This window comes from Macrosteles quadrilineatus, unplaced genomic scaffold (genome assembly GCF_028750875.1).
Source record: "Macrosteles quadrilineatus isolate MER2022 unplaced genomic scaffold, UCM_ALF_1.0 Scaffold_1__1_contigs__length_201487025, whole genome shotgun sequence".
In the NCBI taxonomy this organism is placed as follows: Eukaryota; Metazoa; Arthropoda; class Insecta; order Hemiptera; family Cicadellidae; genus Macrosteles; species Macrosteles quadrilineatus.
The window spans coordinates 18,688,058-18,760,146 of record NW_026542594.1 but is presented as its reverse complement, the minus strand read 5'-3'; the positions used below and the strand labels follow the sequence as shown (position 1 = coordinate 18,760,146).

Here is a 72,089-nt window from a genome sequence, read left to right as displayed (position 1 = left end):
TTGAACCCGGGACCCCAAGAACCGGAGTCCCGCGCTCTAACCACTAGACTAGCTCGCTCCCCATTCTAGTATACCATGTAAAAATATATATTTTTTTAAATTTGTTTCATTACATGTTTTACCATAGGTTAATTGAGTATTGAGTTAAAGGAGTGTTAATGAGTGTTAAAGGAGTTTTGTCTACTTTGTGGATGAAGGTTTATACACATAACATAAAAAGAATACATCTAACTATTTATGTTACTTTATACCTTATAATAAAGAAACTTGAAATAATGTACGTTTTATTCTGTACGGGCGATACTTTAGATAGTTTTTAGTATTATTACTAACTAGCAGAGAACCCGTCCTTCGTACGGGGTTGGCATATAAGTTTAAAATGCGTAGTGCAGTTATACTCAAGCTTTGCATTTGCAATGGGGGAGGACACAGTTTGATACAATTTGCTTCTTTAAATTGACGATATACTATAGTATTACACATCTACCAACCATAATGTACTACCACTTCACCTAAACTATAAAGAAAAATAAATTATTAAAAATCCGCAAAAAATCACAAATTATTCATGATATAAAAAAATAACAGCTGTATACAATCCTACTTTGACAGTTCCCATTGCGTATCATAGTTTGTTGTTGCTGCTTAGTTCAAATTAGCTGTACATAAATGCAAAAATAATTATAGTGCTGCACCCTGTTGGTAAATCTTATAACTTTTTAATGCTTTTGTATGTCATAGAACCAACCTTTTTTAGTTGAAACAGCTGACTAAATGCTTTAATTCCCTTTAAATATGAATACTCATAAGGTTAACATGGGGAACTGCAGAGCCACTGGGGCGGAGCCCGAATGGATTTTTGAGATAATAATATACCTATATGTTAATCGGGAATGTAAGCTATCATCATGCCAAATTTCAGCCCAATCCGTCCAGTGGTTTATGCGTGATTGAACTTCAAACAAACAAACAAACAAACAAACAAACACACAAACTTTCACATTTATAATATTAGTAAGATAATTATGAAATAAAAAATTTTCATACTGTACGCCCTAAGACAAAACTTATCTTATAACAAGTGCTCTTGAATTTATCGTGCAACTCTTTCATCTGTATAGTTTGAAATAAGATCACCAAATAAAATAAATGGAACAATTACTTTACTTAAATCACGTTGACCTTATATTAAATGTATATTTTACACACATAGCAATACATCAAGCTTTGCCTGCAGCAATGAAGCGGAAGTGACCGCATAGGAGCAAAATTACCCGACATTCTGTGATGGATGTTCCACTTCCGGTTCTAACGACTTACGGAAACTTGCTCAAACATTAACTCTATTGTATTCTATTTACGATATTGGATGTACAGTAGTTGAAATATAATGAGTTGTAATTTATTACAAATGTTCTTATTTTGTCTGAATTTTCTATTTCACCATCTCTTTTGGTGTTATAAGTTACTGTTTTAACTCAACAATTAAATGATCAGAAAGTCTGAAACGCTATTCATAACCTTGTTATGTTATGTTGTTATTGAAAGAGAATGTTCAGAGTGATTTATTTTCGTTCCACATTTTTTGCTTAAGGAATTGTTACCTAAGGTAACAAAGGTTAAGGTTTGGTCCCAAATGATAGTTTGGATAAGCAACCGCATTCAACCCCCCTTTTAAATTTAACAAGACATTTATATTATCTTCAAATACAACAAAAAAAGGCCAACAAGACTCATTAAGACATAATACAGTTTTAAATATTACTAATTGATAAAACAATGCGTTGGGAAAAGACTCTTGGTTTCTGTTATCTGTGCTCTTAGCTTTTCCCAACTAGCTTTTACATTGTATTTATTCAAACACGTGTTAAGAATATTAAACGCTAAGTTAAATATAGGGTGTCCCACGAAGGGGCTTAAACGTTTGATTTTATATTACGTGCCCATTCATGCACCAAACTTTTTTAAACTTTGCACAGTTTACAAAGTAGGTTCTAAAAATATTCTGGAAAAATTTCAACTCCCTAACCTTAGTAGAAACTGTTTGTGACTTCTTTTTATGAGGATAATTAAAGGAACAAGTTTATACCCATGGCTTCAATAATGATGAGGAACTAAACAATCAATGGAAGAGGAACTTCTCCGGATACCGCGGAGGTTCTTTGTAAGAGCTTACGAATCATTTGTTACGCGCTGTTATCAGTGTGTTGCTGTGGATGGGTTACAGTTTGAATAATTTTGGACATTAAGGTTTTTTATTAGGCTATGTTCTAATTTTTTTTTTTTTATTTAAAAGTCATATTGCCCTAAAAAGTAACAATAAAAATATTTTATAAAACCAAAAATACCTTTTTTAATGTTTTTAAAGTATCGTTTTTCAATATGCCGCCATTTTGTTTCTACTAAGGTTAGGGAGTTGAATTTTTCCAGAATATTTTTAAAACGTACTTTGTAAACTGTGTAAAGTTTAAAAAAGTTCTGTGCATGAATGGGCACGAAATATAAAATCAAACGTTTAAACCCCTTCGTGGGACACCCGGTATTTTAAAAGGCTAATTATCATAAATAAAACCTGTATATAACTATTTTTCTTAAAAAGTGTCTATTGTTTCATTCGACAATAAGTAGAATGTTGCTTTACATTTAAACGTTGGTTTGAAATGTGCTTAAGTAGATTTTTTGCTATAGGAATTTTTTCTATCTGTAGGTACGATAATGCTCGAAAATAACTAACTAATGTAAATTAAATTTAATACAAAAAATCTAAACCCCAAAAATCAAATTACTGTAGATTAGTTTGTAAAGTAGCCCAAGCGGTTCATGAGACCAGGTTCATCGCCCGCTTTATAACGCAGAGCTAATGTAGATTGCTTGTTTGTGGATGTATCTTTATAGAATCTCTCAGAATTGTTTGAATGGAAGACTCTTCAAATAAGTGTAATAAGTTTGAACAAACAAACAAGTTTCTGTCTTCCTCGTCGTACTACAGAATAAAGAGTATACATAAAGAATTAAGTTGTCTTCTATTTATTCTGTGGTAGTACCCACCTAAAATGGTCATAGCTCCAAATCAAAATTTAGGGAGATTCAAGTGATAGTAATTTTATACCAGTCGGAATGAAACATCCGTAAACTAATTGGAAATCAGAATTTGTGCAGGTTTTTAGAGACCCATATCATTTAGTGCAGCACATTAGTTAGGTAGTTGTGAAACAGGAATCTATAATACTTTTAATGAGTGACTTATTTTAATAAAATACCTTCTAAACAATCATAATGAAAAGAAAAGAACATAAAGACGATTTTTAAAATAGTAATGCATCACACAAATCGCTTAATATTTTAGAGGTAAAATAATGTACAGATAAGTGAGTGCGTATTTTATGAATGCTGACAACAATAGCACACACTAATTCCAGAGACAAAACGGAACAATACAACATGCGAGAGTTGAAATATCACACGCCCGAGACAGCTGGGGCTATTGAGGTGTTAAACAAATGATCATTTCCACACAAAACCACATTTCATCTAAGAACAAACAACGACTAACACTTACGTGTATGAAAGATATAAAGTTTTATTAAGAGTTGATGTACTTATAACACATTACAATTCTTTGTTTGAAGTTCATTGTTGGTGATGGTGAGTTAATGTTGTTCAAAGGTTTATTGCGGACATTTTCCATCACGAATGTAAAAAACAATACACAACGTTTCGGGATCTGGAATCTGATCCCGTCTTCAGGTGAAAAAACTTAACTAACACATTACAACTAACAATACACAAACGTCCAACCTAAGTTTGGAATACACTACCGAGGGTAGTAGTAAAAAAATATGCACTGTATAGCAGTCAAGTCATGATACAACATGCAATTAATAACAAATCACAAAACACTATAATCTATAAAAGGTTTACGTACAAAAAACTCACACAATGGAACACTAACAACACCGTACGCTATGACTCCACCAATGAGACTGAACCAACATGGCTGACCAATCGGAAACACGGATACAACAGAAATGGCTTCCGGTCCCTGGAAAAGTAAAACCAACAAAATGGCGGAGCGATGTACGATGCCGCAAGATGGGTGTTAATTATGTTTATTCCTATCACGAGTTTTACTACGAGTTAACATAACGTGCGAATTTTGAGGAGAACTCGTTATTTCCCTATTTATTGAACAATTAAGTTCCCTATCCTTTAGTTCCTTGTTCAAAATGGGTAGCCAAAGTGGCCTTATTTCAACCGATGACTGACTGATTGGTTGGTCTGCTAATTTAATGTATGAGGCTTCAATGAGTTTACGTTTGAAAAAATGAGGTTCCTTATGGACAATTTTTGCCTCTTCAAAATTCATACGATGATTTTCGGACCAGCAATGATGAGCGATCTTAGATTTTTCCACTAAACCTTTTTTGGTGTTTTCTCTGTGTTCTTTGATTCTAATGTTCAACGGTCTTTTTGTCTCGCCATAGTAAGGCCTGGAACAATCATTGCAATTTATTCTGTAAACACAGTTTTTAGTATCCTGAGTGTCATTTTTGGGTTTTGTTTTGACGAGACTCTGCCTAAGTGTGTTTTGTGTCCTAAATGCTGTTTGCACATTAAATTTCCTAGCAACCCTTCTGATTTTTTCCGACAGTCCTGACACATACGGGATTGACATGTGGACGAGTTTTTCCTTGCGATTTTGTAAAGGTTCACGCGTAGCCCTATCTTTCTTGCATTTGTTTATAATGGATCGAGGGTATCCGTTACTAGCCAAATCCTGTTCTACTTTCTTAATTTCATCCTTTAACTCATCCTGATTGGAGCAAATGCTCTTAGCCCTGTCAAACAGAGAGTAAGCAACCCCCTCCTTGACAGAAATTTGGTGGTTTGATTGAAAGTTTAGATACTGCCCTGTGTGTGTCTTTTTTCTATAAACAGATGTTCTAAGACTGTTCAAATGCTTTTCTACGCACACGTCCAAAAAGGGGAGTTTGTTTTGTGATTCCACCTCCATGGTTAGTTTTATGGAGGATGAAACGCTATTAAGATGCTCTAAAAACTCATTCAATTTATCATCTCCATGAGGGAAAACCACGAAAGTGTCATCGACATATCTCCACCATATCCTCGGTTTGAGCCGAGCTGAAGCCAAAGCTTCAAACCACCAAATTTCTGTCAAGGAGGGGGTTGCTTACTCTCTGTTTGACAGGGCTAAGAGCATTTGCTCCAATCAGGATGAGTTAAAGGATGAAATTAAGAAAGTAGAACAGGATTTGGCTAGTAACGGATACCCTCGATCCATTATAAACAAATGCAAGAAAGATAGGGCTACGCGTGAACCTTTACAAAATCGCAAGGAAAAACTCGTCCACATGTCAATCCCGTATGTGTCAGGACTGTCGGAAAAAATCAGAAGGGTTGCTAGGAAATTTAATGTGCAAACAGCATTTAGGACACAAAACACACTTAGGCAGAGTCTCGTCAAAACAAAACCCAAAAATGACACTCAGGATACTAAAAACTGTGTTTACAGAATAAATTGCAATGATTGTTCCAGGCCTTACTATGGCGAGACAAAAAGACCGTTGAACATTAGAATCAAAGAACACAGAGAAAACACCAAAAAAGGTTTAGTGGAAAAATCTAAGATCGCTCATCATTGCTGGTCCGAAAATCATCGTATGAATTTTGAAGAGGCAAAAATTGTCCATAAGGAACCTCATTTTTTCAAACGTAAACTCATTGAAGCCTCATACATTAAATTAGCAGACCAACCAATCAGTCAGTCATCGGTTGAAATAAGGCCACTTTGGCTACCCATTTTGAACAAGGAACTAAAGGATAGGGAACTTAATTGTTCAATAAATAGGGAAATAACGAGTTCTCCTCAAAATTCGCACGTTATGTTAACTCGTAGTAAAACTCGTGATAGGAATAAACATAATTAACACCCATCTTGCGGCATCGTACATCGCTCCGCCATTTTGTTGGTTTTACTTTTCCAGGGACCGGAAGCCATTTCTGTTGTATCCGTGTTTCCGATTGGTCAGCCATGTTGGTTCAGTCTCATTGGTGGAGTCATAGCGTACGGTGTTGTTAGTGTTCCATTGTGTGAGTTTTTTGTACGTAAACCTTTTATAGATTATAGTGTTTTGTGATTTGTTATTAATTGCATGTTGTATCATGACTTGACTGCTATACAGTGCATATTTTTTTACTACTACCCTCGGTAGTGTATTCCAAACTTAGGTTGGACGTTTGTGTATTGTTAGTTGTAATGTGTTAGTTAAGTTTTTTCACCTGAAGACGGGATCAGATTCCAGATCCCGAAACGTTGTGTATTGTTTTTTACATTCGTGATGGAAAATGTCCGCAATAAACCTTTGAACAACATTACAATTGTAACCCACGTAAATAGAATAAATACTTTTTGGAAAAGTCTAAATTAAATTGATTGTAATAAAGTGAATAGTAGTAATAAGGCCTTAGTCTTGTACTTAATACATAAAAAAATGTCAAGAAATTTAAAATCAATAAATTATTTCGTCAACCACCTTTCCTTCAGAAGAAGATTCCTTGGTCTAGTCCTTGACGAAAACCTCAAAATGCCACAGCCACACTAAGCATGTTAGCAAGAAAGTATGCTGAGAGTTAGTCAATCAGCCACCACGGATGTCCTGTTATCAGCCTACTATGGGCTTGTCTACCCCCATCTGACATATGATGTTCCTGTTTGGGGATGCAAGAGCGAAAGGACTCGGTTCTTATTCAGGATTTAAAGAATGGCAATCCGAATTGTGTTTTCTCTTCCTAAACAACAATCATACAGACATTATTTCAGATCATTACGGATCCAACCTTCCCGTATATTTACATCCTAGAAACTCTATATTTCCTAAAAAAAATATTTCAGTTTTCTCAATCTCCTTTGCATTAAACTCCAGGTATACATTTCACAATACATTAAATCTACCAATTCCTCGCCATTCCACTTCTTTCTTTCATAGAAACCTTCATTACAATTCTGTAAAACTATTTAATCGTCTTCCACCTGGACTGAAGGCCAACAAAGATTTGAAAGAACTTAGAAGTGGTATATGTTGTTTGACAGATCCCTCTACAGCGTCCGTGAATATTTCAGTGGTAAACCACAATGTCTGTAAACACGTGACTATGTTTAGTTTATAGTTATCTCTAGTAATAATGTGATATACAGTTTGGTAATCTAGACGAATCTAATTCCCGAGCTCAAAATTCTCAAAATCCATGATTATATGTTAAATATAATGATATACTTATTATTATATAAAAATTATAAAATTGGTTTTTTAATAATCAGAACATTGCATTAACAGTGAAAATACGAATATTACAAAAATATTATTTCGTGACAAAAGTTTCCATATACATTTAACAAACTAAAACCATAATGTTAGTAACGTAATACAGTAGAAAAGAACAATATTGTTTTGGCTATGAATTGATATTACAGTATACATAATCCTACTTGTACTCTTTTAAAATGACGAAATTTAAAGTAACCTGAAATATTTGTAGTGCACAGATAGGTTTCGAAACAAGAAACATGTAAAAGATAAGCTACAATTTACACGTGTCGGATTAACAAAGAAAGGTCGGCCCAGACGGAGACTGAGACGGCTGTGCTGAACAATATGAACAATAAACCTACAGAGCTTGTGAGATATTGCACTGCCTTGGATCGTGGATATTGTGCGGTGAATTCTTGTTCCTTGTTTGGAAGAATGTACAACAAACAATATGTGGAAGATCACTCACTGTTATTATTTTGTTTTATACATAGAGTGATATGTCTTGCAGAGTTTACTCTGCTAAATTAACTCTTCTTGACGTACTGGTCTCAGATATAAAGATTGTATTCTAATTGGAAAAATTATTGTTAATTCAGATTGTAATAAATTATAAAAAAATATTTTTTTTAAATGCCACGTTTTCAAACGCTTAAAAAAATATAGAATAATTTATAAATATGTGGAGAGAGTAAATACTAATAAGATTTAAAACGATTGGGATAATTTACAATTATCTTCACCTATTGAACTATTATTATCCATTGTATTCGCCCCACGTTTTTCGTTTTAAATCTTACAAGTATTTATTCCCTCCACAAATTTTTAAATTATTTCCTACTTTTTAGTGCGTTTAAAAACGTGGCATTTTAAATTAGTAGTTTTATTTATAAATTATTTTTTACTTTTTAGTTTTTAATGTGTAAGTAAAATCTATTTTATATGGTCTGTTAATACATAACCAAAACCTTATTATCTCTAATCGGATGTTTTATCTTTACTTTGAAATGCTTGTTTTATATTTAGAATATCTCGGGAGCAGAACCTGTACCTCTTGCTCTCTGTCAAATTTAAGTATTTACAGCTTACTTCAATTGATGATAATGTATTGACATTCTTTCGAAATGTAAACATAGAAAATTTGGAAGCCCATGAGGCTTAGCCCAAGGAAAATATGAAAATGAAATGATATAGTATTGCATTGTCGTCCAATTGTGAGCTATGTTTCTAGTTTCAAGTTAATAGCTCATTAGGGAATTGATTGCAAAATTTGTACCGGACAAGAAAGGGAGTTAATAAAAACGTTTTAAAAATACATAACAACTTGAATAGTAGTAGCGTATTTTGTGAGGAAGTTTCCTCCAGAACACTGTAGGCCTTATCAAGGGAGGTAAGGGTTGATAAGTGAAAGACTGCGTATCTTACACTTCCGTTTATTCAGTGTTCTTTTATCATAACACACATGTTTCTATGTACAATTGTGTATGAAATCTTGATCCTGGATCCGTACCTAGTCCTCCTACCAGGCAGTGTCTCCGGGCTTGTGTTCAGGGTTTGGCCGAGGTTGGATCAGTCCTAGCGTACGTCCTTAACTGGCCCGGTGGTCTACGACACTCCTACAAGAGATATCCGTGTGTGTCCGCGGTCTAGATCCTTGGCTCCTTCACCCCGGAATCCTCGGTCCCCTAGCTGCTGCTCTTCAATGGAGACGGTTCTTGCATCACTTGCTCAGAAGTTAGCACTCTCTAAGCAGTCTACTCGGTCTGCAGTCCGACGTAAACTCCGTCAATACTCAACGTAGACCTATGTATACGCTTTTAAGGTGGTGAGGGACTACATAAGTCCTCTCCTCGTCCTACGACTACGGACCCACGGGCTCAACACGCCTGTCCAGTGGTACCCGGGGCTCAGCATATTTGCTGAATACCAACGCTATAGCTCCTGTAAAAAGCACACACAGACAGACAGACGCTAAACGTTTTGAGATAGAGCACAATATGTTGCAATTGCATTTTTTGCTTGTTTTTACCTCCCGAATAATCCGACAAAGTTTGTCCTAGACGAAGCTGGACATTTTGTATATAGCAATGTACGAGTATTTATTTTTGAGGAGTCTTTTCTTTTTAGATTTTTACGTTTAGACTTCAATGATTTCAACAAAAGTTCACGATTTGGACTAAAACCTATTGTACATATTACATTTATTTATTTATTTTGTATATATAAAAATTAAACACTGAAAAAACTGTTTTGAAATGGTAATAAAAGAATATAGGAAATATAATTATGCCATCCATGCATAACTAAGTGCTAAATAAAACTAAATAAAAAAGTGATATTTTAATGTAAAGCAACTGTTTTAGTCGACAAGATTGATAGTTCGGTTAAATGAAGTTTTTATTCGTCGTATCAATATAGTAACTTACTCTCAACTGACTAGACAAGTAAATTGACCAAAACAATCATTGTTGGGAGTTCTCGACCAACTGAAACTCTACAGAAACAAAAACTCTATTAAAACAATACTAATATTGATGCAAACTACAGAATGTTCTTAGTAGGGGTTCTGGAAATATTGTGGCATTATATAACAATCTCTTTATTAGTGGAAAACAAGTGAGTTATTCTCTTGGCATTAGTAACTAATAAAACCTTGAATAGTAGCCGAGTTTTATATTTTTACCTTTACTTTTCATAATCTACATAAAATAAATAAAGTGTTTCTTACGAAACTGTTTTTGTCATTGGGTTTGCTTACATTAAAACGTTACTATCGCCAATGCAAATTGAAAATATAGTTAGATCCAAAGGGACATTCATCTGTATGTAAAAGGCCTCCTAGGCAGATTGTAATGACAGATCAACGATGATGGGAGTAGCAGTTCCAGCAAATAACCCTTTTGTACATGAGATGATCCCAACAACAGTTCTTTAGAAAGTTGTATCATCTCAGTGCTTGCAAAGGTAACACAAACGTTTGTGATTGCCCAAAATATATCAAAGATCTTACATTCAATGGTTGGATAAAATCCTTATTAAATGTTGACATTCTATAAATAATCCAGTAAATTTGTATTTAAATTTACTCATAGCGAGAAAGTTTTGGGGTAGTTTTGATTTTTTCCATTTCTTATGTATTTCGGGGTGCTGAATCCGAATCTGAGGTTTGCCAACAAAAATTCTTGACGCAACATTGACAAAAATGAGAAAAATATGGAAAAAATGATATTTTTTGTAATATTTGGCTTATAACTCTGAAACTATCAACTTTCCGTTATTAGACTATATTATAAAAATTAAAGTACACAAAATTTGCTACAAGATTGACCCCTAATGTGGTAATCACCGATGAACCGTTTAGGCTCCAGAGCTGTTTGAAAATTGGAACATTTTGTGTTAGTTTTTAAATTTGTCCAATTATTCTGTCAATGACATATATTAATTGTATATGCCCAGGCAAAGGTCTTATATATATCCAAAGTGTTAAAATTGATTAATTTTGTGTAACTGAACCGTTGGTTTTTTTATTTAGTATACAGAAAAGTTACACGAACTGTTGCCGTTTAAATTATCCTCGTTTAGAGAGTTGTAATGAGGCAGGTTCTGGCAAACATTTCGATGCATTATTTGTGAGCATTCTAGCTTGTAATAAGTAGTAAGTAATAAGTAAGTAATAAGTAATACCAAAATCTAAGTAATACCAAAATCAAAACTATCAAAATTAAAATAATAGCAATCTGTTAATCATGTAATATCGTATGCACCTGATGACGTGATATTAAGATATACGTAAATAATAAAATGTTATCTAGGCATATACTGTTGCTAAGCATTTACATTGTGTGTAGATTTTGTAGGTTATAGGTCCTAGGGCCTAGGGCATAGGCCTACATGAGCGTGGTAAGGGTTAATTGACTTAAGATAGTCAATACGAATTTTGGCTAAAACTAAATCCAACGTAGGCAACACTGCCCCCAACTCAAGCAGCTGCGTAGACATAACTCGCTTAGAGTTTACATTTACATTCGGGTGAATGATAGGGGGTGAAAAAATTTGTATTGGCCTATGGTAACAGTGCCAATCACTCTAAGCCATGCATCGGTCTTGAAATTTTACACAGAAAATTTTATAATGGGTGCCAATACGATTGAGGATGTACAATGGGCTGTGATGCTAGAGTCTAAGTAAGTAAGAAAGTAAGTATGGTACCAAACGCACATTCCTTTATTTATTAACTTGTTAAATCTACACAAAATATAAATGCTTAGTAACAGTATATGCCTACATAACATTATTATTATTTACGTAAATCTTAATACCACGTCATCAGGTGCATACGATATTACATGATAAACAGATTGCTGTTATTTTAATTTTGAAATTTTTTTACTTTTAAACTTTTTTAAATGTCCAGATGAACAAGCTAGAATGCTCACAAATAATGCATCGAAATGTTTGCCAGAACCTGCCTCATTACAACCCTCTGAGCGAGGATAATTTATACGGCAACAGTTCATGTAACTTTTCTCTACACTAAATAAAAAATCAACGGTTCAGTAACACAAAATTAATCAATTTTAAGACTTTGGATATATATAAGACCTTTGCCTGGGCATATACAATTAATATATGTCATTGACAGAATAATTGGAGAAATTTAAAAACTAACACAAAATGTTCCAATTTTCAAATAGCTCTGGAGTCTAAACGGTTCATCGGAGATTACCACATTAGGGGTAAATTTTTTAGCAAATTTTGTGTACTTTAATTTTTATAATATAGTCTAATAACGGAAAGTTGATAGTTTCAGAGTTATAAGCCAAATATTACAAAAAATATAATTTTTTCCATATTTTTCTCATTTTTGTCAATGTTGCGTCAAGAATTTTTGTTGGCAAACCTCAGATACGGATTCAGCACCCCGAAATACATAAGAAATGGAAAAAATCAAAACTACCCCAAAACTTTCCTGGTAGAAACACAAATTAACTGAATTAAAATTAAAGTTATCTTATGATTTTATTGACCTTTTTCGTAAACTTAAATGTGTGACAGGTTATTTTCTTCCGCATGATTTAAAAGTAAACTGATGAATACCAAACTTTGTACTCTCATTATTAAATTAGGTCCCCGATGAATTATAGAGTAAACGTAATATTTGTCAAATTTAAGAAAATATTGGTCCTAAAGTGGTTAGGGTTCATAGGTTTGTTTATAAGTACAGTAGTATAGACAATACAGTACTTGAAGCAGCACACAGTGCCAGGACATTTAAGCCGTCTCTACTGGACATTATCGTATTTGCTTTAGTCGATGCCATCCTTTCTCGTCGTTCCAAGGCTCGTTGCTTCTAATGACGATATAACGATACAAGACCGAAGTAATCGTCAACGATGCTGAACTAGCTTATATGTGAGGTCGCAGTTTATTACTGGTTTAGGTTTCAAGTCAGATATTCTTGGGTACAGTGTTCTAACAGCAGCAAAAAAACTGCAGTTCGACTAATAGTAATGTATTTAATTTAAATTGTTGTCAAAAACTGTAAGAAGTTGAACATACTTAGTTAATTGGTAATTTAAAAATAGTACTAGTTTTTAATGTTTATTACAAGTTATGAGAAACCTTTCTCTGGGAGCCTATGAAGTTCTCCAATACATAAATTATTCTCTTAGCTCTAAAACGTTTCTATTGTTTGTTAGGTTTATCGCTAAGAAGACCCATAGCTCAAGGTGGTTATACACCGTTGGGTCACGGCTGACACAACTTCGGTCTTCAGATCAGAAGTACCAAGCACTAACCATCATACCAGCTGTTTGTGTGGTTAGTCTAACTAAAGTCCCATTTTAATGTGCAATCACCCAATTTAATAATACTAGTGCACCTGTTGCTCGAATTTGAGCAATTGCAAAGTATTACTGTCGTTAATACGACATTCTTAATTTCCAATGACTTAAAAGAGTCAACTCAAAGATAATATGTATAATCAATCACTCCACTCTAGTTATCGAAACTGAAAACATACGCTCTTGTGTGTACAATGTGTTTACTATGAACAGCTGTAATTAATACAAATTATTAGTCCGTTTAAGTAAATCTTTTATCCATAAGAAATACATTGGGACTTTGATGGCCTGTGGGGCAAAGCCCGAGGACTTTTATTACATGAATTGGTGAAACTACACGAAAAATACTTAATTTTGACACCTCATTTTTGTGAAAATCCATCCATTATTAACGGAGGAGTAGTGTTTCGTAGAAATCGCCTTCACGTATTATATATAAGGATTATTATTTCACTATAGTCTTAGTTGTTTCAAAACAATTGGTTGAATTTATATTTGTTTTATTTTCCGCTCCATTGATTCAAATATAAGTTTTTTTTTATATATTTGAATGGAAAAGTATATTGTTGGCTATATTTTAACTCATATTAAACGGCCAGTGCCTAAAGACTAAATGCACACAAAACAACCGCAAATATCCACGTATTGACTACTTCTATACAATACTTGATTAAGCAATACATCAATGTAGAATGATCTGGCGATAAAGTAGGTTAGAGTTTGGTAAATAAACGGCCCGTAACTAAACCCACCTCGGTCGTCTATCAAAGTCGACGCTGGTTAATTCGGTACAAAATATCTCGCGCGATTCCGAATTGAAACATTTCACTGCGTTTATGCAGTTTATTGTTCATAATACTAAGATTTTGTACAAAAACCATTCCTGGGAGGTTAAATAGGGGTTGAATATACTTAAAGGTGATGGTGCAATGACAGTTGTCAATCTACATCTTCCAGTGCCTAGTTATCATAAAGGAAAATGAGAGTGTGTTTTTAACAAACAGTGACATCCATAAGCACAACACTAGAAATAGAAATAATCTACACATCACAAGATCTAGGTTAAGCTTGGTTCTTAATTGTTACCCTGTTTCAGGTATGAGGTTTTTTAATCGCCTCCCAACAGCCGTAAAACAGTTAGTTGTCTAAAGCCAAATTTTCAAAAACCATAAAATCATGGCTCATATTAAACCCATTTTATATCATGGAAGAATTTATGAAGAAGACCTCTCTAGCATGATTTTCTGTATCTAACATGTAATGTATTGCTTGGTAGATGTCTTCCTGTTAAGTTTTGCCTTGCATGGCGTGTTTCTTTGCAGATGCTGTTTGCTTTGTACTTTTTGCTTTTTGTGCTAGCATGTTTGCTTTTTTCATTATTTTAATTTAGTTCAAGTTATGCATTTTTTATTAATGCTCATGACTTAGCCTATTGTACATTGCTTGTATTGAATGGCCAAATAAATGATTTGATTAGACTTTTATTGATAATTTAAACATGATTGAGGTACGAAAATTATACTTTTTAAGGTATAGATCTACAATACACGTATTTTAAATATTTTAAATTAGTAGTGTTTTTAAAAATAGCCTAATGTCTCAAACCAAAATTCTGATTAGGCCTATATCAATTCTCATATCATGGGTTTTTCTTGAATTTTAATTTTTAGCAATAAAGCCATCTAGAGAAGGTAAAGGTGTATTGAAATATTTATTATGTCTCGGAGACCAATTTTTTGCCCTTTAAAAGCGCTCAATTTGCCCATGGGTCCCCCCGTTTGTATTTATATACTAAAGTAAATCAAACAAACGAAGTCTACACAATTCGGATAATAATAACTTGGATTGTTAACATTGCGATATATATTCTTTTTTGCCATTTCTATGTAAATTTGAACCCGAAAAAGTTCATACTATGGTATGCACTTTTTTAAAACCCTATGGGGTTTGAATTTAAATCCTTACATTGGTTTTCAAGCATTGGCATTCTAACTTAGTCTGATTGCATTTCAATTAAATCATTCAATCATGTTTTATAGAAATAAACAATTGAACCCATAATGGGTTAGACTGATAGCAAATATTTAAAATAGATATGTAGATATGGTCAAATCATTGAGTAACATAAATTTCGTATTACGCACTGATATTCATGGGATATAATGCGGAAGATAATGCTGTAACTCTACTGTGCATCATGTCACTTTATATTTATCAATAATCTTGTTCGTGATAGTTGTAAACAAACCGGATTGCAATGACTGGTGCACTTAAAATATTTGCGTAGTACGGTGGCGTGATATTTTGTCAAAAACATAACTCCTCAGATGGGTAGTTCTCTTTAAATTTTTAAAGATCAACAGCTAAGTATGGTGATTTAAAGATTCACATTGTCAGATTACTTTTTGAAAGGTCCTTACCAGAATCTTAAATAAAACTTACCTGTACACATTATTATAATGAATAGAAAAATTTAGTCTTAGTATATATTAACAATGGCCTATTCTAATCACTATTTACATTGTATGTTTGCTAAATAATTTATTAAATACATAACAACTTGAGCTGGGAATGACGTAGTTGTCAAATTGAATGACGACGCTAAGAAGGCAACTTAAATTATTTAAGAACAAAAGCTGCATCATTAAACTCAGGCTAAGAGTGGACTTGAGTAATGGGGCCATTTGGCACTGCTGCTGCGATAATACAGCGATTATCATCTCACTCTCATGATTTACAAACTTTGACTCGTTATTAGGTTCATTGTAAACTCGTCCTGTCAAACTGTAAACTAATGGCAATTGGCTAATAGAGTAAAGTTAATAGGTCGGATGATAACTATTGTGTTTATTATATTACATGGCCGTTGATATAAGCTATTCGAGTTATCTCACCCAACTTAATATTTTTGAATTTCATTTTTAGATCAATTATTTTATTTACATCGTGTAGTGTGTTAAAACATGTTTATTCTACTGAAATGCTTCTACAACCCTTTTGAATTTTATGTTTAACTTATCATTTACTTAGTTCAACTTCTATGATCACATCACCATAATAATAAAGAACAATAACAGTAAATATGGACAGCACACATAGTTGATGCAACTTTATATTTTGTAGACAACATTAAAGCTGATGTAATAATATTAATAATAACATTGCTATTTACTAGTTACCCTACAATAAGCTTATTTTGTATTTCAAACGTTGGAAATGTCGAGGTAGTATGTGATGGATACTACAATGAATCTGTGTCAAATGTTTGTCTTTTTCACCAACTTTATAAAACACGTGTTATATAACGTGTAAATTATGTAGTTTTATAAACACTTACTGGTATACATTTAATATTTAAGGTTGAAATGTACACATGAACATCTGGCATGCCATGACTATTTATTTCAGAAATTTGCGTGATTTAAACGTGTATTTTATTGCAATTTGTTTATTATTGTTTGATTAATCATTCATTTTTATATTCCTTACTTGTATTAACAATTAAGGAATATAAAAAATGAATGATTAATCCCCTTGCATAACAATAATAAACAAAGTTACAAGTACAAACAGTTACAAGTACAGTTACAAGTAAGGAATATAAAAAATGAATTATTAATCTTCTTGCATAACAATAATAAACAAATTGCAATAAAATCAGGGCCGGACTTAGGACTTCAGGGGCCCCGGGCAAATTTTCCAATGGGGCCCTAGGATCTCAGTTTGGGGGGGTTCTCCGGGGGGATTGGGGGGTACGGAATACCCCCCAAGACAAAGGGGGGTCCGGGAGAAATTTCTAAATTTAGGCTTCAAATAGAGCAATTTAAGGCCAAATAAGCAATAAGTTTTATATCAAAAATCGTTCTTAAAATATAACTATTTTAACATATTTTCATATACAGCATCTTTTTATTTTATACCGTACACAAAAAATAAAAATGTTTGAAACCTAATCTCTTGCATTCACTATTTAAACAAACTCTGACCAAATGTTTTAATTGCTTTGTAGTACCAGTGACGGCATATTTGGTATGGTAGCATGGTAGGCTACCGTAATATATTTGGATTAGAAGTATTGGTATATTTTTGTTTATTACGTATTTAAATTGTCGATTTGTATGATTTTTCAATATTACTACAATATAGGTGTGATTATTTTATTTTCATAAGGGTTTTGGTACCTATGGCATTCTCGTTTTTATAATATGCTAAAGTCCTAGCATGAAACGTAGGCCTACCATTGAGGACTTTCAAGTTTGAGTTTTTTATTGACGAGCAAAATCTTGCAATGTCTAATAAACACTCACAAGCTAACTATTTATATGAGTAACTGAAAGATGTTTAAATGGATCCACAATATCGATTAATACAACACAACAATTTCAACCAACTTGACGTGACCACTAGTCTCAAAGGACAAACTTTGGGAGTAAAGTGATTTAAATTGTTTTAAATAGGCGATGAGGCATTTTATGTATGTGTATGCGCGTGCGTGAGACAGACAGGAGTAGACAGGATCCCTTATCAGCTGATTATCATTTATTGTTGCAGCTGCTTCTGCTTGTCGCTTGTTTACGATTTCAGTCGACAACGCTCGTCCACGCCCACTCCCAATAAATGTAATCTTTTGTTAACATTAGACGACTCTAGTTGTTTTAAAGTGTCTATATAGGTTTAAAACATCTTACTGGCGCTGTATGATTTTGACTCCAAAGACTAAATTGGAGATCAAAATTTCGACGCATAACTTAATTAATTACTATTTTACAAAACTTTTAGATTGAACGGATAATATACTTCTACCCCTTAAAATCCTGATTGGTATATACTTAGAGGTAAAAGAAAAGAATAACATTTAATAAAACATAAACGTAGCAATGTTTTTATTTTTAAAAGTATTTGAACTCCAGTGAATCTCCATTTAACACAACACAATTTTACAAGTTACGTTCTACGTTGGGACAAGAGTTTTCATATTTGCATATTCATATTGTATTTTTGCCCCAAGCGCGAGGCCCCTTCAACTCATTCGCGCGCCGCGGCCGTACGTTCGGGCAAACAGCTTTATTGAAACTGAAACTTGTCCGTCACAGCCTAGCACATATGCTCGTGAAACCAGGCTTAAGCGTGGGGCCCAGTGCAACTCTGAGGAAAAGTCCCTTAGGTTCAGGAATTTCGTTCCTAGTAATGCCTTAAAATGCACCTAACAATAACCTTAAATATAGGATAACGAAAATAAAAATAAAGCTGTCACAAAAGAAGGCCATTTGGTAAGTGTCTGATAAATTTTTGAAATTATTAATAAAAACTACTGTGCAAGGAGGCCCCTGTAGGGGCCCCCTTGGCCCAGGGGCCCCGGGCGCTCGCCCCCTCCGCCCATAGGTAAGTCCGGCCCTGAATAAAATACACGTTTAAATCACGCAAATTTCTGAAAGAAATAGTGAACTGAAATTACAGGATCAATAAAACCACACCTTAAGATAAATAACCATTTCAAGGGAAACCCCAGCACAGGAACACAAGTAAACGCAACATCATAAAATAAAGTCCCTGAATCACTTGACATCAGTATCAACGAAGAGCGAAAGTTTGCCAAACGAGGGTCCTTGCCCGTGGGCATCACTAACTGAGAGGCGTTACTGCAATAAAATGGCGGGAAGTTGGCAAAACCGCGACAAGCTTCCCGGAGAGCAACCTCGAATCAAGGTGGCAGTGGGACGAAGTACTAAGGGGGGGGGGGGTGGATCACAACAATACATGACCTGTACACAGGCGTAACTAGGTGTCATGCATCACATTACTTTGTTAAGTAGCTTTATATACAGGGTGTCCCAAGAAGAGGTTAAACTTTTGATTTTATATTTCTTGCACATTTTTTGACCGAACATTTTTAAACTTTTAACAATTTATAAAGTAGGTTTACAAAATATTTTGAGAAAACTACAACCCCCTAACCCTTTTAAGAACAACAGTGTCATATTAAATGTTATAATAACTAATATTATTTAAATTCATTAATTTAATAAATTAATTACATTAATTTATAATTATTGATTAACTGGTGATGGATCAGAGATTGAATAATTTTGAACTTATCTTTTGGGTTTTTCATTAGGCTATGTTCTAGTTCCTTGATGAAAACGCCTTATTTCCTTAGAATGTGACAATAAAAAGCACAAAAACACTGTTTTTACGTTTTAAAGGTATTATTTTTTTTCAATATGCCATGATTTAGTTTTTACAAGAGTAATAACGCTGAAATGGACCCAGAATATTAAAAAAAATCCATTAATAAAAATTGTGCATAGTTTCTGCAAATGTTCTGTGCATTGATGGGAAAGTTATATAAAATCAAACGTTTATACCTCTTCCAGTGACATTCTGTACATGAATTATTAACCGTTCAGTAATTAAGGCATATATACTGCATTTATCGTTTTGGACATTCCTCGGATCTTTGTGCAATGATCTTGTAAATTGTGGAATATAACTAACGTTTATACTTACGTTGCCAAAATCAAATTACGACCAAAAAGGCTACAAACGTAAGAAGAACTAAAAACATTTAAAATGAAGACTCAAATTTGTTACGCGCAGATCTAATGATGGAAATGCAGCGGTCAACAATCATCTCATTCAGAGTTTTTAGTTGTTTGTGAAATCAACGCTGAATATTAAATGATGAATCCAGAACAATAAACGTAACAGTTACTGAGTAGCTTAAAACCCATAGTTTGTAAATGATTGGAATTTGTTAAATTAATAAGTAAAATTTTACGGTAGGACCTCAATACACTCTTCAAACTCTTTTTCAAACTCTCAACTGTCTAGTCTATCATAAAACAAGAACAACTATTTAAAGGAAAAAACACAAAGTAGTCTTACAGCTTCTATCTAAACTATTCATCATGCTTTTCATCATAATGTCTTTAAAAACAGAACGTTAACAACCTTAAACGCCTTTCAAAGCAATAAAACGGTTTTAAAACAGAAGTTATAATAAATTTCAATTTCGAAAAGTTTTCAGCTCGTTGGAACATTGTTGCAAATTAAACTGAAAAGCAATTAAACGCAAGTTAGAGCATTGGCGATGAGTTGTGCCTCAGGGAATCGAAAAACTTTTGATAAAAGGTTCGACGCTTGTCAAATAAAAGAGATTGGTGCTTTCAGCCTTAACATCAAGTATGCCACTGTTAGTTTAACCCACTCATTATTTATTGTTAGTTTTTGCCACTCATTATTTATACATCTTTAAGTCTATTGAACAAAAAAAACTACTATTTATTAACCTAAATATGTTGTTAGCAATTATTATAATAAATACGGCACATTATTATTGTTTACCTATAAATCAAATTGTTCCCAATACGTAGTTATCTAAAGGATTTCCCACTAAACCACTGATTCAACTGGAACTAATAGTTGATTGGTTTTGCATTGTTTGTGCATCATTGAATCATGCATTTGTGTGTTAATCGATGTAGAAGGCTGAAATAAAATATGGTATTGTACGTAAAACACGATTCTTTCCATTAATACCCCGGGATGCATTAGCTTTAATAAAATGGAGTAACTTAATATTATGTGTTGTTTGCTACTTACTCAATCGTAGCTGTTTTTGCTACGGGGAGTAAATTTAATTTGATCACGATGGGTTTTTGCCGTTACCTTTAGTCAAGATAAAGATTGTTTTCAAACACCAAATATACCTTTGAGCTACAAAAATCTTTAATATCTTAAAATTTAACAAGTAGGCCTACTACAAAATCATTCAAGTTGCCTTGAATGTAAAATACAGTAAAACAAATAATATATTTATTAATTATGAAAGAATGAAAACAATTTTAGCACGAATTTATTTGTTGTATTGAAATATTTTTGGTTGATATATTTAACATTAGGTCCGTATTAGCAATTTGGAAAATTTCTTAGAAACATTGAACATATTACAATATTGGGGGTAATTAATATTAAATCTTTAAACTAGACATTACATGTATTAAGGTATACGTCTAGCATAGTTGGTTATAAAGCCAAAAAATAGCAATAAATGAAAAAATAACGTGTATCAATGTTTAAGATAAAAGTATTTTTCTTTTATATTTAAGATATTTTTGTAACCAGTCAATGGTATAACGATCAAAAGGTAATCATGGGGGAAATGAGACTTGCTTTAATCACTTGATAAAGCAACTGCTTACAGTAGACTAAGTTTCTGATACGATCAGATTCATATAACTTTCGCCTTTGAGCTATGATGACATCATGATGTTATTGTAGCTTGAAATAATTTGTATTGGTTTAAGTTATTATAATAACTGTTGCTATCGCCAGGTTAGTTTATGAACCATATTTTTACTACTGTACGGGTGTACTTTTTGAAGGTTTTGAACTCTTTTCATCACTGATACAAAAACAGTCATTATTGCAATTGTAACAGCAATGTTTTATTTCCTAATTCAAAATTTAAACAGAATGTCAACATTGATTGATACGTATTAAAACTAATTGCGATTGTTACCAGATCTGCTTCTCGATCATTAGCATATTGTTTACTACATGTACCTATGTTTTAGCATTACAATTGTTCTTAAACCGAAAGAATACTCTCAGAACAAGCGTTTAAGATTTTTTTGTTTAGTAAAAAAAGTTAACAATTTTACAAAATTAACAACACTTTTTGGGTGAAGTTAAAATTCTGAAATAAATAAAAACTGTTTCATTGACCATCCATATTGTGCAAATTTTCAAATTCAGAAGAGGGGTTTTGATACTCTAAAACACTTTTTAGATTACGACTATCATAAAATATTTTTTTTTAGAGCCAAAGATATTTATATTATTTATATGGATTCAGCATTTTTCTAAATAGCTCAGTTACTTTTCTGCTGATCTCTAAACTTGAGTGTATAAGATTTTTGACAGTATGAGGTATTGGTACAGTATCGACAATAATTCATCGTGTCTTGACGAAGATTAAGTTTCGAGTCCAAAAGCCTATATTGGGTATTAGGTGTCTTCAGTTTGTTTAAAATTATCATATTTTTTAATTATAAGTAGGCCTAACACTTAACATGCTACTTCCTTGTCTAATGACACTTTTTTCATGGATTTCACACTTATTGAACATTAGGTTCAAGCGTAAACATGTTAAGAACATTTAATGATCTTTTGCATTGTCTTTAGATTTTTGCAAATGAATGCAGAGAATGTTTTTGATTACTTTGTATCTTTGTAAATTGTTAAATGTCTATTTTTTACGATGCATACATCAAATAGTTTATTTGTAGGTTAAAGATAGAATGTACACGGCAATATGTAAAAGTAACTTAAAATTTTTATAATAATGTTATCGACAAAACAAAATAATACGAGTATTTAATATTCAGATTTTAAATAGTATTTTAAACAGGAGTTATGATATTGGATAAAATTAACAAATTAAAGCGCAGTAAAATGTTCAAACACACAATAGTTTACCCTACGAATTTACATTTACACTAAACCACACTTGTATTCCATACAAACACTACTCACAATCCAGGATAAGTTAAGCAATTGAGTAACCTGGAAAACATCCACGTTCCAGGAAAATTGTCCGTTTGTCCGTAAAATTGACGTATTGTATGACGGGATTCCCTAGGAAATTGGCTGCGATGACAGCGAGAGAAGAAGAGGAAGAGATATAGAACGGGTCAGCTGTAATTTGGCCTCAAGGATTTATGACCTTGCAACAATACGATCAGCTGTTTGAGCGCGTGCGCGTGTGTGCGGCGACGCCGCGCGGCTCGTAGGTGTCATTCAGTGTCCGTCAGTTCGCGAGTGAACATCGGGAATCATAGAGAGGACATAGAAAATATCGGTAAGTGATAACATGCAAGGGCTACTGATAGGACCGAAACAGCTTTAGTATTAAGGAAAAGATTATCTGAATAGATCGTGGTTTAAATCATAACATTACAAATAAATGAAATTTTACCGTGACAATGCTGCTTGGTGGCATGCCGGTTTGTATAAGGGATGTAATACATTTTATAATATTGTTTAAAAAAATTTTCAATAGTATATTCAAATATATATGTTGAAATTGGTTACGCAGTTATGATATTTGATAAACTCTTGCCTTTAGTATGATTATATTTTGCAAACATATTTCCCTAGCTTATATATCGTGTAGGCCTATAATGTTTTCGCTCGCTTAAAAAAAAAAATTGATAATGAATATTTTGAATGCGTATAGTAGTGTGAGTGTTTGCATATTGACTCATAATCTTTTTTTTATGAACGAAGAAAAGTGTTAAGGGTTTTTAAACATAAAAGTATTTACTTATAAGTAATACAAGGTGTGAGTACGTACAACAACATGTCCAACGTTAGCTTATAATTATCATTTGTTTTGTTGTTTGGTTCTTCGTAAATACAGTAGTTTAAAAGTTACAAGAAATGAAACAGTCAATGAAATACCAACTTCGAGCAAAATATACATATATTTGCACTCGTGAATACGGGAAATAAATTTTAGATAGTAATTTGAATTGGGTGATCGGTATTTTAACCATAATGCGCATGAAATTTCTCTGTTTTTATATATACAGCTATAATAATATTCTGCTGCCTAATTTACTTTTACCCTATGTAGAATCAAGGGTCAATACTTCATAAATATATAAAACATTTCACACCATGTTTATATTATTTGTATATACTATTAACGGCATAGTAAACCAGCCTGCTAAATGGAAAAAAAACTCTACCTGAATGTAAAAGTTTTGGAGTCATATAAATAAATAGGTAGTTATTAATTATAAGAGCACCAGTAAAATTATTAATTGCAAAATCGTTTAAAAAAGCGACCCATCCTTAAGTTAATATAAGGCAGTATTCTACAAAGATTCTACTATGCAATGTTTACCCTGAATATTTACCACCCATAATCTTTCTCTTCTAGAACCTCAGAATGATGGTCAAATCGGTGGGTATAAGAAGTCAGTAAAAACTATTCCTGTAACAGTGTGAACAACGTTTCATTGTTTCATCTATATAGGAGTATAATGTTTTTTCTACCAAATACAAGAAATAGTTCACATTATAATGAGAACATATTTAGATGTATATATTTTACCCTACATTCAACAAATGTAAATCGTTTCAATTAGTTTAAGTTTGCAAAGTTATAAAAAAATATTTAATTTTATTTATGTGTCATGTTATGTGTTTCAATGCATTGTGACCATTGCCTTCTGGCGTCGGGCTAGATTGTCAATAATTGCTTAACCAGACGGTAATTTATATTTCAATAATCATACTATATAGGCCAAAAATAAAGTCAACCATCTATAAAATGTAAAATACATTAAACTGTAATAAACTTCAGGATAAACTGACATTCTAGCTTGTTTTGGGGTTACAAAAATACTATAGGTTATTAGTATAACAATTTAAATAGATTATATGAATTTGTTATTATTCTATACAATTTCTGCAGTTCACCAATAAGCATTTTCAGTCAATCGTCATCGTTATTTAATGTCGAATATATTAAAAGATGAACATACAAATACTATCTTTATATCACAAAACTCCCTTTAACCATTTAATTAGCTAATTAAACGATAAAGAAGGAGGAAAACAACTGAGTAACAGCAGTTGAGTCAACACTTGGGTAGACGGGAGAGAAAAGCTACAATTGGCGGGGGACAAAGCGTACTTGTCGAACATTATATCAATGTCCTATTGGAACTTTACATTTTATACACAGGCGAAAGATAATACTTGAAAATATGTTTACAAGATTCCGAGAAAAGAACCAGTTGTTCGAGTAATCACTGAACAAAATTTGTTTGTTATACTACATGAAACACTCAAAACATGTATTGGCTGGGTTACATTGCACTACTAAGTAAATAGTAACTACTCCCGTATTGCACAACGGTAGGTTTAAGAAGCCTTTATTATTTAACAAAAGTTGAACATTTCCGGCTAAAATATTACGGCCGACATCTAAGTAATCTAAGTCTACGTGTTCGTAAGATTTTGTTGTTGTTTTATTAACTTATCAGTTTTCGATTTGCTGTAGATAAAAAATGAGCTGACGTTAAATATTTTACAATTTATTTAGAAAACGACGGGTGGTTTGATAATATCATAGATAAAACATACTACTGTCTGTGATGATATTGTTACTTTCTTGCTCTATACCGGTACCATATTACATGGACAAAGTATTGTTTTCGTCCCCCTGAACCCAAAAAAGAGGTTTCCGAAGTGATGTTTGTGTGTGTAGGTGTGACTATAGCTATTGCACCATTTACGATTTTCTCCATAAAACCCACAAAAACTATTATAGGTTGTTTTATTTAAAATCGGTTAATAACATACTGGATACGTGAATGTGGTTGGTGTAAAATCGACAACTGCGAAAACAGCCGATTTAGCGTGTGTGAATGTTTATTCCCACTTTAGAGCGGAAATGTGCTATTTTGCGTACTGTTTTCACGTGTTACAATCTGATAATTTTAATGCAGTGATAGGTCAAAAATATTATAGCTACTCCCACCGACTACCCATGATACAGGTTGTTGACAAACTAATGGAGAAACTATGTCAGATTGCTGATACCGTTTATTTAGCATAGTGACAGAGACCTCGATAAGAAAATATTTCAAACGAACTAGGCCTAGTAAACAGAATTTAGTTCCCTAATGAGTATAAAATTCCCCTCCCACGAGGACGCTATATTTTTTTATGGTAAACTTACAATAACTGATTATGAAGGATTTGAACATCCGGATCACAAAATACCACATAGGCAACAACCATTGGCGATTCGTGAGATTCGAACCTCTAGGTCGAAAGTCCTTGTAATCAACGAAAAATATGTTTAAGACACTATCTCAGTTAGCAAGCACTTTTAAAACAAGATACAGTATAAACCAGCGTAATGTACCGTCGTAAAGAGATTAAAACTTGATAAACTGATATAATTTTCTTTTTATGAACCTATACAAGTGGAAATTTTCCGTAATAGTGAATACGTGCACAATCATAGTTAATAATTAATAGACTATGATTCATTTGAAAATTATTCTGTTGAATTATTGTCAAAGATAGTACTCTCTTGGTATAAACACGTACTTCTTGATAAACTGTGTTTGTTGAGAAACGTTATTGTGGAGCAGATAAGGTAAACGGGTTGACTCTAGAACTTAGTCACCAGCATTCGTTTACAAATGTCGGATAACTGCTATATTATATACTTCTAGTGGAATTAGAAATGGTCGGATTTCAGATTCCGAAACATTTCAATCACGCGCAATAAAATCTTTAAGCAACAATAACATAATCTGAAGAAAGGCTCACTTAAGTAAAAAACCAATATCAATATTTTAACGAAATTCAATGTCATGTTTGCAGATTTATCACATCAATTAAGCTTATACGCGGCATTGGAAACAAGTCCTTGAAATGGATTCCACCCTCTAGGTTTAATTCTGTTTACAAATGCAGTAATCAGTGATGTAAATGGCCGCGCTAATGCCCTGAAAGTTTGTGCAGCGTTGCAAAATTTAACTCAGTAGTCGTAGTGGTTGAGTCACTAATGTTGTTTCATGCGGCACCACCATTGGCATTAGCTGACACATACACACACAAACACCTACGGACACACACACACACACACTCACGGAACCTAGTCAACTGTAAACATGGTGTTGTCGTTTGTCAAACTTCCCAGAAACTGGCTAACTAATTTACCATTTAGCAACAGTTTTCCGAAGCCTCAAGTATTTGTTTACGGAAATTTGTATGTGATCATGTTACAGCCATTTTATTCTTAGATTTATTTTCAAATAGAGGGTTTTACTAAACGTCATTTTACAACTTGCTTCACTCAAGATAATTGTTCTTCTCAGTATTTTTAATATCTACAATCAACACCATAAGATTATAATTACACAAATCGAAACCTACCCTCTTTAACGACTTCATGACTTGCAAAGTTGTTTGGTCATCAAAGGAGTTAATCGAAATCAGGATCCCAAAGATTGGTCGATAATGAAGTAAGGTACCTGTAGTTGTAAGACCTGATACTAACATAGGTGAACTAGGTATAGAGTAGTTATAAAAATATGAAAATTTAGGAATGCACTTTTTGATCTTTTATACATATTACTGTACTATTGAATTTTGTTAAAATTATTATTTCGCCTATTGGGTCTGATGATGATTGGAGTGTCCAATCAAAATCGATCACCACTTACCATCTTTTTTGTATATTTACCGTCTTGTGAGTAACAGTATAAGCGTAAATATATGTTTTAAGTGTTATAAGACGTTTCTTTTATTTACTTTCCGTTAAAATTATATACTGTATATTGATACAGTTTTTATTTGTTATCAAACTTTCACATCATCATCATCATCAATATGCATTTACAGTATAAGCAAACATGTAGGTTAATCTGTTTTGACGAAACCCATAAAGTAGTGTCACCAGCAGAAGTAGCGCCATTGCAAGAGACAAGCTGCAATATACATTCAGGAGGATGTTTTATGCATAACCCAATATACACTGACTCGATGATGTCTGCTTTTGCATATCTATTCCCAACCGACTTTTTGAATTTATTCACTGAAAGTCGTTGTTTGTTTTCTTGATGATTTAATAGTCTTTTAAAAAGTAAAATAAACTTGCCTATTGAGTTTTGGAAGGTTTCTTGTAGAAAAATAAGGTGTGGAATTATTGGCAATTCTTTGTTTATATCGTGTTAAACAACATACTAAGAATTAAATGATTATCCATAAGTATTTTTTAATGGAATGGTGACATATTTTAATTTTTCTATTATAGTTTAACTGCAATCTCAAATCTATTCATGTGTGTTGGCTTCGTTGTACACGTTTCATAGGCAAGTTATTTAAACAGGTTAAAAAAATATATTTCGTGGTTTTAGAAAAAAGAATATTACGTGTCTTCATTGAGTGAATATACTATTTCGTGTATATTCACGTAATAAGAAATATTACGTGTTTTTATTTGAAATAGTAAATAAATAGAATTAACTGTAAAATTGCTTAACGAATCATTATATTAAATTTTTAAGTAAAATTTGAACACATATAATGTTTTATTTAACAAATAGCCGATAACATGTATTACCAAATCCAAACAAACTCACTACCTACTGTATCTTGAAATGTATATTATCTTTCAAACTACTGACTGTTAAGGCCAAAATATTTTACATAATAGCCGTGGATTAAGTGTAAAAGTTGTATCCAGGAAGCCTGTGTTACTCACCAATGGCATTTAGCAGCTACTCAATAGTTCGTCGGCTACTTTAACAAGTGGTAGTTCAGGTAAGAACCTAACCCATCTACCAAACAATCAAATACTGGATGTTTAATTGACAAGAACTCTGGGGTCTTTGTATAAAAAATCCTTCAATCAAAATCTGTGCGATAAAATAATACTTATTGGTATTGAACTAATAATTTTCCTCGTCATTGTACACGCTCGCCACAGCCACAGACAACTACTGTGAGTCAGCTTGTACGCACAGCAGCCACGCCACTACACTATATTGACACTGTAACATTGTAGAGAAAGTACAAATGATGACACATCTCCCATTGACACTTCAACAAGGACACTCTTCGCCTGTGACAAGGAACTCAATCAATCACATGGACGAAAATAGTTTGTGACAAATCAGGTGGGTGACTCGCCTGTGCAAGGTTATTTGTGCTTATCAGCAGGTCCATTGATAAACTACTAGGAATAGTTTTGAAATGTGATGCCTGAAACTCTCTCATAAATTGTGGGAAAACTACTAAGTCAATATTTGGTTGATCTGGCGATTTCTATTAGCCTATCATTGATAACGATCCACCAAATTGTGTTAAAGGTGAAGTTTAATATAGGGAAATCTTTAAGTGTAAGAAGGGATGGCTAAACTGATAAAGATCACCTAACTCCTCCGCCAGGATCATTACAAATATCATAGCAAATGTTAAAAATTAATTGAAGGAGTATTAAAAATTAGCTAATAACTATCAGCCTTAAGTAAACAAGGGAAACAATAAATAGCTAAACAAATGCCAAACCTCAAGATTATCATCAAAGTAAATTATTAACCCCTCTAAGCTTAGCTTTCGTAGTAATAATATTTACCAGGCACTTTGTTGTCAAGATGGTACTATCATAAAAAAGATTTCTGAAACCTAAGACTCATCCAATATAACAACACATTTTACAATAGTATCATCATTGTTTAATTTATATAAATTGTTTGCCTGTGATTTCCCAATTCAAATTTTCAATACGATTGTTGCTTAAATATTTGCTTTGCCATCTAAATATTGTATTTTCTGGTAAAATTCGATAGTAATTGTGTGATTAAAAATTGAATATCTAAAGTCATGTCCGTTGAGATAAATAATAACACACATGTTGTAATTATTGATCGTGTTTAGTAAAGTAACACATGTGTTTTGTAAGCGGGTTTCTTATGGTTTGTTTACACTAAATTTCTCTAGAAGGATTGAATTTCTGTCTCATATTCTATGTGTATTATTTAGCTCGCTGCGACACATCGTGGTATTTTCTTAACAAACATTGTTGGTAAACAACCAATTAGGTAAAGGAGGTTTTCGTTAATCCACCAATGACGTAGTTTAAAGGAATTTACCAGGTTTAATTAGCTAATTATTATAAATCTCTAAAAAGTATTAAAAACTAAGATCTAAGCATTTTTTGTAAACTACTGCACACATTTTCCTTGGAGAAAAGGAAAATTTATATGTTTTGGGCGTAGCTTGGATGAAGTTTAAAATAATCCTAGTATCAAAAAACAATGTACATTGTGTTCCTTGCTGGTAATGTACGATACTTTCCAGATTTCATTTTGAATTCAGTAACAAATGCATTTATTCGATAGCGTTCCTCAGATACAACTTGTCAACTAGCTTAATACTATACAAAAATATAATTTAAAACTAAAAACATAAAACTAAAACCAAACATCCGACAATCAAATACTATGTGGTGTTGTAATGTGTTTTTGAATAGATAGAGTTGATTAGAATATTTTTTGCAATGTAACTATATTCTTTTAATATAAATAAATTTTTGGGCACAACTTTTATTATTTTAAGAGTGAAAAAATACTAATACAAAACACCAATTTTCCCAAAAAAAGTGTTTGTCGTGTAATTCAAGGGTTTTTATACTAACTAAATGAAACTTTATTAGATGGTTTAAAGGTTTTATTAGATCTTTTCTTATTAATAAAATAGATGGATTACTTGACAAAGTATTAATGGTATTTCCATCAAGAAAATGAGGTATTCTAGGTATTGCAGTTCTTGGAACTATTTGTAAGTGGGACGAAGATCTAGATCTCATTAGCAAGTTGGTCGACCAAGATCTGTAAAACTAAAATGTAAAACTGTAAAACAGCTTAGGTGCTGATGCTAGGGGATGATTGCCTCTGTCGGAGTCAGCAGTAGTAGGGGATTATAAGGATGTAAATTAAATAACGATACATGAAACTATAATATTCTATAACTAAAACTATAATATATATAAGTCTCCGAATCAATACTGACTTTAAGATCAAATCTATTTTTAGTGTAGGCTTGCTGTTGTCAACATTTATAAACACTTACAACTACTCTAAGTAGGTATATTTTTTAAATGCACAAATTACCAAATAAATGGATCTACTGAGACAAAAAAACTATTAATTTGTTTGCAGTTTCATTGTTTCATCACTAATATCAGTTTAATATTAACTCCAACAATTGTGCCCTTATTCCTTATCGTTGGGCAAGAAACCAGATCGACTAGGATTACCTTGAACAGAGGGCTGTTTCAACAGAATCATTAGTTAGCAAAACGATCGAGCTTATCGTTATATTCACAAGTCACTTGGTGATAGATGAGCTAAACCAACACGTAATTGTTGGTAACTAGCAGCATAATATGATCAATGATATGGACAAGTCTGGTTATCAAACAATTTTCATTGACGTCGTCAATTTTTGAGACACACTCTATTGGATAAAACATTGCGTTAAACACATATCACTTTTCAGATATGTCCGTTAAGTTAAATAGAATTCGCAATTCATGTACACAACATATAACAATATCATCTGTTTTATTCCATGTCTCCAAGCCTCAAAGCGGGCTATTCATCACAGGCCGATGTATTTCAGCGGTTTACAGTCCAGCCCATTGTCGGACAAAGCAATTTTGTCTCATTCAGACATTTTAGCAAAACGCTACAAAAGTATGGAACACTAAAAATAACTACTATTTTTAAAGTTGTCAATATATTGAAAGTTAATTGTTGGGAAGTAGCTATTGCCGTAGGTGGCCCGGGACCAATTTACTTTTTCATTTTGATGTCCCCAGAGGCCAAAAACACCATTCGTTCAAATTGTATATGTATATACCATACAGAGAGAGTTATATATGTGTCCGTGAACGCGATGACTCGAGTAATTCTTGTCCAATTTTGATGACATTTGGTTTAAAGGTGTAAGGCGGGAAAAACTTGAATGAGTTTGCGAACTACATTAGCCTCCGATTATGACCATGTAAACGGGGTTTTATGGGATAAAAATTGGTTTTTCACATTTTGGATCCTGAAAACACAAAATTTTCCAATTTCTCTCTAGACCTTTTTAAAGAGCTTAAAAAATAGTATATCAAAGTGTTTTATACGGTTATTAAAACTGAAGAAAAACAAATAAATTTAAAATTCCCATGTTGTTCTTATAGAGAATAATATCAAATGTTGTAGCATAGATAAAAGGTGTCTACTTCTTTTAATCTATGGTTGTAGTTTGTTTATGGATATATTTTTATCAAATTTGGAAAATTTCTTTATTTTATACTAAGATATTAATATTTTACAAAAAATCACTCTTTATTAGTTTCCTTGTAGCAGCAAACCTAGGTACTGCTAGGTAAAAACGTTAAACCTAACGTTTTTTAAATATATTTAATTGAAAATCAATTCTGACAAATGGGAATTCGCTTAGTCGGCAGGTTTGCTGCGGCGAGGGTATTGAAATATCAGCTATTATTTCACTAAAATTAAAATTAATTGTACTCTTTGTATACCTATTGCCTGATGGTAGTCCAGCCGTTTTCTTAGATTAAAAAAAAGCGGGGGCTTAAAAATTGAAACAGTAAATTTGTTAATAGGATGTTATTGCAGAAACTGTTATGAATGCAATGTTATTTTTGCTTATTTAAAACTTTATGTTTACGACTGGCATTTTAATATGCAATAGCTGTGCTGTGGCAGGTCGGGGCTTAGGCCACGTAAATGATACATCTATATTCCTTTGGGAGAACACAACGTTTGCTACATTTAACTCATCCGCACACTCTATGTCTATTCTGTCCTCCAGCCCGCAACTCGTACAACTCGTATTTCCATATCAGCAGATCGAGGCAGATATTGTTTGTTGATGTAGAAACATTCGGTGAAATGTAAAGCTTAAATAACCTTATAAGTTTAGCAAATAAATAATATTGTGAAGGATGGCAACAGCTTAGGCGTTTGCAACTGAAACAAGTCCATACAATGTAATATTTATATTTTATACCCAAGGCTGTGGATGGATAATTCTCACTGAACCATTATAATCCAAGCATTACTGAGAATTTTCTGTTGCCTTAGAATGAATGAATGCATTGACACTAGCATGACTTGGTTTAAAACTTATTTCCGAGTAACGAATTTATAAACAACGAGATGTAATATTTTCTTGCATATTCGCTCTGTACCGTATAGAAGCAACTCATAGAGTCTTAAACATGTTTTATAGCGACTTTCACCTGTAATGTTGATGATAAAATGAAGAGTAAAACTAATAATACACTCTACTTATACCATCCACATTCATGGGGACCTTGAAAGTTTCTTCAGTTAATACAGCCATCGTAGATTATACCTTATACCATTATACTAACCACATTTTATAATTCAAAGATTTATTTAATATATTGAAGAAAACTATAACCAAAAGCATCTTCAAGCAGCTTTATGATTTTTTTAAAGATCTGATGACAAGAAGAAATTAACAAAACTAAAGAAAAACAATTGGCAAACAAATTAAGAATCGTAACTAAAATGCATAAATAAGCTAAGTGATAGCATATGCATAAAACATGCCAGCTGTTGCACGATTAGGTAGTGTTTATTTACATGACATGTTAGAATGTAGGTCAGCAAAGTTTTCACATTTAAAAATCATCACTATTGTGAACAGGCAATGATGCTATTGCGTACAGTTAGTCATAAATAAAAAAGTGGTGATTAAAAAGTCTTGGAATTGGTGATGTAATAATCTATTTAGGTCGATAAAAATATTCTGTATACCGGCTGATCAATCTGTCAGGTTAATTAATTAGTTGGGGCTAAAATTAACGTTCAGCTAAGACAACTGTCTCAAATTTCAACTAAATATCTGCTCTTTAATAATAGTAAACTAGATTTGGAATTACAGACTCATTCTCCTAACGTAGGCCGAATTTACTAAACGTATTCACTATTCGATTTTCTGTATCGCCAACTGCCTGAAATCAATTTCGGTTGGTCCTAGTCCAAAATGAAATTCAATCCTTTCAATATCTCTATTTTAAACTGACGATATCATAAAAAAAAAACGTAATAGTGATACCAGTAGAAGATATTATATTATTAAAATGAAATGAAAATGCTTCTCTATTAAGGCGAACTTAGGACCTCATGGTCCTTTCTTACAGTTAACCTCATCTTTTTATATTCACATCCTCAAAATGTTTCCCCTTTACATCCCAGGACCCTAGGCTCTACACACATACGTTAGGCTTGGAGGATCGCTCTATTATTACATGGTTTAAAAGTCATTGTTGATATACGGGGTTTGAACTAGGGCATTAAAGGACCAAAGCCCTAAACTGCTCTACCCCAGTTTGCTTGGTCTAGTTTGCTTGGTGCTCTACTTCTAGACCAGCTCGCTCCCCAAGGTAATAGACGATTAACTATTCAAAATATTTTGTCACTTAGGTTAATCAGAGTATATTGTGGTGATATTAAAGTATTGGTTTGAAAATACTAGTCAAAGACTCAAATGCAAAATCAGAACATAAATGTATTACAGCTTGAGAAAATCATGACTCAACACTATAATCTTTCAATTTAAACCGTCTTTAATGTTATAAAAATATGGTCAAAGTAATCTCATAGTTAGTTTTCAACATAACGATAAGTTATCAACGTACTTTGATAACATCCGCATTATATTTCGATGCACTCCTTTGCACCAGCTAAACTTGATTTTTTATTCAAAGACTTAAAAGCAGCTTCGCGTCGCAGTCAGATTTAATATTGTGTAAATTGCCACATTCATATTCCAACGGCGAAATTCCATTTCAAAGAGAGTGTAATTTCTTAATTCTATTCATGGTTATCTAAGTACCAGCTATATTACTGTTTTCTTTTTTTATAATACAGTACTATAAGTATATCTTTTTCGGTATAACTATAATTGGGGGCATATTACGTGTACATTTGAATAATTGATTTCAGATTTAGTGCAATCCTTATCCTAATCTGGCCCAAGACTATTTTTATTCATATAAACGATTTATTTATTTATATTGTGTTTATTGTGTGTAATATTGTGTTTATTGTGTTTTGTATTGATCTCACTTAAAATTGTCAAGTCACATAGCTTCTTGAACCCGTCTATTCCATAATTTTATTTTGACTCGTTAAAAATATTTGATCGTGGTTATATTTGGGGATTCTGACTTGGTTGTCCGAGTCCAACTCCTTCCAACCACCAATCGCTTACCAATTGGATATTGCTTGGAGTTAACCTTTACTATAGAGCCACCAAGCTAGAACTCCCTGCACTACAAGCCATACATGATAATGACATTTTATTTTTATTACCTAGTATAGAGTATATAGCCTCAGCCTCATTTTCAAACTATTAAAAAGTACTTTCGACAGTTTGAATAACCCTGTAATTAATCTGTTCCAGATATCAGGATACCTTTCAAACCGGGAAGCAGTAAAACTACAAGAATATTCTACCAGAAAACTGAAGTTGGTTTAAAGGGTGAGTTTATGTAACACTACAGTTACTAGTCTACTTACGGTGTCAGGTATAAACTTTAAGTTAAAATGATTATTACACTTTTAAATTTTAATACATCAAATGTATTGGTTTTGATAAAAAATAAAGCTTCGAGAAACCCCTTGAGTATTACACTCTCGTGGAGAAGGGTTAGACTGAGAATATAAATGTTTTTCGACTTGTCATCGTTCGATTACAACATTTCCCAGAGACAACACTCGGATCGTGTTTAAAGAAGGAAATTTGTTTTCTCTTTGTAAAATCCTAACATTTTCTCAAACAGCACATTTTCGATTTTCATAATTATTTGCTGTACACAACACTAGCTTGATATTGAAATTAAAATGTGTTACTATAAATTCTGTTTAAATGCGTAGGTTATACGGTGTTACGTTGAATTGTAAATTGTTGTCAAAAGCATTGGTAAAATAGAATTTAAGTTAATTGATTACCGTAAAACATTAATGGTTTCTTAATTACGGAGAAAGTTGCATATTCTCTGTTGTTTTCCTTATATAAGTACCTATAGTAAATGTGGACTTAGAACTATCAAACGAAGGCCACATTTACTTACATGGCATTTACAAGGTCATATTACAAGGTTTAAAGTCCATTGTGATTGGACGGATTCTAACCAACGTCCCCATGATAGAGCACCCGCACTCCAACAGCTAGAGACAAGCTTCACGTATAAAATGAATTTTGTACTGTAGTGGTGATTGCTATTGGAGTAATTAGCCAAATATCAACAAAGCATATTAGTGTAACTCTATTATACAGTAGTTAGTTTTTCAAAGAACAAAAATACTAAATCCATGCTTATTTTGCATAGAGAGAGAACAAAACGACAGAGCACATAGTCGTTCTTGAAACAACTAGGTTTGTCTATACAACCCAAAATATTCTACTATGATAAACCAATAACTACAATCATGGTGTTGTTTTTTCTTCTTTTTAAACTACGGCTTCACGTTGTCTTTTATCCTTTCAAGAACAATGTGCCTAAACTATTCAAGCTTATTTAAGCTTATTTAATTTAATTTCAATATCTGTATTGAATATGTGCACATATTACATTGAAGTTTAAATATTCTTAATCTAATATACACAATTATTACACGGTAAAATTACGTACGATATTAAATTATATACATATAAGAAACAAATAAATAAAATCAAGCTTATTAAAGAAATCCAAAGGAGTAAGGAACAATTTATATCAGATAATATTGTAATATATTTTTGAAATAATGCTGTGAATACAAAGTTTGATATACAATCAAATCACAAGAAATTTGAGGCAAATGCACTGAGTTTCATCATGAGTAGTTGTATTAATAGTCAAAGGTTTAATAAGATAACATGTTTGTCCCACGCAAAAAAATGTAAAACATACTTTTTGTTCCATATTAGTTACAAATATTCTCTATAAAACTGTTATACAGTATATAGTTGACAATATTTAGGTTTACATTATCTTTATTAAATGTAATAGCTAGAACTTCGCTTTAGATTTACATTTTAAATTATATGTATGTTTTTATTCACACTAGAAATGTCAACAATAACATGTCCAAAGCTGCCCAGTGTTATCCCTCCTCTTGGCAGTCCGCCCCTGTGCTGGAGCGCCTCCATGACCGTCGTCTCGGCGCCGCGCCACTGACAGTCATACAAGCTCAATCAATAATTTGCACTTCTCTCACTTCTTCCACGTCCGATTTGGCAGTTTTCAACTGTTCTCCCTAAATATCCATTTTATCCTTTGTCAGAAGAAATATTTTCAACTTGATTACGTGACAATGGTTTAAATTTGTTTTCCTGAACATTAGGGATAATCAAATATTGTGAATAGATAAAGTTAAAAAATAATAAGATATATTTGATACTCAAGACTTATAATAATAACACATATAATATATTATTATAATTATTATAATACATATTATAATAAGACATTCATTGTTGTGACTTGCCCTTGAACTGGTAAGACAAATATATTATAATAAGAATACTGTAATAATGACACATAGGGTGTCAATTATTGCCAACCAAATATATTGAATGAGAATGCTATAATGTACCAAATTTAATATTAAAATATCCCCGCCACAGCAAACCTGCAGACTAAGGTAATTTCCATTTGCCTGATTTGATTTTCACTTAAATATATTTAAATAACATTCGGTTCAATGAGTACCTAGGTTTGTAACTAAAAGGAGGGTAATAAAAAGTATTTTTCAGTAAAAGGTGTCAAAAAAGTTAGCGAGCTTAAAAGTTAATAAATACGAACGAATAGTGTTTTGGCCTCTGGGGGCATTTAAATGAAAAAGTAAATTGGCCCGGGCCTAGGTCTTACCGTGCCTTCTACGGTAATAGCATATAGGGAAATTCGCTACCAGGTAGGCTACTATCTCTCAGAATTTGGTGTATAGGAGAAGATTGCTATACAAATACAAAGTAAACACAGTGCCCACAATACCACTAAAATAGGATTATCACTATTGTATTTTGTAGCAAACTGGTCAAGTAGTAGAATGCGAGGCTTTGGTCACAATATTGTCTGTGCTTAGGTCATCGAGGTCTTTGCTTCAAATCCCATCGAACACCAAAAGTTATTTAACAACTACGTAAAGTATGTTGAGCCTCAAGGAAATCTCTCTCACACTCTCACACAATTACAAAAATGTAATACTTGGAAGTAAAATAAAAGTTAATTTGTATTCTTTGGTTCTCATGTTATTTGTAAATTTTAAGTTCATGAGAAGCTTTCTCTCACACCATGTAGGTCAGTATGAGAGGCTTCTTGTAAACACATTTCCTCATCCCAACCAATCTCGAACAGGTCAAACATAAGGCTTCCGTTATTTATTATTATCCACATCAAAAGATGCCACCAGCTCACAGCTCCTTTGTCAACCTATCTGAAAAGATTTCCGTTAGAAGCCTTGTTTACATTACACGATTGACCGATATATCCTACCCTATCGTATACGATAATGCGATCACTGCTCGTAAGAATATTAAAACAACAATTCAACGCCTCTATTTAGTAATAATTGTCTGTGGTAATACATTAGGCACATGGTAATACCATAGGCTATGTAAGGATAGTTTACGACAAAACCAAACAACAACTATTGCCTCTGTTACATAGTAAATAAAGAATACCAAGTATCTACACACATGCCATAATTTTGGTTACAGCATTCCACCGTTAAATAGACAATGATTATACAGGGTGTGTCCAAGTAATAATGAAAAAAAATATATATATATTTTTAACTTTTTTCCAATACAGGGTGTGCCAAAAACTGAGAGTCACTTGTTCAAATCTCGGAATTTTTAAATGTAAATATATGTCATGTTATACACCATTTTAAAGGCGTATATTTTTACATTATTCCTTGGAATCGAGTTAGTGGGAAATAATTTTATTTAATCCTTGTACGTTAAGCCGTTTTTTCCGTTATCAATTTGAGGCACCTCTCGTGGGACTTATATAAAAAAATATAAAGTTAATAAATAATATAAAGTGTTTAAAGTTAAAACAATTGCCATTGGTTAGCCAAAAAGATTTTCGAGTATCTGATTTCATAAACAATGTTGTAAATTATCTATCTCTAAAGACAACCTTATACCACCCCTTTCTAGTACTATGACTTAAGAGTCTCTTTTTCAGGTCTGAGAAGCGAAGTAACATACAAATGTTTTCTTCCAAAACACAAATTTTAAAATTTTTACATTTAACTAAAACTATTTGTTATGGGACAGATTTAGATGAAATAAAATTTAAAACACAGCAAATAAAATTCTAAACATAATTTGGAATGGATTTACAAAAAAGTTATGAGTAACTAAAATGTACAAACTTGAAAACCCACAATGTAGGTTTGCAGTAAATAATTTATAAAATTACACTCTAAATTAAATGTACAATTAATTATAGGTTCAGGTAATAAAGGTTCGACCGTCGTAACAGAAGTTAGCTGTTCAGGAAATGAAATGAGCTAGGTTATACCTTGTCACAAACAGTTGTTTTCAACATTGAAACTGCTGTTACATTTACATTGACAAGATGAATGTCGTAGTTGCTCCCAAAGGTGCGATAAAGATAGCTTTACTGTCTCATACAAGGTGGCTTAATAGAATATTTCAGTACTTACTCTATTTTTATAATTTTGCCCTCGTAACCAATAAATCATAAAAGTTTAAAGGTTTAATTTTAATTTGTGTTGTAATACATGCAGAGAGGAGCAGAATTTAAAGAACAATTTGGTTGTTATGCAATTTTACATTAACTAAGGCCAAACTAGCAATATCAGTTGGTAAATATTACCGACGATACTTGTATTTTCAACCAAACAAAACCAATAATTACATAATTGCTTACATTACAATTTGATCAATTGAAATGCTAAATGCTATGGTAAACCTAAACTGTGTTGACTCGTGGTAAAACTTGCGTCCGTAAAAACACTTATAGTTTTTGTCTTTCTCACCTTTGAATGTTTTCTATTCACCTGTAACTAACAAATAAGAGAATTAGCGAAATCAAAAGATCTTATTACCGTTGATAAATTTAAATAATCCAAATATATTTGGATCTTTTTTATCGCATAAATATCTATAGGTGAAGTAACAAAACCTATATATTGGAGACCATTAATTTCAGTACTAATTAAAATAGTTTAAACTTTAAATTGATGCTGATTAGAACCATTCACTCTGTCATTTAGGAATATTTGAGAAAATACTAGCCTATAATATCAGTTTCTTTATCCCTATAGTGTGGTATGTTGAAAGATGTTTTCTAAGAAATCGTGAATCATACAAACCATTCCAGTTACAGTTGACTTATCAGTCAAGTAAAGTGAACTGAATCTCTGTTTGTAATCAGACGTAGATTAAATGTTTTGAAACGTTTCAATTGTTTGCAGTGACGCATGAATCAGCTGATCGGATGTTTACCTTGCTGATTTGACATTCTGCGATTGCCAGTGATTAACACTCGGGTATTGTACAGTATTATAAACAGGTTTAACAGCTCTCTCAAACTCAATAACGTATAGGTACGTGTTGACATTTAGTCAGAAAGTCTAGGATAAATTAATCATTTATACACATTATCTAGGGTCTATCTTTTACTACTGTACTATATAATTTGTGTTGTATAGATATTTAAACAAGAAGGTGGTATGAGAGTTAAGACAATATTTGACTTTCTTAGGCTATTGAGTCTATTGAGCTGTACAGGGTATCCCAAAGTATATCCTAACCTGAAAAATATAATGTTATGCCAAAGAAAGTATATGGTATAGCTAATCTTGCTTTTAGAGCGCAGGACTTGTGTTTTGAAAGCCTACGCTCAAATCCCGTCAATCAACAACACACTTTTAGCAATATAACTATGCTGTGATTTAGCTCGAATTCCAACTTAGCGTTAACTTTAGTATATCTGGTGGTCCACTTTCAACTCATAAATCTTAGACGCCCTTAAAACTTCTATGCCAATAATCAGTCAATGGGTTAATGAGTAGGTAATCAGTCACGTTTATAAATCTGTGATTTGGTCAGTTAATAACTTGACAACACATCAGTTTTCGTATTGTATCATATGTAACAAATGTTTTCATAGACATAGCATATTTATGACTACTTAGATTAAAACGATTTTTGTAGTGTTATCAGTCCATAACATGGCTAAATAATACAAATAAAAATACAACATTAATACCTGCATATTCTAATAAATATGCTGTGAAGAGTATGGTTTTTTAACTGACAAACCATTTAGTTTCAAAGTAGAGTGTTGAAAGGATAGAAGTAAATAAAACATCTCACTGAACTATTTATAAAGAGTAATCTTCCCAGGCAGTCAGCTTTGAGGGATATAAATTAATAATTCTCACAAAAGAAGTCGACGACTGACTCGCTGCATGAAAGAAGTATCAGAAACCTTTCTTCTACGTCCATAGACTTTAACACTGCTTATCGTTAAATCTCAATACTACTTTTAGAATTTTAATATATTTATTTTTATACATTATATATTGACATCGGTTTAAAATGTAATCATTATCTTAAAGTCCGCACAATTGTTTTCAAATGTTTACACTTTTCCTTCGAGGAAATGTGTCCCCAACGAAGTGCATCCTTAACCCAGCAAATTATGATTTTTGTAACTCATGGAGGGCTAACTTAAGATTGAATAGAGTTCATCCTCCCTTGTTTGATCTAAGAGTTGCCTCGGAGGATAATCTGGGCTTGCAATTTCTGATGTTCAGATAACGTCTCTTCCTCATCCGAATCTACTTTCAAGATAGTGAAATAAATCCTTATATAGTATAAGATCGAAATAGATTATCGGTTTTTTTTACACTCCAACCTCACACAATATGTGAATATCGATAGTTAAGTGGTAACCCTACATCAAGTAGTGTTATTTTAATTCTTTATATTTAATATTCTAGTAGATCATAGATGTTCAAAATTCGTTAAAACTCATCTAATAACTGAGGTTTTGTGCAGCTAGTGTTTATTTGATAACTGAAGGGATTAAAATACATAACTATTAATGAAGCTAAAGTGAGACTGGGTATCTCAAGTGAGGAGAGTAGCTTTTTTGGACATCTCTTCTCTGAAAGCAATGTTATAAATAAAAGAAACAATCCCCAAAGCCACAGATAACCAACTCATCCATAATACATACAAATGCTACCCCAAACAATGCTGCTGACTCGTCTACTCGTTACATAAACTGCTGGACACTGAAGTCTGTTCGTGCAATCAACGTCCGGTTAACCAGTTTCTACACAAATTTCTCTTGATATCTTCTCAATTAATTGTTACACATTTTTATATCTGTGCCTTATCTACTTTAGGTACGTTTCTTGCTCAGATTATTAAAAATAATTATTTTATAAATTCCCAAACTGTGTTTGAAGCTACGACTGCAGATAGTGCTAATCACAAACCTTATAAAACATTTTCTACTTAGTATTTCAATAGAATATATTAATCAGGTTTTAGAGTTTACAGCATTAGAATGCTATAACAGAAATCATCTATTTAATTAGCAGGGTATAATTTTACAAATATTTTCCATAGGTCACACTAAACTACTTTTTCTAGTAAATTGCCAATAAAAAAAATTATAGTCGGGGACCTTTTATGTACTTCTTTTTTAAATGCTTTTTCTATTGTCGCAAAAACCATCAGGACACAAAAGAAGTTTAAACGGGCAAAATCTTAATTTTATTGTGTCTATTAGCTACTTTGTGGTAGACGCTTTTTCATTCTGAGGTTTTTAAATTTATTGTCCGTTTTCTGTTAACAGTGTTATGATTGAAAACGTTAATTTTGGGTTCTAGCGAGACACATGCAATAAAAAAAACCGTGCGTTTGTTTCATATTAAAACGTATCAGTAAATAATAATAACAAACTTCCCTATGTTGATTCTCTGTTGAATAAATAATAATTCTTCTAGGTTAATAATAACGGAGTCATAATTACCGTAATTAAACTTACTTATTGTAGTTCTTATTTTGACTGACGGTTTAAACAGGTTGTATCTGACCAGATATATTAAAATGCAATAGTGTATCCCATGCACTTAGTAAGGTTAGGCACTTTTTATGTGTGTGTTATGAATGCATTTTATGTACATCATGCTATGGTATTTATATTTTTCAGTTACTCATTTCTTTGTTGCAGATGGTGAGGGGCGGATTGGGCAAACTATGGACTTCATTTTGCCTCCTGGCGTTGGTTTCGGCAGGTGAGATTTCTCTTTACCTGTATGGTTGCATGTGGTAGATTAACTACTGTAAGTTAAAATATCGATTTATATAACAATTATTACTTAAATTACTTTTACAACACTAGTTGATAATTAATTGTGGTCATACTAAATAGACCGACTAATTCAATTCTTAACCACTTTCCAAAATTAATAGATTTGTGTATTAATTTCGTTGTTAACAATGTAAACACGAAACCGCATTAAAACATATAATCTATGATTATTCTTTAAATCATTTCTAAAAAGGTTCAAGTAAACATAGACGAGTTCTGGTTCTGATGCAATTTGTAAAATCTCTTCCCGAATTGTAAGAGTTAATTAAATTCCATCGATGTTTATTTTATATTTAATTAACTACATACCAGTAGTTCAAAAGTTAATTTTCTCCCGGAATGTATGATGATTTAGGATCATCCGATTCAAGAGCTCTAGAAATGTGATATTAAGGTGCTTTAAATAATATTATATTGTAAACAGCACATAAATAATAATTTTAATCACGATCAACGCAACGTTACTGCTCTTCTGGTCAATGTGACCAGAATTAATTGTCCAACGACCAGCATATAGATGTATGTATCAGCATATAGATGTATGTACCAGCATATAGATGTATGTATCAGCATATAGATGTATGCACTAGCATATAGATGTATGCACTAGTATATAGATGTATGTACCAGCATATAGATGTATGTACCAGCATATAGATGTATGTATCAGCATATATTCAATTCAATCAATTCAATTATCAATCAATTATCAGTTATTTAAGATGGGGACGCCACTATGTGCGTATTTTAGCCCAAATATGAGTGAAGGATGAGTGTATGATGAGTGGCGCGATCTTGTAGTCTTGTTAGTGACTAAGGCCGACATGTTCCTTAGACACAGCTGTTAATTAATAGCCCATAAAGCTAATGGCAGCTAAGGGACCTACAGTTTATAGTGGAATCCGAACCACATTTTTTTCTTATAATTTACGAATTGGTCTAATTATCAGGATAGTACTGCGGATAGTTATAGATTATAGATTATAGATGTATGTACCAGCAAATAGATGCATGTACCAGCATATAGATGTATTTACCAGCATATAGATATATGTACCAGCATATAGATGTATTTACCAGCATATAGATGCATTACTAGGATATAGATGTATGCACTAGCATATAGATGTATGTATCAGCATATAGATGTCTGTACCAGTATTTAGATGTATGTATCAGCATATAGATGTATGCACTATATATGCAGGATATGTAATGAATATACATACATTTAACATTAGCACTTATTTACAGTACTACTAGTTGAAACCGGATTTTTCGTCATACTGCAGCAAAAACAGCCGTGTTTATTATAATACGTATAATACATGCATTATAATAATACATGCGTTGCGGGTCTAAAGTGCCCCTCTTACCCCCTAAGGGAATGTGCAGTATTTTTGCTCCCTAAGTTGTAAGCTTAGATTAAAAAAAATTAAATTGCATGCATCTAAATTATGTATCGATCCATTTAAACGGTTGTAGCTTATTGTTGGATTCTTGTAATAGTTTGACAAATCGATAGAATGATGAACACCTACACAATCGTAATAGTCCAAATGGTTAAATCACTTACTAAACAGCTGGTAGTTTGCATTGTCACAATTGAAAACAAGTTGGACGTCGGTTTGAGAGGTTATCATTACATGAAAATAATCCTCGTCTTTAACTTTGTTTGTTTAAATAAAAGTGCAAAATGACGAAAATTATAGCTCATCACATGGGTCAAAAGTGTATTTCAACTCTCGCTCGGTTCGAGAAGAGTTTTTAAATTATAAATTTATAAAAAAAAAACAGTTTTAAAACTGTCTTTTACAGCTTAAATAATGACCCATATATTTTAAATTGCTATAATATTACATCCTTAGGGTTATAATTTGTTACAAGTCTTGTGTTTTTTAGGTCCTCTAAAGAGATATACAAGGGAGAGTGAGGATTACCAGAATGACTTCTCCGCGTACGCAAATTATACGGCAAATGAAGGTAGGGCTATAATAAATATATTAGTTTGTCTTTGTTCTAGTTCAAAATAACTATAAGTTAATGTATAATGGATACGGTTATAGGTTGAGAAAAATACAAAAAATTGAGTTTGAGAAAATGCCTCTTTAGGTTGACAAAACCTTTTTATTTTATTTATCATACTTTATAACTTTGCACTTGATATAATTACTGATCGACCTGTAACGATTATTTTTTATTCCGGAAAACGCATTAATATAGGCAATATAATATGTTCTTGCCTAATGAGGTGCTTGAGAATGGGTTCCCATCATTGAACATGTTATTTGGTAATCTAAAAAGTTGTAAGAAACTAAATAAGAAGAAACCATCAGAACATATTCCATTTTCAACATCTAAGGCTTACTATTAAAACTACTGTGGATTTAGTATTTTTTATGTCCCCTTAATATATCATGTGATTTTACACCCTGTGATAAAAATTTTATAGTAACATTTTTGTCATGCACATTCCCTTTGTAATATTCATAATTTTGTTTCCAGAATAAGCTCAGATAACTAACTAACATTATTTATTGTTGAGAGCTGATACTGTAGCAATCAATTGTGTGTACTTGTGATATTGGCGAGTTTGAAATCCATGCAGTGAAAGAGTACACCGCACTAATGAAGAGTTTTTAATTGTTTCGTATAATGTTATCAGCAGTTCATGATATTAATTACGTATCAACAACAATGCTCGTAGTTTTAACAATAAAATAAATCCATTTTACATACACACATTGGTTTCACACTATTAAAATCCTCACTTTTTGTACTATGATCAAAGAAACAGCGTGTACGTGGGTTAAGTGATTTGGACACTTGAAATTATCAGATTTTTAAAGATCTTAAGGATTTTAAAGATGGACCAGATATAGTATATTTCGTACCTAGGGCCGAAAATGAGGTTTTGCCGGCTCGAGATAGTTTTTAAGTTCGAGACGAAGTCGAGAACTTAAATCGATCGAGAGCTGCAAAACCATTTCGGTCCGTGGTACGAACGCTATTTTTCACCACACTATACCCTATTACCACTATTCACCACAATAATAATGCACACTGATAGTCAACACAACTACAACTTTAAGGTTATGTGAAGAAATAATTTGAGGAATCAGCAAAAATAAAAATAAATAGTTGCTAGGCAACGTTGACAATAACACAATTCCATTGCAATGCTATGGATTTTGATTGTGTATTTAAAATGCATTCATGTTTTAAGTAAGTAAGCGGACAGCTGATTTTGCGGCCCCGGCCTGTAAAAACCTGCTCGGTCCCCAAATTACGATGACAGCTGGCATGGCCAGCAAAACGTAACTTTCAGCCATAAATTAACGTATGCAATACAGCCAAAAACATCATAGTGTGGTGAAAAAATATTATCTTAGCTAAATATTCTGAAGTTTTTTAACCACACTTTCATTGTGACATTCCCTGATAAATGTTTTCAGAGTTGGCTCCCTCATTTTTGCTATATTTGTTTACATTTAAAAAGAATGTTCTAAACCATAACACAGGCTGATTCTAAATTATTGTTACACTTTTGAAACTCTATAAATAATACCCCTACCGCAGCAAACCTGCCGACTAAACGAGTTTCCATTTGCCTGAATAGATTTTGAATTAAATGTATTCAATTAACATTAGGTTTCATGAGTACCTAGGCTTGCTGCTACAGGGAGGGTAAGAAAGTGTCTTTTTTAGTAAAATATACATAACTTAGTATAAAATAAACAATTTTACCAAGTTTGATATAAATATATCCATAAACAACAAGCTACAAAATTCTCTATAAGAATAACATGGAAATTTAAAATAACAATTTTTTTAATTTTCTCCGTAACCAATAATAGTAAAAACACTTTGATATACTAAATTATTCATTTGTTTTTTAAGCTGTTTAAAAAAGTCTGGAGAGAAATTAGAATAGTTTGTGTTTTGAGGGTCAAAAATTAGAAAAACCAATTTTTACCCTATAAAACCCATCGTAAAACCCCGTTCCCATAGTCTGATGATGCTGGTTGCAAAATTAGCCTCCACAGATATTTTTAGATCTTAACTACAATTTAAAATTAAATACACACTTCTTCCTCTCTGAAACTCAAAACCTCATACTATATGTTGAATTGTCAACAGATTTTTAAAGAAATACCACTAGGGATCAATTAGTTCTATAATTTACCGCTCAGTTATTGTTATTTACTATTATTATAAGCTGCGAGGAACGTGACTTCGAAAAAGCAAAAAGTGTTGTGTGTTTTATAGTTTCATTGATTTTAAATTGTGTAATTATTGTAAATCGTAGTTAAAATCTAAAAATGACTCTAGAGGCTTATATTGCAACTATATTTACCAATATGGTCTGAAAAAAAAACTTGAGAATCTCCACTTTCAATTGATTCTCATCCCGTGATGATAGGTTGTATGATTTTTCATTTATAGAGTTTACAAAGTGTAACAATAATTTAGAATCACCCTATATATCCAGGCAAACTTGTCTGTCTCATACTTTCTACTGTTTTTACAGTTTGTTTCTCGGAAGGGGAGGTGTTCCAGAAGGGTGACATCATGCCCAACCCCGGGCCTTGTGAGGAGTGTCGTTGTGAACCTCCCTCCATCGTCTGTAACATGGTCAAGTGTCCGGTCAACAACAATGGCTGTCGAACCATCCAGAAACCCAACCACTGCTGTCCAGACTACAACTGTGGTGAGTCACTACCACTACATAGACAGCAGACAATTGGTTACTTTGGTACTGACACAACGCCTTCTTCCAATGAATCTATCATGCTGAATGACTTTAATTGGCTAGAGACAGTAAGGGATATTGATGACATTGCTCAAAGTTTTCAAAGCTTCACTATAATTTCTGAACTAAAAAATGATTAAAAGTGCGTTTTATGAAAAAAGCAAGTCCCAATAAAAATGTAGCTTATGATCCATGAATTTCCCACCTAGAAGCCCAAAATGAATTTTACTTTCGCCCGGCACCAATAGAATCTGGATCAATTAACAGACTTCGTTTATGTTATTTTTAAATCCTTTAAAATTTATAGTGTAAACAATCTGAATTTTTGAAGCATGATGGACTCTGTGTATGTCATATCTTTAAATAATAACCCACCATAAGTTTTTTTCTTTGTAATGCTTTAATATTTTCTTCACGGTTATATTTTTGTAAAACCATCATTTACTTTAGAAGGGCATGAATTGGGTTTTATTTAGTCATTCCCGGATTCTTCTTTTTTAACAAAAATCTAATTGGCTTAATATCCTTTCAATTTTAGTTACCTAACCAACTTAATGATATCAATACTCCTGGGGAAGTATTTCCAGTATACTGAAGTACGTCGGGATAATCTCTTCATAATCTAGCAATTATAAAGAATAAAGTCACTGATGTATCACATATCACATTGGTACATTAAGCAAAGGCCTCCATTAATTTATTCTCATGAATTTTCATCTAAAAAATTAAATTTAGAAATTGAATTCATGAAAAATAATGAGACTCTTTTACATACACAGTATATATATATACTGTTCTTTTTTGTATAAATTAATATTGCTTTTATTTGATTATTTGTTGCATTTTAACGAGATGAATTTCAATAATTTTCAATAATTAGGTACAACTGCTACATACTACATTATAGCATTTATGTTCTTTCACAGCAGGGTTCCAACCGAACAGATAGTAAAAAACCATTGTTTGTGTTTTTGAAAGGCGCTTCGAATATTATTATGTGAGTTGTAGAAAGGGAGTGTGAAAATTAGGTGCTTTTTCCTTTCCTTTTTTTCATTTATTCTTGTTATACATCTCCTTACAATTAACGGCTATTTAAAGATTTTTACTTCATAAACTTTACTAAAGCAAAAACTATTACATTATTGAACTTTGTCCAGCTACTAAATGATTATGAAAGCTTTTTTCTTTAATACAATTAGCTTTGATTAGTACAATACTTACAAAAATTTTCTCAATTGGATTTGTTATTTGTAGAATAACCATCAAATATTTATTATTTAAATTTAAGTTAAAAATATGGTATATTTCTTTACTAGGGTTGAAAATACACTTTATGCCCGTGTCATGAAATATATTTTTTGTCACCATATTGCACCATTATTTAAACAAACTAAATTATTATAAAACTAAATTTTTTCCCTACAGTCACCCGACAAAGTTGGCTTCCTTGTATTGTTTATAGTACAGAAAGCTGCTAATTGCTGCATATTTATACTTTGCCGGACGGTTTATACTTTGTCGTACGGTTTATACTTTGCCGCACATCAGGATTCCAACGAAACAACACAAAACAGCATGGTTCTATTATGCATGTAATCCGTGTACGCTTGGAAATAGGTTGGCAACACTTAAAGATAATAATACTATGAGCAGCTGATTGACTATTATAACTACGATTTAACCTGTCATTTCGTGTTTATAGTTTCGGTATTTATGAACTTTCTGGACTTTTCTTCTAAACGTTTTTAAAACATTCCTACGATCTTAATACACAAGAAAATACCTTTAAAGCATTTTTTTAGGCACGGAAACCACTTCAAATTACAAAATCATACGGAACTATATTCTCAAAACGCGGAGAACATTTCTTGCCGAGGAAGAATAGCGGAGTAATACGGACCGCGGGTACTACTTTCTCTAGGGCACCATTTGTGTTGCCAGCTGAACCTAAAAACGTGTTGTAATAGTGTTTGAAAGACTATTTATATGCTTTATAGTGACTGTAGGAAAAATATAATGTGTAACACGAGTGAAAAAGGCCTTTGCTGCACTCGAGATCATTCCGAACTCGCCTGCGGCTCGTGCGTAAACATTGCTCTCGTGTGCAGCAAAGTGCCACTTTCACCACTAGTTACACAAATAACTATTCAGATAACTTATCAAAAATACATCTAACTTGTTTTCAATTCAATTTGCATTAGCAAATTGAATTGAAAACAAGTTAAATCGCTCACTAACAATCGCTCACAAATAAAATCGCTCACTAAACAGCTGCTTGTTTGCATTAGCAAACAAGCAGCTGTTTAGTGAGCGATTCAATCGTGTTGTCTATTACGATTGTGTATATTGTTAGTTGATATTATACTATGGATATGTAAAACTATTACAAGAAGGCAACAATAAGCTACAACCGATTAAATAATTGGTATATACTGTGATACATGCAATTGCTTACAATCGAAATTTACATATGACTACAGCTGATTTCACTCCCTAGGGGCTAAAAACGCTTTTACTCTCTAGATAGTAAACATTCGCCTTTGCCCGAAACGCATGTATTTGAAACAGCAGTTTTTGCTGCAGTATGACGAAAATATTTTTGTGGGAATTAAAAATAGACAAGAGTATAAAAATTATTAAAATATTGTAAACGTACGTGGAGTTTTTGTTAAGTAAAATCATTATAGCTTTTAAGTGGAAACGGTCCCAACTCCTTCAATCTGCGTGGATCAAACCCGTCCCTCTCGTACTATAAGGTGACTGAAATACGATACATGATTATTTGTGAAGTAACTAAGAAACAGAATATCTATAGCATGTTTTCTTGTTGCGCAGAATGTGACTACAACGGCCAGCTGTACAACGACGGAGAGCGGCTGGACTTGCCTGAGGAGCCTTGCCAGGTGTGTTACTGCAAGGGAGGTGAAGTGATGTGCAACTCCATCACGTGTTACCATAGAGATGACTGCGACCCCATCGAGGTTCCGGGACAGTGCTGCCCCAAGTACGAGAACTGCCCTGTCAGAGGTACGACGACAATATCTAGTGTTACCCAAAGTAAAATCATTTATAAGGAAGCTTTAAAGCAGATAATTGTTTCAGGATATGACTTAATAAACATCGTATTGTTATATATATCAACTACTAATAACCTATCACTACTTCTGAAAAAAAAAACCACAAAGAAATTGAGCCTCTGCAAAATATAAAAGCAAGGTTTAAGAAAACGGATTAAGACATGAATTAAGGTGATTGAAAATTTGTTTTCTCTACACAACTGTGAAATCACATGTTTTCGTTATAACACCATGTAATTATCACCTGCAAAAATCCACCATTGCATTGTTTACTATGCAAAAGTAAGGTTTACTATATTTTTTAAATATTTTTATCGGCATAAACAAACATTTCTTATTTTTTCATCAACTTGTTCAATTTGCAAAAGTCTAAACAATCAATATACAATCAGTAGTGACAATATGGCAAAGAGACATCACTTTAGGCACGTTTTCCCCATAAGAATAACATGGGGATCATTTTTTGGCCACCAAAACCAAAAATCCTGATCTTTGCCTAAATATCCCTATATAATTGTCAAACCTTATTCCTTACTTATTCCCCATAAATATATTTGATATTAAGCTAAAAAGCTATTTCTTATATTTATTGACCCTTACAAGTGTAAATTTAGAGTAGATATAATACCAGAATATGACCCCACTTTCGGCGTTTTAGAGGCACTTTTAGAGCACTTTTTATAGGGGAAAAATGAGAAAAAAATGGAAGAGTTTTTTTTGGCCACTTTTTTTAAAGACCCAGCTCTCGACCTATACACCCCTATATAAATTGTCTACTTTTTTAATACTGAAAAACATGTCTGGAAATGGTGAGCTTTTTTTTAGCCACTAATTCCAAAAATCCTGCTCTCGACCAATACAAGCCTATATTAATGTTCAATACCATTGTACAACTACATTACTATTTCAAACCCACATCCATTCGCATGTATATTCACAAAATCATCAACTTAACAGTGTGAGGTTTGTACGCGAAATCGGCTCATGGCATGCTCCCGGTCATGCTCCCGACCTATGGTCAGGCTTCTCGCTCCCGACTCATGGTCAGTTTTCTCGTCTCTAGTGGTAGCTCTTGATTAAGCCTTGGGTGGGTGACCTCCTGTTGAAGTAATTTCTAGTTAAATTGTTTAAATTTTTTTAATTTCTAGCTAAAAATTTTGAAAATTTCACAATTTCTGGTTAAAATTTTTTTAAATTTTCGAAAAATCTATAAATAGAAGTGACATTCGGGTGATATTTCATTCTGGACCATGAGGCCCACCTGTCAACACTGCTCTGTGTCGCTCTCCACCAAAAGTAACCTCATTCGCCACTACAAGGTAATTCATCAAATGAAGGTGAAACTGTGTAAAGTTTGCAATTTAATCTGTGATAATAACGCGGCTTTAAAATCACATATATTACAAAATCACAAGACTTGTAATTTCTGTAAAACGAATGTTGTTGGACATTTTAAAAGACACGCCAATTCTTGTATCAAATGTCCATATACAATGATTAAATTTGTCGGTGAATCGATTAGAGCTGACCTTAAAAATACTCTTCAGTCTTGTCCTCTGCCGATAAAATGGACTTTAGTAAGGAGAATCAAATTTATAAAATATTCAATGGATCAAAATGGACAATTAGTCAATGAAAAAGAATGTATTGCAGATTTTAGAAGCCTTACTACCTTAACTATTGAGAAGAGAGATTTAAAGCCTCAAATTGAAAATGCACTTTTAAAGATTGATGCTTCCATGCACAAATATCAAGCGGAAGGTAGTGGATGGATATATGACCATACTAAATATTGGCAGTTACATGTTTACAAGTATAAGCCCCTAACTCCAAAGTCATATATACCTACACCAGAGAGTATTAAATCGAAACATGCAGTTTTAAATATAAAAAATGATGATAATAAATGCTTTCTTTGGTCGGTATTAGCAGCTTTATATCCAAGGAACTCTAATGAAAATGCTAATAGAGTCTCCAATTATGTACCACATGAAAGTCAGCTGAATATGTCAAACATAAAGTATCCTGTGAAATTAGCTGATATAGATAAATTTGAAAAACAAAATAATATAAGTGTTAATGTATTTGGGGTTGAAGATGATACATGTATATATCCATTAAAAACAACTAAACTGAATAGTAATACTCATGTAGATTTATTATTATTACAAGAAGGTCGTAAATCACATTATTGTTTAATTCGTGATTTTAATAGGTTAATGCTGCGGTCTACAAAACACGACCATAAGAAGCATTTTTGTAAGCTGTGTTTACAACATTTTTACACTAATGATAAATTGGAGCGTCATATAACATATTGTAAAAACTTTGATGCCCAACGAGTGGAAATGTCTAAACAAGATACATTACAATTTAAAAACTATAAATATCAACTTAAAGCCCCATTTGTGATTTATGCAGATTTTGAATGTTTTATAAACTCAAACAATCATACTCCATCTGGATTTGCATTTGTTGTAGTGAGAGATTCTAAGATTATTTCTGAAGAGTTATACAGTGGCGAAAATGTTATGGACGTGTTTTTCAAAAGGTTGTTTGAGACTTATGACTTCATTAAAAGTCAAATGGCGATATATATTCCTCTTGTAATGACTCCTGAACAAGAGGCATCTTTCCAAAACTCAACGCATTGTCACATTTGTGAAAAGCCCCTATATTTTGATAGGGTACGTGATCATTGTCATTCATCTGGCCGATACCGTGGAGCTGCCCATAATGATTGTAATTTAAACTATAAAATAACAAAGAAAATACCAGTATTCTTTCATAACTTGAAAAATTATGATGGACATTTAATAATGCAACACTTGGGAAAGTTTAATCGTAAATTAAATTGCATAGCCAAGGATATGGAAAAGTACATTTCATTTTCAGTTGATGATTTAGTATTTTTGGATTCCTATAACTTTCTGCCCCTTCCATTGTACAAATTAGCTTCAAATTTAAATACATTTAGATTCATAGACAATCCACTACTACAACGTAAAGGCGTATTTCCCTATGAATATATGACGGGACCAGATAAGTTTGCAGAGTCTCTACCTCCAATTGAAAAATTTTACAGTACTCTAACTAAAGAACATATCTCTCCCATTGAATATGAACATGCTAAAAATGTCTGGACCCATTTTAATATAAATAATTTACAAGAATATCATGATTTATATCTTAAAACAGATGTATTGCTACTGGCTGATGTCTTTGAGACTTTTAGAGACCTATGCTTAAAAGATTATAAACTGGACCCCGTACATATGTATTCACTTCCAGGACTAACATGGGAAGCCTGTCTTAGAATGACTGGCATAAAATTACAATTATTTCAAGATATTGACATGCATTTGTTCATAGAAAGTGCGATTAGAGGAGGAGTCAGTATGATTTCCACACGTTACGCTAAAGCCAATAATAGATATATGGGTGAACACTATGACCCCAATCAAGAGAGTGTGTATTTAATATATTTAGACTGTAACTCACTATACTCTACAGCAATGTGTGAGACACTGCCTGTGGATGGATTTCGTTGGACTAATGAGATAGACTACAAATACAATCAAAATGATAAGTTTGGATACATTTTAGAAGTTGATTTAAAATATGATAAAAGCTTACACGATTTACATAATGACTATCCATTAGCACCTGAGAAAATGAATGGCAAATTAATACCTAATTTAAATGACAAAACTAAATATATTTTACATTATAAAGCATTACAAAAATATGAGGAATTGGGTTTAGTTGCTACAAAATACCATAGAATTTTAAAATTTAGACAGTCCAAATGGCTTGCACCCTATATTAATTTTAATATTGAAAAACGCAAATGTGCTAAAAATGATTTTGAAAAAGACTTTTATAAATTGTTAAATAATAGTCTTTTTGGTCGAACAATTATGAATCAACGAAAGTTTCGTGACATTTATCTCAAGGATGAGTCACTATTAACAAAATATGTCACTAATCCAAGGTTTGACTGTAGCAAAAAGTTCGATAACAATTTACATGCTATACATTTAAATAAATTAGTTGTAAAGTTTAATAAACCTATATATTTAGGAATGACAATTTTGGATATCAGTAAAGTAATAATGTATGATTTCCACTATAATTATATGTCAAAATTTAAGAACAAAAGATTTCTTATGACAGATACAGATTCTTTAATGTATTCTATAGTTACAGAGGACTTTTACAAGGAAATAGAATGTGACTTGCACTTTTTTGATACCTCTGGATATAGTAAAGACCATTTCTTATACTCTGATAAAAATAAAAAAGTCACTGGCAAGTTTAAAGACGAATTAGATGGTCATATTATGTATGAATATTGTGGTTTAAGACCAAAACTATATTCTTATATTCCTCTAAAATGGTTATATGAAGAAGACAAGCAAGCTTTAGAGGTGAAGAAAGCTAAAGGAGCTGATGGTGCTACAGTTAAACATCTCCTTAGACATCAACATTATTTGAACTGTCTTGCAACTGGGCAAGATTACTATGAGAATGTGACAAGAATTAAATCTACAAATCATCATCTTCAAACCTTAACCATGAACAAGAAAGTACTATCGTTTGACGATGACAAGAGGTTTATTCTGGAAGATGGCATCAATACTCTTGCGCTTGGTCACTATAAAATTGATCAAACATAGCCAGGACTGCCAAGACATAGAACCCAGGATTAATTGTATATATAAACCTGTAGAATATAGAATAATGAATAAATGTAAATGTTAAAACTTCAGTCTTTTATTTATTTACCCTTACCACCCTTTTAGTCGTTATAAAATTGATCAAAAATAAATCAATATCTATATTATATACAGCTATATTTCGTTTTATCCCTGCATTGGTGACAGCGATTGTTTTAAATTGGTCAAATGACAAGTCATTACCAACATGATTGTTATACGTGTTTTAAATTTAAATCGCTCTGTTTGGATATTATTCGGAAATTTATGTTATCATGATACAATCACAGTTCAGTCTCAATTGCACCCGTAACTTATCAATCAACCTGCAAATCAATTGGTTGCAGTCAGTTTTCCAACTCTTTATTTACTGATGTTACATTTAATTTTTTTAATTAAAAAGGAAAATTCTATCAAATGTTCGTCGTCCATTTTTGTTGATTATATACAAACACTCACGTTGTCATCAAGCAGGTGTTTAAGAAATCCAAAAATATCGTTGAAAAGAAACCAGCTGTTGTGTTTGACAACATAAAAGTCGATTCACACATAACACATCACAGTTCAATCACATCAGTCACGACACAGTGTATACAACAACTGACTGTGACTGTGATGTGAATTTCTGTGTACTTCTTCACACAAATTTTACACAAATTTCACACAATTTTCACAGTTCAATCACATCAGTCACGACACAGTGTATACAACAACTGACTGTGACTGTGATGTGAATTTCTGTGTACTTCTTCACACAGATTTTACACAAATTTCACACAATTTTCACACATTTCACACTAATATCATGATATTTGTGTGAAATGTGTGAAAATTGTGTGAAATTTGTGTAAAATCTGTGTGAAGAAGTACACAGAAATTCACATCACAGTCACAGTCAGTTGTTGTATACACTGTGTCGTGACTGATGTGATTGAACTGTGAAAATTGTGTGAAATTTGTGTAAAATTTGTGTGAAGAAGTACACAGAAATTCACATCACAGTCACAGTCAGTTGTTGTATACACTGTGTCGTGACTGATGTGATTGAACTGTGATGTGTTATGTGTGAATCGACTTTTATGTTGTCAAACACAACAGCTGGTTTCTTTTCAACGATATTTTTGGATTTCTTAAACACCTGCTTGATGACAACGTGAGTGTTTGTATATAATCAACAAAAATGGACGACGAACATTTGATAGAATTTTCCTTTTTAATTAAAAAAATTAAATGTAACATCAGTAAATAAAGAGTTGGAAAACTGACTGCAACCAATTGATTTGCAGGTTGATTGATAAGTTACGGGTGCAATTGAGACTGAACTGTGATTGTATCATGATAACATAAATTTCCGAATAATATCCAAACAGAGCGATTTAAATTTAAAACACGTATAACAATCATGTTGGTAATGACTTGTCATTTGACCAATTTAAAACAATCGCTGTCACCAATGCAGGGATAAAACGAAATATAGCTGTATATAATATAGATATTGATTTATTTTTGATCAATTTTATAACGACTAAAAGGGTGGTAAGGGTAAATAAATAAAAGACTGAAGTTTTAACATTTACATTTATTCATTATTCTATATTCTACAGGTTTATATATACAATTAATCCTGGGTTCTATGTCTTGGCAGTCCTGGCTATGTTTGATCAATTTTATAGTGACCAAGCGCAAGAGTATTGATGCCATCTTCCAGAATAAACCTCTTGTCATCGTCAAACGATAGTACTTTCTTGTTCATGGTTAAGGTTTGAAGATGATGATTTGTAGATTTAATTCTTGTCACATTCTCATAGTAATCTTGCCCAGTTGCAAGACAGTTCAAATAATGTTGATGTCTAAGGAGATGTTTAACTGTAGCACCATCAGCTCCTTTAGCTTTCTTCACCTCTAAAGCTTGCTTGTCTTCTTCATATAACCATTTTAGAGGAATATAAGAATATAGTTTTGGTCTTAAACCACAATATTCATACATAATATGACCATCTAATTCGTCTTTAAACTTGCCAGTGACTTTTTTATTTTTATCAGAGTATAAGAAATGGTCTTTACTATATCCAGAGGTATCAAAAAAGTGCAAGTCACATTCTATTTCCTTGTAAAAGTCCTCTGTAACTATAGAATACATTAAAGAATCTGTATCTGTCATAAGAAATCTTTTGTTCTTAAATTTTGACATATAATTATAGTGGAAATCATACATTATTACTTTACTGATATCCAAAATTGTCATTCCTAAATATATAGGTTTATTAAACTTTACAACTAATTTATTTAAATGTATAGCATGTAAATTGTTATCGAACTTTTTGCTACAGTCAAACCTTGGATTAGTGACATATTTTGTTAATAGTGACTCATCCTTGAGATAAATGTCACGAAACTTTCGTTGATTCATAATTGTTCGACCAAAAAGACTATTATTTAACAATTTATAAAAGTCTTTTTCAAAATCATTTTTAGCACATTTGCGTTTTTCAATATTAAAATTAATATAGGGTGCAAGCCATTTGGACTGTCTAAATTTTAAAATTCTATGGTATTTTGTAGCAACTAAACCCAATTCCTCATATTTTTGTAATGCTTTATAATGTAAAATATATTTAGTTTTGTCATTTAAATTAGGTATTAATTTGCCATTCATTTTCTCAGGTGCTAATGGATAGTCATTATGTAAATCGTGTAAGCTTTTATCATATTTTAAATCAACTTCTAAAATGTATCCAAACTTATCATTTTGATTGTATTTGTAGTCTATCTCATTAGTCCAACGAAATCCATCCACAGGCAGTGTCTCACACATTGCTGTAGAGTATAGTGAGTTACAGTCTAAATATATTAAATACACACTCTCTTGATTGGGGTCATAGTGTTCACCCATATATCTATTATTGGCTTTAGCGTAACGTGTGGAAATCATACTGACTCCTCCTCTAATCGCACTTTCTATGAACAAATGCATGTCAATATCTTGAAATAATTGTAATTTTATGCCAGTCATTCTAAGACAGGCTTCCCATGTTAGTCCTGGAAGTGAATACATATGTACGGGGTCCAGTTTATAATCTTTTAAGCATAGGTCTCTAAAAGTCTCAAAGACATCAGCCAGTAGCAATACATCTGTTTTAAGATATAAATCATGATATTCTTGTAAATTATTTATATTAAAATGGGTCCAGACATTTTTAGCATGTTCATATTCAATGGGAGAGATATGTTCTTTAGTTAGAGTACTGTAAAATTTTTCAATTGGAGGTAGAGACTCTGCAAACTTATCTGGTCCCGTCATATATTCATAGGGAAATACGCCTTTACGTTGTAGTAGTGGATTGTCTATGAATCTAAATGTATTTAAATTTGAAGCTAATTTGTATAATGGAAGGGGCAGAAAGTTATAGGAATCCAAAAATACTAAATCATCAACTGAAAATGAAATGTACTTTTCCATATCCTTGGCTATGCAATTTAATTTACGATTAAACTTTCCCAAGTGTTGCATTATTAAATGTCCATCATAATTTTTCAAGTTATGAAAGAATACTGGTATTTTCTTTGTTATTTTATAGTTTAAATTACAATCATTATGGGCAGCTCCACGGTATCGGCCAGATGAATGACAATGATCACGTACCCTATCAAAATATAGGGGCTTTTCACAAATGTGACAATGCGTTGAGTTTTGGAAAGATGCCTCTTGTTCAGGAGTCATTACAAGAGGAATATATATCGCCATTTGACTTTTAATGAAGTCATAAGTCTCAAACAACCTTTTGAAAAACACGTCCATAACATTTTCGCCACTGTATAACTCTTCAGAAATAATCTTAGAATCTCTCACTACAACAAATGCAAATCCAGATGGAGTATGATTGTTTGAGTTTATAAAACATTCAAAATCTGCATAAATCACAAATGGGGCTTTAAGTTGATATTTATAATTTTTAAATTGTAATGTATCTTGTTTAGACATTTCCACTCGTTGGGCATCAAAGTTTTTACAATATGTTATATGACGCTCCAATTTATCATTAGTGTAAAAATGTTGTAAACACAGCTTACAAAAATGCTTCTTATGGTCGTGTTTTGTAGACCGCAGCATTAACCTATTAAAATCACGAATTAAACAATAATGTGATTTACGACCTTCTTGTAATAATAATAAATCTACATGAGTATTACTATTCAGTTTAGTTGTTTTTAATGGATATATACATGTATCATCTTCAACCCCAAATACATTAACACTTATATTATTTTGTTTTTCAAATTTATCTATATCAGCTAATTTCACAGGATACTTTATGTTTGACATATTCAGCTGACTTTCATGTGGTACATAATTGGAGACTCTATTAGCATTTTCATTAGAGTTCCTTGGATATAAAGCTGCTAATACCGACCAAAGAAAGCATTTATTATCATCATTTTTTATATTTAAAACTGCATGTTTCGATTTAATACTCTCTGGTGTAGGTATATATGACTTTGGAGTTAGGGGCTTATACTTGTAAACATGTAACTGCCAATATTTAGTATGGTCATATATCCATCCACTACCTTCCGCTTGATATTTGTGCATGGAAGCGTCAATCTTTAAAAGTGCATTTTCAATTTGAGGCTTTAAATCTCTCTTCTCAATAGTTAAGGTAGTAAGGCTTCTAAAATCTGCAATACATTCTTTTTCATTGACTAATTGTCCATTTTGATCCATTGAATATTTTATAAATTTGATTCTCCTTACTAAAGTCCATTTTATCGGCAGAGGACAAGACTGAAGAGTATTTTTAAGGTCAGCTCTAATCGATTCACCGACAAATTTAATCATTGTATATGGACATTTGATACAAGAATTGGCGTGTCTTTTAAAATGTCCAACAACATTCGTTTTACAGAAATTACAAGTCTTGTGATTTTGTAATATATGTGATTTTAAAGCCGCGTTATTATCACAGATTAAATTGCAAACTTTACACAGTTTCACCTTCATTTGATGAATTACCTTGTAGTGGCGAATGAGGTTACTTTTGGTGGAGAGCGACACGGAGCAGTGTTGACAGGTGGGCCTCATGGTCCAGAATGAAATATCACCCGAATGTCACTTCTATTTATAGATTTTTCGAAAATTTAAAAAAATTTTAACCAGAAATTGTGAAATTTTCAAAATTTTTAGCTAGAAATTAAAAAAATTTAAACAATTTAACTAGAAATTACTTCAACAGGAGGTCACCCACCCAAGGCTTAATCAAGAGCTACCACTAGAGACGAGAAAACTGACCATGAGTCGGGAGCGAGAAGCCTGACCATAGGTCGGGAGCATGACCGGGAGCATGCCATGAGCCGATTTCGCGTACAAACCTCGCACTGTTAAGTTGATGATTTTGTGAATATACATGCGAATGGATGTGGGTTTGAAATAGTAATGTAGTTGTACAATGGTATTGAACATTAATATAGGCTTGTATTGGTCGAGAGCAGGATTTTTGGAATTAGTGGCTAAAAAAAGCTCACCATTTCCAGACGTGATTTTTAGTATTAACAAAAGTAGAAAATTTATATAGGGGTGTATAGGTCGAGAGCTGGGTCTTTAAAAAAAGTGGCCAAAAAAAGCTCTTCCATTTTTTTCTCATTTTTCCCCTATAAAAAGTGCCCTAAAAGTGCCTCTAAAACGCCGAAAGTGGGGTCATATTCTGGTATTATATCTACTCTAAATTTACACTTGTAAGGGTCAATAAATATAAGAAATAGCTTTTTAGCTTAATATCAAATATATTTATGGGGAATAAGTAAGGAATAAGGTTTGACAATTATATAGGGATATTTAGGCAAAGATCAGGATTTTTGGTTTTGGTGGCCAAAAAATGATCCCCATGTTATTCTTATGGGGAAAACGTGCCTAAAGTGATGTCTCTTTGCCATATTGCCTCTACTACAATCAATTTACATTTGAACTTTAAATAAAAGGCCTAGCCTACGAAATGCTTTTGGTGTTGAAATGTTCCTAACTGTAATAAATAAATATTCCAATATCTATCTATTTTAAATTTAAAATAATTTGACTTTAAATTAAACCGAAAAGGATCTTTCAAAACACGAAAGAAAGCGGATAGTTACATATTCTCACCCATATTATTTTAAGTGTTTGATAAATCCCGCACTTTAAACATAGGATATGGTCTCAAATATGCAATTTCTAGCTTTCCACTCTTGTTATGAAATGTTATTTCGCCACACTGCACTATTTTTATAGACTTTCCACGCATTGGTCCGAAAAACAGCTGTTTGCCACGTGTTTAATCAAATGGGGTTTCATTACTTACTACCTTTGACTATTAATGCAACGAGACATGCCATCTCCATGTTAAAGTGGTTGTCAGTTTTTAAATCAAAATTGTAGTTGATGATGTGAGCCACCGACAGATTGTGCTGTAACTCGGTTGGGTACACGAATCTTTTACTAAGTAAAACTAATGGATTTTGCTATTGTGGACTATTTCAACTGTTATGACCCATCAACTTGGTAAACAACAACTAATAAGGAAGAAGGTAGAATTTTAGACACTAGCGCATTCTGTAACTGGCTCACACAATAATGTAATTGTTTAAATAAAAATTGGTGACATCTGGTCCATATAAATGGTATGACTAATTCAGTACCTAATAGTCAATTTGTTTTTATTGTTAGGTTAGTTAAGTGTAGTATGGCTAAAAGTTTCGTCCAAAATGTGTTTACCGTACTCGTATGGCGCACTTCGACTCGTGTGAGAACAATCACATTCGTCCGGTAAACAACTATTTTCCGGACTAGTAACGTTAAACTAGTGAGACACTCGTCCAAAATGTGTTTACCGTACTCGTATGGTGATCCAGAATTTGACTTCTTCTCACGCGGGAACAACCATACTCGTCCGGTAAAGACCAATTTTCCTATTACAAGTTCATGTCCCTTTGAGGTGCTAGACAGGTTGCCAGAGTGGTGACCCAAAGCCCAAAGTAAACATCCAAACTACATCTGTAATACTAAAGCATGCCGTTAATATAAATAACCAAATTCTCTTAAGCCTTATCCTCCCCCATTGCAAACGCAAAGCACAACTGCAATAAGCATTTTATACTTTAACGCCAACCCCGTACGAAGAACGGGTTCTCTGCTAGTTCTCTCATATATTCGAATTTAATTTTCACAATGAAATCAATTAATATACAGGGCAGTGAGACAATAATGTTGCTCATAGCGTTGCTGATAAAATAAAAATTGAATGGACCAAGTTTACTCATGTCTCTTAAATGTATTCAGTGTATTACTAGCAAGACTATTTTAATTTAATCTTTTGTACGTTTTAAAAGAATTTCAACCCTGAGAGAACCGTCACAAGTGCTTTTTTTTTAATTTTACAGTTTTAAGTTTGATGCTATCGATTTAATGTATGCAAACTGTGATTTTCAGACATGGGGAGTTCCAGTTCCGATGACAAGAACATTCTAGTGAGATCCGCAAACAAGACGAATCACGTGTCTCCAAAGCGAGAAATGAACCCGTGGCTTTTGACAAAGCTTCCATCAGTGTCCAGTTCATCCTCGCCTAGGAATATCCAAGAACCCACGACAGAAGGTGGGAGCATCATAATCGTAAGTGACTGGCTGTCTGAACGCAAGACTACAACAGAGGAAACGTCAAGTCCTGACTATGTTAGGCAGAGCTACAGCGTCGTGTCTACCGCTGGACCAGATCTGTCCACTAACCTAGACCATCTCACTACTGAACTAAAACAGGAGTCAAACTCAGATAAATCCGTCATAGTAAAAATCCATGACACCATTACGCCAGTAGATGAGGTTATCTTTACTAGAATAGATTCCCCGAAACAGAATAAAAATGTAAGTTTGGAGAGTCCGACAAATATTTCAGCTGAAGAGGCCCAATTAAAATTGACAAGCACCCAAATACCATCTACTGGTCTGTATTCGTCAGGTGTTACATTGAGTACATCTGTATCCGCTGATGAATTTGAAAAATATAAAACAATATCCAATTTAACGGAAATAGAGAGTACATCAGAAATAAAACCGTTGGACGCGATGTATCCACTAATACCAAGTATACCACCCATTAAAATTCAAGAAATCACTAATAATGAGACTGTTAATGTGACAGAAACTGCTCTACAGCCAACCACTCTGCACTACACAGGTGGTCTGAATGAGTCGGAGAAGACACAGTTAGATAATGACTCTTCTGGGAATATTTCAAATGATGAGAAAGAAAGTGATAAAGTGGTTGGGCATAATTTGAAATCGGAAGAGTTAAACTCACAGCTTAACCAAAGAATGGACACGACGGACTTACAGGGTCCTTTCTTTGTTGAAAATGATAAGGTCAGTGAAATCCCAGATGAAATTACATATACTCCCCCTGCTCTTGATACAAATACGAATGTTCCGAAAGACAATGGAGCCACTACTATTATTCCATTGAAGGTCAAATTAGAAACAAATATTATGGACACTCTTGAGCACTCAACTGACGTTGATGATCCAACTAATGAAAGTACTATGACATACAATAATACTGAGACTGAAATTACTACGAACGCGGTTTACACAGAGTTTACTACTATTAAACCAGAAATAAAAGACGATAAATTAAATGATTCATCTTCTTTGAGTGGGCCAGATTTACCAGTAACTGATAATGTAACATCCGTTAATATCACTCAAGAAACAAAAGATTCTAAGGTAGGCACACAAATGCTAGAACAAGTGAAGGAACATTTTACTCAGGATGTTAAAGTAGACTCTACAGACACACCAACATTAAACAGTGTTTCAACAATGGGGGGAAGTGACGAACCCCGTGAGGTAGAATTGACTTCAGATGAACCTCCAGTGCTAGAGTTGAACAGTCATGTTCCTTTTCTGCAGCTAGGTGGTCATGAAAATACTGATTCATCCTTCAAGGAAACTCACGACACGACCATAACAAATGAAAAAGACAAAGAGTTGCTTGTAACTGACTCTTCCTTGGACAACAATAACCACGATGTGTTGACAAATCAAACTAATATTGTTGAAGGTTTTCCTAGTATAGAAAATGTGACAAATTATGTAACCAACCAAACCAACGCGCTTGCAAACGAGAAACTAATCGAGAGCAACGAACTTGAAACCACAACTGATGCCATTTTTACATCTTCCCACATCCCTTTAAAACCAGGTGATCTAAAAATCATAGCTGAATATTTAATAAATGACACCATCAAACCCGTGGTAAATAATAATTCTGATTATTCTCCTCACGAATGGATTAAGGGAAATATAACATCACACGAAATTATGTCTACTATCATGTCCGCAGCAAACATCAGTATTGCTATAATTGATAAAACTGATAATAAAGCTAACAGGCTCGTTGAAAAAAACAATAGAAAGGGGAATGAACAAGGTTTGGAAAAATTTGAAAAAGACAATTCTTTGGTGAGGAACAATGTTTTGAACAGCTTGAAAACAGGCAATAAAACTCGTTTTATTCACGTGAAGGGAGATGATTATTTACATAGTCCTAAAGTCAACCCAGAAACTGAAGTCCCAGTAAATGACGAAGCAAAAGGCGGATCGGTCTCTGACAAAGACAGTGTGGAGAATTCAACTATTAAATACAATCTCAATTCCCACGAATCAAAAAATAACTTATATGTAAATAGAACTGAAACAAACACACTAAAGAACGAAAACACTTTGACGCCTATTTCTACACAACATACAGATGCACACATTACATCTGGTAGCGATCTTCGATTCGACAAAGTCAATCCTGTTGAAGGCTCGACGGTTCAGAATATAGAAAATCATTCGAATCTAAAAGACAAGTTGTAAAATTGACATCTGTATTGACTTACTGGGCCCAGGATTAATCTATAAACATCCGCATATTTAGAGGAACGGTACACCGTAGATGAGCGAAAATACTATGCTTATCCATGACTGACTCGAAATTAATTTCATAATTTGTATTTCCTACAAGTTTTGTTACAATTACCTTAGTCGACTTGTTATATCAAGATCCGACCCAACTTCCAAAGCAGTATTAAATTGTAGATAATCCCTTCTTATGGCTCTGACCAAAGAAGAAAGGCAGAGCTGTAGTCGTTCTTGATGGTAAAATGACTTCCATAGCCAATAGGTATTTTATTTAGCTAATAATGTGATCTTTTTAGGCCTACTTAAATTTCAGTTGCAAAATAGCATGTAAATATTGACCTTTTATCCAAATTTATGTTGCTATGTGAAGGTTAAATAAAAATTAAAAGCAATGATTTAGAAAATTGTTAAAAATTCCGTTTGGCTGTAAGTCATTTCCTCTGATCTATTAATGCCGACTTACGCTCTAAGATCTGTGATAAGACACTGTAATTAATATATATATATTTATTTATTTATGTTTATTTATTGCCAAATAAGTTATTGGGTGATACGTTTCATGGAACGTTTTGTCTGGTAACTTATTGGTTGTTGGTATTTTCATACGAATACTCTAGGTAGTCTACTATAAGCCAGTGTTTGTAGTCAGAATGTGCATTTGTTACTTGCGTCGTTAGCAGTGTTAGATATTTTAACATGTAAATATTCATATTATTGTAAGATTATATTTATTGATTTTAAATAAATCTGTAAAACATCTATTGTCTAGTTTTTACATTACCTGTTAAAGAATTAAAGCAAGAGTGTTGTTCATTAAAATGTGAACTTGATTTATTTTGCATTAAAAATTACGATTCCTAAAATATATTATCCACTGCAGATAAAAGACGGGGTTTTTACTCAACACCCTTGCATTCCTTTAAAACCGTATGGTTGGAGAATTTTAAATATGTTGTTTTTGATCATATAGATGATCACAGCCTTAACAGCCAGTATTATGTTCTCAAATCTACAAGAGAAAAACAATTGTAATTTTCAGTTAAGTTACAGAACTAGTTTACCCAAATTCTTCAGTTTATTAAATGTGTCAGTTCGGCTAGGTTATGTTACATTATGTATATGTGAACACGCTAATGAAATGCAGGCATACAAACAAATATGTTTGTAGCCCCTCATATCCAAAAAGGTTGCCGCAAACCAATTTCAAATATCTCATGGTTAAAAATTTAAAGGGGTTCAAGTAACTTTTCAGCCACCATGTATAATAAATGCATTTAAAACTAACTATAAACAATATAATAGAGAAAAATTATTACATTATAAGTCTTAAAAAAGAAACTGTAAGGTTAATAGCATAAACATTGTAAATCAACATTAAAGTGAATATTCTGGGTACTTAGGCGAAAGCGAATACAGAATTAAGAAATTATACTCTTGGGGAATGGAATTTCGCCACTGGAATATGAATGTCGCAATTTACACAATATTGGAGCTGCGCTGAGACGTTGAGCGGCTTTTAGAAATGTTTGAAAAAGAGGAGAGTTGTGTTGTGAAAATATTGAATTGAGCAGCCCTTTGGGTCTTTAGGCCTCTGATTCAAAAATTCTATACTAGACATTCCGGCAATTTACAGCTTATTTATTACTACTTACTTTTCTACTTAAGCTATATGTAAGGACGTTTTTTATGTATTAGTTTTTGATTTATTATGGACTGGCACCTATACCCGTGCCTTGCAACGAGGTCAGTGTGCAAAAGAGACAATGTTGGTTCTTTGAAAATGGCTTAAAAATTTATTCACATCTACAATTTAATTTAGAAACGAAAATAAACTGCATTACTTAACTTGATAATAGTACGTTTTCGTTACAGATTTGCACATCAGGATTCCAACCAAACAAGACAAAACAGCGTGGTTTTATTATGCTCGTAATCCGTGTACTCTTGGAAATAGGTTGGCAACACTTAAAGATAATAATACTATGATCAGCTGATTACCTATTATAACTACGATTTAACCTGTCATTTCGTGTTTATAGTTTATATTATATTTCCGCTCAACGCTTGGTTTGAACAAAACCTAAAGTGTATTATTTGAAAGATGAATTATAAGTGGGCCTAACATGTTTAAAAATAATGAACTCGGTGAAAGTGATTATGAATATAATGCTAGACTAGAAATATCAGAACCTGAAAACATGTTTCATTAAATATGTTACATGAAAAATCAAGAAAGAAGTATGAACGAGTATGCGAACTGTTTTCCTCTTGGCCCGTAAGTAAGAAAGTTACAAAACCGTCAGAAAATGTTTTATTTGCATATTTTGAAGAAAAATCTACTTGTTTATTATGTGTTTATACTGATTATAACTGTTTATACCTGTACTCTTGCAAACAAGTAACACTTAAAGATACTACGACTACAATCAGCTGGTGCAGTATTTCCCATTCCGTTCATGGCTTGGGTTTAACCTAACCTAAAAATGTGTCGTATAGTGTTTGAAAGACTAATTATTTATATGCTTAATAGTGACTGTAGGAAAAATATAATGTGAAACACGAGTGCAAATAATGGCCTTTGCTGCACTCGAGATCATTCCGTAAACTTTGCTCTCATGTGCAGCTTAGTGCCAATTTGCTCACTAGTTAAAAAAATATCTATTTCCTACAGTTACCTAACAATGTACATGTTCTCTCACTGATTTGAGAAAGCAAAGTGGCCAATTCGCTCATCAGTGAGACAATGTTAACATTGTCTCACTCTAATTACTTTGTCTCACTCCAGATTTGCAACGTGAAGGCACGAAATAGTGAGCGCGTAACATGCAGGCAACGTCGTATGCGCGCGATATACGTTGGCAGCACTGGCTGTAAATCAGCTGGTCAGCTGTTGTACTGTTGTATTTGTCACTTCACATTAAATGTTATATTAAAAGTTCACTTCTATGTAAAAATAGGTTATGTTTCTTCACAAATTTATTTGTTTTATGGTAACTGTAGGAAAAGTATAATGTGCAACTCGAGTTCAAAGTACAATTGCCTCACTCGAGAAAGCATTCCTCACTCGCCTACGGCTCGTGAGTAAGGATTTCTCTCGAGTGAGTCAATTGTTCACTTTTCTCACTAGTTGCACAAATAACTATTGTCCTACAGTTTTTACAAATCCAGTCTTTCAAACACTATGTACACGTTTTTAGATTAGGTTAAATCCAAGCGTTGGACGAAATGGGAAACGCTGCACCAGCTGATCGTAGTCGTAGTATCTTTAAGTTTTGCCAACTTATTTTCAAGCGTACACATATTAGGTGCCTAATAAAAGCAAAGAGCTTTGTGTTTTTTGGTTGAAATAATGGAGTGTGGCAAAAATTACTGCGACAAAATAAAATGAGTGAGGCAAAATTAAGGAAATGCAGCAATTAGCTATTTTGCGTTGATAAAATCAATAAAAAAAAGAAGCCCACTTTGTCAGGTAACAGTAGGAAAAAGAAATTTTGAATAGATCAAATTCAAATATAGAAACAATGAATAGGAACAGAATAAAGTGTGTGAGTAACTTAACTAACAGTAACACTTACTCAACTCAAATTTATCCATGCTCAAGGTAAATTACAACATATTTTGATACATTTATTTATAAATAGCCAAAGTGTTGGGCTACAATTTTACTTTGTTTATACTTATAAGTTACAAAAAATCAATAATTAGGTTAGTCGACATTCTGAATTACCGTTATTAGTACTTTCAACATTCCAAGATAGCAAAGCAATGCATACTATCTTGTATATCAATTGTGCCTAAATAATTATGCATTGGTCAGAAAAAAATGCAAGTTTTTTTAAAAATAGGAGGACCTTGTTACAACGACAAAATGGCGCATTACACATTTAAATTGTATTTATATTCGTGGTTTTATTTCAAGTTTGGGAATTAGCAAAACGTTTTTACCTGAGGTACAAACGCGGCTATTTTCTACCACAATTTAAATTGAAGACAATCACAGTGTAGGCTACAATTGTTTAAATGAGGCATAACGATTTTTGGAGTACAAAACGAAGTATTGAATGTTAAATGTATGGTTGCAAAAACATTTTGATAAAACTGTGTGTGTGGTGTTTTTTTTTTCATTTGTATGCATATCACGCACAACAAATCAGCCGCCTCTGGTTGAAAACAATTAGATAAGGAAGGTTATGTGTCGGTATTAAGTATATGTTATGTACTTAAATATGGTTCTTCAAGTAAAATAATGTGTTTTTATTGAAATTTATATAGTTTGGCATGAAATACCAAATCTGCCTGATTTGATTAAAATATATCTATAAACAGACCTATCACAACAGTTTTCTTGCTCTCCATAAAAATTGGGGAATTCAATTTTCTGAATTTAGCGAATTTCCCGTGGCTATTTCAGTAGGTGGTATGGCAACACCTTGACCCGGAATACTTTTTCATTTTGATGACTCCAGAGGCATTACTTATAATCGATTACTATAGAGTTAGGATCGGGTTATTAGTATAGAGTTATACATGTTCAAAAATGTAGGTTTTCAATTTCCATTCATTAAAGCATGAACTGGACAAGCCCAATTGTCATACACACGTCGTGTATGAGAATCAGAATGCGAATGATTGAATGAGAGATAATGAGAATGATTTATTTCCTGAAAGCATCAATATGTACAAGAAAACGCCAATACATCAACATCTTAGCCTAAGCCTGCAACCATAGACTAAGCAACTCAAGGAGTATGTTTTATCTATGCTGCAACAAACCATTCAGAAAAGTGAAAAACAAAAACAAAATTTATTAATCATTACACTTGGCACTCATTGACTAAAAAAGCTTACTTTCTTGGCCAGGTGAGATTTCAAAAAATTCTTTGAATGAGTAAATCGGATTTGCCAACAGAAGACATTTTGTTGGTCCTACTGTGTGACATTTAATAAATTGTACCTTTTTGAATTTTGTGAATAAAGTGCGTTTTTAGTGAAATGGTAATAACTTAGTTTTACATAAATACATTTTCCTAATCTTATAAAATTGACCTACAGTAACAAACCATAACAGTGTATTTACCCTCCATACGTATAACATGGGAATTTTTAAATATTTAACCGTCCAGGGGCTTTTTCCACACTGTATATTAATTTGAACGAATGGTGCCACTGGGGACCTCAAAAATATAAAAAAAACGGCCACGGGTCTAGGTCCTAGGTCACGGGTCTAGGTCCTAGGTCACGGGTCTAGGTCCTAACATGATAACTACATTTAATAGCTTTGTTGATATGGGATATTCGCTCAAATGCAGTTCATTTAGACAATATTGGTAAATACCTGCTGTAAAGTCGCTTTTGCCTGCCTATAATCTTAAATTTTACATCTTGAAGCTTGAAGCAAAATTTATGGTTATCAAGGTTGGTGATTTTTCTCAGCTTATTTAAGTAAACTATATACAAATTGATAAATAGAGTCAGCATAATATCAAATGTTGCCTTTAAATGATGAAAATAAAATTAAAAATTCAAATCGCACTATTTCAAACTACTATAGTCTTCAAAACATAAATACTTACAAAAACATAAAACCATATGCAAACATACAAAACATCAATTCGTAAAATTATAAATATTACAAATTTAAATTTATTAGAATATACAGTATATTTTTCTATATACAAATTATAATGAATTTGTAAACACTAAAAATAAAAATGTACAATGATGAGAATCCAGTTTCGTCTCTGATATGTTTTATATTTCTGAATTGGTAATAAGCACGTGTAATTAAAACTAATGCATGATAAATCATCTAATTAATTACAAACTGATGCGTCATTCTAAACTCTCTGAACTGTTTGGTCAGGACATTAACTTTGTATAAAATTAACCGCTAAAATATGTCGTATAGTGTAAAGCAGAACGAATTAAGATTGTTTATAAGGTACTTAAAAAAATTAATAATGTTGTGTGTGGAAGCGTTGTTGTATGCCTAACGTTTACTGTAATCGGGAATGTGAGCTATCATCAAGCCAAATATCAAAAGAATCCGTCCAGTAGTTAATGTGTGATTGAATTTTAAACAAACAAACACACAAACTTTCACATGTATAATATTACAGTAGAACCTTGATAACAAGACTCTCATGGGGGTAGTAAAATAAGACTTGTTATCAAGGTTGACTTCTTATCGAGGTTTGCAATAACATGTGATTAGGGGTAAAATAATTGTTTAGGGGATTTGAAAATTACACTTGTTATCAAGGGCGACTTGTTATCGAGGGTCTTCTTATCAAGGTTCCACTGTAGTAAGATAAGATAAGATAAATAAGCTGTTCTAGTTTGCTAGTGAATGGATATAATTTAATCAAATTTAAAAATTTTGGATTGTGAGCTATCATCAAGCCAAATATCAACCGAATCCGTCCAGTAGTTAATGTGTGAT

At 32.7% G+C, this 72,089-nt stretch overlaps 1 protein-coding gene across 2 annotated transcripts; it reads left to right on the top strand.

Annotated features, from left to right (window-relative positions):
• Positions 1 to 22,970: 22,970 nt before the first annotated feature.
• On the top strand, positions 22,971 to 66,533 carry LOC128982801 (uncharacterized). 2 transcript variants are annotated; one of them, XM_054401813.1, is made up of 7 exons: positions 22,971 to 23,033; positions 35,222 to 35,299; positions 43,032 to 43,095; positions 45,075 to 45,155; positions 47,704 to 47,883; positions 50,761 to 50,952; positions 63,177 to 66,533. In XM_054401813.1, exons 3-7 carry the CDS (start codon positions 43,032 to 43,034, stop codon positions 65,600 to 65,602), a joined length of 2,943 nt encoding a protein of 980 aa, XP_054257788.1. In that variant the 5' UTR covers positions 22,971 to 23,033; positions 35,222 to 35,299; the 3' UTR covers positions 65,603 to 66,533. The 2 variants fall into 2 exon arrangements, with proteins under 2 accessions (XP_054257788.1, XP_054257789.1); XM_054401814.1 differs by lacking the exons at positions 22,971 to 23,033; positions 35,222 to 35,299 and having other exon boundaries at positions 43,041 to 43,143.
• Positions 66,534 to 72,089: the final 5,556 nt, after the last annotated feature.

What these genes read in the sequence shown, in the direction of transcription:
- LOC128982801 (XM_054401813.1), top strand. Translation starts at nt 43,032, where the DNA reads ATGGTGAGGGGCGGATTGGGCAAACTATGGACTTCATTTTGCCTCCTG. An exon ending in CCTGGCGTTGGTTTCGGCAG is followed by an intron (nt 43,096 to 45,074) that starts GTGAGATTTCTC and finishes TGTGTTTTTTAG; the next exon opens with GTCCTCTAAAGAGATATACA. An exon ending in CGAGAACTGCCCTGTCAGAG is followed by an intron (nt 50,953 to 63,176) that starts GTACGACGACAA and finishes TGTGATTTTCAG; the next exon opens with ACATGGGGAGTTCCAGTTCC.